The sequence below is a fragment of the Cygnus olor genome, chromosome 1 (genome assembly GCF_009769625.2).
Source record: "Cygnus olor isolate bCygOlo1 chromosome 1, bCygOlo1.pri.v2, whole genome shotgun sequence".
Lineage (NCBI taxonomy): Eukaryota > Metazoa > Chordata > Aves > Anseriformes > Anatidae > Cygnus > Cygnus olor.
In genome coordinates, this window is record NC_049169.1 from 82,830,111 (window position 1) to 82,896,902 (window position 66,792).

The following is a 66,792-nucleotide window of genomic DNA, read 5'->3' on the forward strand; positions in this document are numbered from 1 at the left end:
TTAGTCAGGTGTACAAAGAAATCTAGATATGTATAAGACAACCGAGTTGATCTCACTACATTTTAAGACAAAGGATGTTTTCCCCTCGACTGAATAGGAGAATGCTTGCATCACTGCTTTATTTCCGTTCAGCCATTAGAAATAGAATTTAGAGCTATCTATTCTGTCAATTCTAGGTACTTGAACTAAGGTGCTTTTCCTTTTAAGGATATTCAGATTGATATTCAGGAATATGTAACTTTTATTTATAAATGATAACCCCTTTTCCAAAGTAAACCTCAATAAATTTCCATAGTAGAAAAAGTCCCATTTAATACTTTTTTTTTTTTTTTTTTAACCTTTCTTTCACCAGCTAAAATGCAGTGCTGGCAGTTTGTAAGTTGACAAAAAGATGAACACTTTTTTATACTTGTCTTTCTGTGAAACATGATGCTATATACATCCAGCCTAGATAGCAGTAAAAACTGCTGTTCAAGAAGAAAGGCATGAACAATACTAGTGACGAACTAAACCAGGGTAAGCCTGGTTTGGATGGTTTCCAGAAGTTTAGATCTTTACACAAAATATTTTAGCACTTCACTTTTACTCTGCCATTCTAGAAATTGCAAAAACACGATCATTCTAATGACATACTTAATATTTCTTGTTCTAAGTCAAATAGGATATGCCACCAGAACAGCAACAATACTTCTACTGCATGTCCAGTTTTTGATTCTTACTGTGGCCTATTTGTGCACTTTTGCCACCTAGCAGGAGCTCAGACTTGTTGTGGTTTGGTTTCAACTAGGTGTTCACCTGCTGACAGACGTGAGCCAGTGCCTGGGTTAGGTTGGAAAAAAACATTTTCCTGTGCTGGGAAGAATAAGCAAACAAAATTACATCTGTGAATCGTTGATGTCAAAACTCAAAATATCTCACTGGCTCCTATAGCTCTATGAATTTTTGCTAAAAATTTCAAAAAATCAATCTAAAACCAGACTGTTTTAGTATCAGTCTTCTCTGTCATGTCATCTTCATCAGGTAGGACCTTATGTCATTGTGGGCAATGCCAGAAGCAAGGGACAGGTCCAAGCTAATTTGAATGGAGACATATTCTCCGTTTATTAACAGCAAGTAACCAACCACAAGTATTACTCAATCTGAAGCAAATCCATGACCTCCAGATTGTCTCAAGTCTAGGATGTTGGCTTTATATAAGATGCTGTCAAGAGCTGCTATTTTGCTTCTCAGTGAAGTGTACCATTTGATCCTGGATGGAAGTCTGACAATAGCAGGTGAAATCTCCACAGTTTATAAGACCTAAAAAGTTACTGTGTTGCACAATATTGGCATTATCATCTCCAATTTTTTAGCAAGGAGGAGGACTGATCCTGAGACTCCCAAGAACTATCTTATGAATTCAGCTAATTATCTGGTGCCTGTTGGGTTAAACAGTGGCCAACTCATTACCCACCATAGGTACTAGCCAGGAGTGATAGACAGCACTGTTTAGAACATCCTACTGTTCAGTGGACTCGAATGAGATCAAAGAATTTTGATAAGTCATGTGTCTGCACCATGCGGACTAAGACATCCTTCTAACTATGAAAGAAGCGGAAGTCATGTCAGCTTTATACAAAGGTCTGGGCTTTGGCACAATGTCAAAGGTCAGTGAAACACAATATCTAATGCAGTCCAACATGACTTGGGAGTCTATGCTAAACTAGAGATTCCATGCATGCAAATCTCTACCTGTGTGTGAAACTACATTTGACATATTCAGGGTTCCAAAGCTTTAAAATATTTTCACACGCCAAAAATTTTCTTTGTAAGAAAATGACATATTCAAAACTCATATATTCTCCAGCAGTTTTGTTGCATCTGTATCCGCTCTACTTTCCCCAGAACAGTAAACACTTCCATAACAGCTCCTGTTAATCTCCCCTTTCATAAAGAATCCAAGTCTAATTTTTCCATTCTTAACAGTGCAAGCATTTGTCATCCTAATGATAATATTCTTCTACATGCCTGCAATATGGTACCTAAAACATGTAATTACTTCAGATGTGTTTTCACTGAGAGAGAGAGAGAGAGAGAGAGAGAGAGAGAGAAGAGGGGGGCAATCTTCATTTTCTTTTGTCTGGTTAGACCAAAAGAGATTTACCTTTTTCTCATTTTTCTCAAATTTCCTGGACTTTTTTAACCATTGCCTTTTAAAATTAGACATAATTAATATATATACATATAAAAAATAGACTGAAGTTTGATCAATTTCAGATTTAAAAATATGATGCTATACAAATACTAGAGCTAACCTGTCAGAATGCCACTCAGGCATTTCTTTAGAGACATGTTCTGTATTTATATGCATTTACCTACCTTACAATTGTTTGCCATCTAGATGCGCTACATCCTTCAATTCAGTGAGGCATCATTTAAACTAAATTGAACTAAATTATTCATGATCATTTATAGGCTGTAATCTTCAAACATGCTACCAAATGTCATGACACTTTTTAAATCTTGAAAGCTAACCCTGATAACATATATTTTAGAATTTGACCAAAAATACCACAGCTATTGTATTCTAATGACACACACACAAAAAAAAAAATTACTGTGATACAGAAAAAAAAAAAAAAAGATAAGAAAAAAACTGCTTAAAAACAAACAAGCAAGGCAGAAACCTATGAAGTAGATAGTGTAATTATTTAACTACTGGAAATGTGAGAAGTTAAATGATTTATTCTTACAAAATGTTATGTTCTTTTAGACAGTTCAGTAGTTTGTGACAGGCATTCCTCTATTGTTTGTTTTCTGCTTTTCTTTGAACAGCAAAGGCCTGTTAAGCATTGGAATAAACAACTACATTTTTCTGCGTTTCTGGTATTTTACTCCTTGTCTCTGAAAAAACACTGATGATCGGATCAGCTTAACAACTACCCACTTGTTTCTGTCTCTCACTTCCTCACTTTCAAAGCATGAACTAAACTACATATCCCAAGACACTGGCCTTTACCTGAATGTGCCAACTTTCCCTTATGCTTTTTTCATCTTAAAGACTGTGACTATACAACAGAGATGTTTTGTCTGTGGTTGCTCCAATACCACAATCCTCAGCCTTCTTGGGTTGCTGTCTCTCTGTAGTTAGGACTGGGGACAAGGCTGTGCCCCTCCACAGCGCTGGGTCCCCAGTGCAGCTGCATTGGTGGGCACTTCCAAGCCTGACAGCCTCCTAAATCAGGCCTCCCAGGCAAAGGGACAACTGAGGTAAAAACAGAGTCGTAGTAGGAACATAGTCTTGTTACACAGGAGGCAGTTACCAGGAATTGGAATAGAGGACCTGGCAGAGCACCTCCATCAGTCAGGGACAGATGCAACAACAACTGTCCCTGGGCAGATGTTTCTGGGCATCTCTGAGCATAAACAGTTCCAGAAACATTTTGAGCTCTACCTAAATACAAACATGTCCCTGATGCTACTATTGGTAGTATCACTTAAAATCCTGTAAAGATTTTGAAAGGGGATTCTGCCTCATTTTACCATTCCTGGTGGGCTGAAAACATCATCAAAACCACTGCAGTCAATTTCAGTAGACTGAAAAGGGACTTCTAATTTGTTAAAGGTACCACATTTTGCTGCTCACAGATTGCTCACAGATTTTACCACCACAGCCTGTGAGTCTGAGCATTTAAAAGGTTATGTACATATGTAAGCTTTTTAACAGTCATATAGACATATGAGTGTCGGCTTCACATTCTTTTGATTTCACTTGCCATACTTACAGAAACTGTGTCATGTAAATTTTCTAAGAACCACATATAACAAAGAATAAATTCCTTTTCTCTGCTGTTTCCCAGTCCCTTCTCCGAGTACACTGAATGAGATTTCACATCTGGTGAGCACTTTGGCCATAGGACTCCCAGACTAAGTAGAGATATGCTGGTTTCTGTCCCCATGGAAGGTGAAAACACTGAGAAACTAAGTTTACCTCCTGTAAGTTACAACACCTAGGAACATAAATTGCTGTAGTTTAAACACTTTTAAACTCACAACCAAAGCTAAAATGCTGTTTAGTCAGCATGTAAACATTGTGCATTTCCCAGCAGCAGAAATTGCCTATAGTAGTATATTTGTTAAAATTGTTTCAAGCATTCTCTAACAATCATAAGAAAGAATAAAAGTGACATTTTACTGGATTCTGTCCACATAACTCTATTGATCCTGGTTAATCTGTAAATGTGATTCTTCTTTTGAGGTCCCAGACTTAACAGTGGTATCTACATTGTTCATATGGTGGAAAAGTATTAGAATCCACATAACCTGTTTTTTAAACAGTATTGCACTTTGCAATGCCAAGAGATGATAACCATACTGAACAGACTAATTTTGAAACACTTGGGATGATTTTTCAATTGATCTGGAACCAAAATACAGCTGATATGTGAGAGTTACTGTAAATGAAAATTGTCATTTTTGCAAAGCTTCTGAAAAGAATCTTTCTGTGGGATAATTGTCTCTATCATTTAATTTCACAAGAAACACCTTGAAAAATTATTTTTAGCGTGTGTGAAATCATATACTTAGTGATGTGAAGATGAAAAAATCCACAGTTTCCAAAGAACCAACTTTCCTCGCTGGTGTGCCTCACATCATGACAGGCAAAACTCACAAAGAGGAGGCAGAATCATTGCAGTTGGAAAAGAACTTCAAGATCATCAAGTCCCCCTAACTCTACAAGTCCAATGCTAAACCACCTCCCTAAGCACCACATCCACACGTCTCTTAAAATTCCTTCAGGGATGGGGACTCTGCCAGCTCCCTGGGCAGCCTGTTCCAATGCTTAACCACACTTTCTGTGAAGAAATTCTTCCTGATATCCAATCTCAACCTCCCCTGCTGCAATTTGAGGCTGTTGCACCAAAGTGTCCTGCCACTTGTCACGTGAGAAAAGAGACCGACACCCTTCTCCCTGCAATTTCCTTTCAGATGGTTAATAGCAGATTAACTAATATTATATAAATTAATTTTAATGGCAGATATTCCCAGTCAATTTAAAAAGAAACACATAAATACGCAACCTTGTACGAAAGTCCTTTTGCCCTTTCAATACCTCCTTTTAGTTAATAATACTTGTGCATTTTCTTCACATTAAAGGAAAAAAAGAAAAGCATTCAATAAATGTAAGACTTGTGGAACATTTAAGTCTCCAAAATTTGATCTCTTTTATGTGCCCTTCCCACATGCAATATTTACTTTCAGTCTTTCCTATGCAGCTCTGACATCTATTGAGCTGAGCAAAAAGCATCTCACTAAAATGTGTGTGGCTTTTAATGCTGGTCCTGCAGTAGCCCTACCAGAAAATGCATTAGTCCACCATGTCTAGCTCCATCTCTGTTATTTTAGACAACTTCTCAACATCTTTACCAGAAGGGAGAGGGAGAAGAAGCAGCTAAAGAAATTTATTTTATATTTTATTTTATTTTATTTTATTATTTTTATTTTTAATTTTATTTTATTTTTTATTTTATTTTTATTTTATTTTTATTAATTTTATTTTATTTTTAATTTTATTTTTTAATTTTTTAAATTTTTTAATTTTATTTTTTTATATATATTTTAGCAGAAATACACTCAGGCTGAGAAATCCAGATGCTTATGGACATTCTTCCACAGTGACATTTTCTCAAGGGAGGAATCAAAATAATTTTTTTGGTCTGAAATGGGGAGGATTTCGCAGAAACTATTATAATAAGGTGATTGTGGTTTTGTATTCTCTTGGTTTCCTACACCAGTATCCCAAGTGAACTATTATGGAATGACAAAAATGTAATTAAAGTACAGGAGACTTGTATGCTTTACCTGAAATCTTGATAGAAATATAAATTTAAGGACATTTTGCAGGCTCTCTTTTATTTCACACAGTATTTCTCTCAAAGGGTGCTCATTACAGCAGTGCTTCCTGTTCTGGCCCCAGGTCCCTGAGGAACTCATAACTGGTCCTTTAGGGATCAATAGGAGACTTTTAATTGACTGTGAAACTGAGCCACCATTTATAAACAGGGGTCCTTGCAGGACAGTGGAGGTCGTTTCCGGGGAGTTTTAAAGCGGAAGGAAGGAAATCAATACGTAGTTTTAAAAATAACTGTTCAGAGAAGAGAGGAAACAGTCATACAATGGAGCATTTTATAACTGTTTACTGTGTGCAGTAAGTACATCCAGGCAGCAAGCACAGGATTTTCTGTGCCATAGATTAAGCAGAAGGCGCTTTTTCCCGATGGAAAATAATAACCAATAATTGATATATTAATTTATAGTATGTTTCAGAAACAACAAAGTTTTTTTTTTTTTAAGTATTTAACAAACATGGGAAAGAAATGCTAAAATACATGTAATTATCACCTCTCAATTCAAATATTGCTCCTTCTAATGAGTTCTCTCATAATTACATTTTTTTTTTCATTGATCAGACGACAGCCTCACAAGTTTACACCAAACAGCTTGTATTCACCGTAACTGGTTAGTAGAGTGACATTGTAACTGGCCGTTCAACCTGGAGGCAGGTGTGACCCACAATAGGAAGACTGCAGCCATTAGCACCAGATTTTCACAGATCAATCAACTTTCACCTGGTCATGTAAATATTGAAAAGTGCTTAACACTTCACAGCTCTCAGTTTGGAAAATCAACTTGTCTCAATTTCCAATTCCCTATTCTCCTGAAATTTAAAAATCCACTGCTAGATGCCAATCAGCCCCAAAACTCTTTTGACAGTCTGCCCAGACTATTGCTCAAATCACAGTAGTATACCTGCAAAAAAATACACAGACATGAACAGGCAGAACAATTATTAAAAAACTAATTTAGTTTTGACATCTTTGTGCTTGCAGGGGAGAGAGGATTGAGTCTGTTAAACTGAATGGTCACTGGGAGCCTCTGATGCAAAGATCCTTGCCATGACATCTTCAGCTAGGCTGGGCAAAGCTCCCTGAGCCACTGCTCTGCTCAGCTCATAGCACACGCACCACTCTAGCACATGCACAGTCCATGAAAATTGGCTACGTTAAACTGCATTAAAAACACCTCTTATGTACAAAAGTCCTACATGACCTTTTCTGCACCTGCAGGAACAGTTTCTATTGACTATTTAGAAGTGCCTTATCTGTGTATGATTTCATCAATTTTTCAGCAGGAACCACCTGGGGAATGTCTACAAGGAAGATGCAGATTCTCCACCATGGATGTTAATCACCACATTTAAGCACACAAATTGGTCCATGCACAGCATGGACTTTTTTTTTCTTTTTTTTTTTTTCAGTGCTTGTCATTAAATTTAAGTAATTAAAATATTTTTCAAAGCATCATCTGAGTAAAGCTGTTGAAAACCACCTGTATTCTGAGAAATGGAAGCATTTCTGCAGTACACTTTTCATTCCAAACTGAAGTAGATGCCCATAGAGCACAAGAGAAACGTTCTTCCACTGACAATTTCATTTTATACAACCTTCAAGTTCTTTACCTTTTAATAACAGGTATCCTTTTTGCCATGGAAGAAAAACATAAATTCATCCAAAACAAACAAACAAACAAAACAAACAAACAAAAACAACAACACAACCAAACAAAAAAAAAAAAACAAGTAGCATCAATGTTAATATTTAACAAAAATCACAAATTTCTAGTTGTAGTTTTCTTCTTCTTTGCTGTAACAATCAGTAAAATGTTAGTTAAAAACAAAACAAAACACTCAACAAAAATAACAAAAACATTAAGTGGGGGGAGGGGGGAAGAAGGGAGCCAGAAATATATTTCAATGTAAACAAAGAAGAAAAAAATCCTGAGAAAAAACTCTAAAATACCAAAGTGTCTTGGGAGCTTAATTACATTTCCAAAAAATACAAAGGCAAAGTAGAAACCTTAGACTCTCAGTGAATTTAGGGAAGCATATTTAGATAGACATAATATAAACTCCTCTACTTATGCTCCACACTAACTAGCTGAAAATCACCTCATCCTGGAAGTTATACACATCCGTTGATATTTTGTCTAGGAAGAGCTAATATACCATGATAGAGCATCTGTATGGTTTCTAGATTGAAGACTGCTTGCACTCAGCCAAAAGAGATGAGTAGACCCCCTCCGTGCACTTTAGGAATAGTCATCCCTAGGGTTGGAGTCAGTAGGTTTCATGCCTCTAAACTGAGATGTGTTTTCACAAGTGGTTTATGCTAATCCAGGTCCATGCTGCTGTTGAAAATCTTCCCCCGGGTATGTTCCTGCCCTTTTCACTTCAGTCAGCACTGTGTGCAGTCATGTGATAGGCTGGACTAAATATAAGTACACTCTACTCTACTCTGCTCTCATGAGACCCCACCTGGAGTACTGGGCTCAGCTCTGGGGCCCCCAGTATAAGAAGGACATAGAAGTATTAGAACGAGTCCAGAGGAAGGCCATGAGGATGATCAGAGGGCTGGAGCACCTCTGCTATGAAGAGAGTCTTGAGTGCATTGGGGTTTGTCAGCCTGCTGAAGAGAAGGCCCTGGGGAGGCCTTATAACAACTTTCCAATATCTAAAGGGGGCCTACAAGAAAGCAGGACAGGGACTCTTTATCAGGGAGTGTACTGAGAGGTCAAGAAGTAATGGTTTTAAACTAAAAAACAGTAGATACAGATTAGATATAAGGAAGAAATACTTTACTCTGAGGGTGGTGAAGCACTGGCAAAGGTTGCCCAGGGAAGCTGTGGCTGCCCCATCCCTGGAGGTGTTCAAGGCCAGGCTGGATTGGGATTTGAGCAGCCTGGTCTGGTGGGAAGTATCCCTGCCCATGGCAGAGGTGCTGGAATTGGTTCCAGCACCTTTCAACCCAAACCATTCTGTGATTCTGTGATCTGATGGATCCTATGCTGCTTAAAGCAACGATCTGGTGGGCTTTGGGACACAGCTACAGAAGAAGCTTAAGTATTATTTGTTTTTCATATCACCACTTCTATTTTTCAGATCCCAGAAAATGAGAAAGGAAATAGACAGGAAAGGTTTTCCTTAACATCATCAATCAAACTGTAAAACTATGCAGTTGCAGAACAAATCCATATTTTCAACTACAAGGAAGGCTACCAGCATATCATGGTTAACCTGGTTGTACATTTAATTGTCCTGGAGAGACTGGAAAGGCCAGTTTGAGAGGGCTGCTGCAATCACTGATGGTTTTTACCTGAGAGAGACAAGCTTCCGCATCTTTTATAATAATTCCCTCTCTGTTTTTCCTGTTATAAATTTGCATATGTTGTTATTTTAAGACAAAGAGAGTGACTGGGTCAGGTGGACCTTTCCAGTGAAAAGAAACCACTGAGCCTCCTGGAGGTGCTGGAAGAAAAGTAACAGAGTAAGGAGTAAGAAGTCTGTATATGATGCTGAAATTTAGAAAATGCTGGGAGATGCAGGGTGCAAAAAGCCTAGCATTAGATAGAACTTCTTGCTCTCCCAGAGGGAGCTGAATAGGGTTTGCTACAATGCAGAAAGCCAAAAGTTGGCCAAAACCAAGCCTGGAAACACAAAGCCTTCTACAAGGACACTGCAGTTAGGGAAAGAGTTGGTTATAAAGCCTTTTCTGCATAACCTGGCTTGTCTCTTCTCCTTTTCTGCATAACCTGGCTTGTCTGGTTTTTTTGTTTTTTAAAAGTTGAATCAACTAGTTTATAGTCTGAAAAAAAAAAAAAAAGTTTTCTTTAACATAAAAGTCTTTTGATCTTCCTTGGGAAGCTCGCTGTCAGAAAAAAAAAAAAATAATAATAAAAAAAAATGTCTAGACAGCTCTGCCTGCTGGTTCGAGGCCTCATCATAGTTATCTCATTCCTGTATTATGAGTTGCCTAGCAGCTGTAAGTGGTGACCCTCTGTCCCTGCATAGCCTGTCAGGCAATATTTGGTATAAGGAAGAAGCAGAAGAACAAATCTAAAAACAGAACAAAAGAAAAATGATAAGGATTGAAGGGAATCTATGCAATCTAGGAAGTGCAGCAGAAAACTAGAAGAAATTAAAGTAAGATTTTTGCCTCCTTATGGAGTCAGGAGGAGACACACTTTTTTTTCTTTTTTTTTTTTTAATATAACATTTCAGAGACTCAGAAGCTGTTTAACAGCCTATAGCGATATTAAAGAAGTTGAAACCAGTTATCAGTTTAGCCTATAAAATTTGAAAATATTGCTTTCTTAGAGAAATTTATTTCTGAAAGGGAACAATTTCATCTGAGAACACCAGGATGGGAAGAAACTTGTGAAAGAAACTTGTGAAGCCTTTATAACAAATCTGAAAAAAAATAAAAAGAGTCCAAATCCTGTTGAAATGAAATTCTTATGAAATTGTTAATCCAAAGTCAAACAGCAATGGTCTTAGAAATCAAGACCTGAGGAAAAGACCATTAGGTGATCTTAACGAAGGATTATTAATAAATTAATCAACCAATTAATTAATAAAATAAAGCAGTATCAGAGAGAATAGAATGAAAACAGACCAAATTGTCTGTTTCTGACCAACGGACAGAAAACAAGGCAGTGTCCCTGGTTAGTATTCCTTAAGGAACACGAACAAGGAAAATGCTAAACGCTAAAAGGAGATATCTGCAAAATGCAATTGGAATGAGCTGACATAGTTGTCATGAAAGGTTACTCAAAATCTTAAAGAGGAAATAAAACCTTAGCAGCATTCTGTTCTTGAACAGGGCCATTATACTTGAAATTAAAACATTTTGCAGAAGCCTGCAGTCAAAGAACTGAAGCTACTTAAAGAGAAACAAAATACGCATTGTATGCATAGTGAACAAAGAACTAAATTCCTTTATGGGAACTGCTCAAGAGAAAGCTACATTGAGAGGCCACGTACATCACCTTGAATATGAAAGAGGCTTTATGACTTACAATTTAGACACTGATACATAATTTAATATGATCTCTTGTATTTCATTATATCATTTTGATAAAAAAGACAGTCATATTGAATATGGAGAGAGAGAAAACTCAGATTGCAGTGGGGAAAACACTCTTACTGTGAATGAACGTATGTTTGTTGTAAAACAAAATCTTAAGAGAGTGGTTTGCATTGTTTCAGAAAACAGTATATCTCCCTGGTTTGAAAACATAGCAAATTCTACAGCTCATTGAAAGAAATGTTTTGGAAGAAAAATGGCAGCCGGTGAAGATTTTAAAAGTAGCTACAAATGCAGAACTACAGAAAAGCACTGCAACAGCTAGCAAAAAAAAGCAAATGGTGGGAAGACAAAAAAAACGCAACTAATAAAAAAAAGGTGGTAAAGATGAGCAGAAAGTGATGCTATAGGTATGAATACACTCAAAGGTATTTTAGATCAATGGTCATAAGTTTCTCTTATGTGGTGAACCTTCTTTTATAAGACAGTGAGTAGGTACATGTTCAAAGTTATTCTCTCAAGTTATCCAGAAGGTGAAGAATTTAAAAATACACGTGTCCAGCATTTAAGATCATACATAACTTACCGGAGTTGTCACCCTGGCCAGGGCAAGAACAGACAGTAGATGACAACTTGATTATTATGCATTTACAAATTATGTTAATAAATTTTTAAATTTTTTAAATTTTTAAATTCAAATTTAAAAAATCATATTTTAAAAATCAACCTTCAACTCCATATATTCTATATTGTTTCTTTAGAAACAATAGAATCATTTAAGTTAGAAAATACCTTTAAGATCATCAAATCCAACTGTGAGCCTGACCAACTGAGTCTCATCACTAAACCATGTCCCTTAACACCACCATTATCAGTGTTGCAAAGTTCACACTTTTCTTTGGAACCATGTAGTTGGCATCATCCAAATGAGAGTACCTTCTCAATACTGAATAACTATTCAATAAAACGCTTAGGGGGAGACTGCCTGATTATACACGAGTTTATAATATATTTTTAGAAATGCTATGCCCACAAAAAGAGCAGGGAAATAGTGCTGTAGATAACTGGCTGTGCCTGAGCTAGCTTTTGCAGCCACAAGTGAACCCATGCAATATATATGCAGAACAGCTAAAGTGGAAATGGCTGGAGAGACTACTTCTTGCCAAGTTGCTCCTGACACAGGAGCACAGAAAAGAGAAACCACATTCAGCTCCTTCTGGGGAAGAAGATGGGAAAAGAAATGGGCTTTCAGAACTGACACCAAGTAGACAGGGGATGAGACACTGCAGAAAACAGCCAGGAGAGAGCTTTAGCCCCTGAGGTAGTTTGTATGCTGCTCAACAGGGTCACCTCACAGGCTGCCTGTGATGCCTTGACATGAGGCTCAGGGTACCAGTCCTGGCTGGCTTTTCTCTTTTGTTCACCTCCTCGAGATGCAGTCTCACATGTGCCCAACCTCGTCCACTGAAGGACAGACAGCCCCACTGCCTCCCTTCACCTCCTGCTCCCCTGCCTTGCAGCCGGTGTAGAAATATGGCTTTCTCCAGGGAGGCAGAGATCAGCACAGTAGTCTGGCAGAAAACCTGTTGCTTGAGCGAGTTTACCATCAAGCCAACAAGCCAGCTAAGCAATCCCAGGCTCACAGTGCCCTGAAGCTTTGCTAACCTGATCATTCATTAAGGAACCAGCTTATTAGTTTTGGCACAAACTTACTGCAAGAACATTGTATGATATACAAAACTGTGCTTTTAGTGTGAAGCAAGTCTTCATATACTCACATGTAACCTTACTAGGTTTGTATTCAGACTGCATCACTGGAATAACTATAGCAAGGTCTGCATTTAGAGGGAAAAATATAGTCCCCTGCCAAGAATGAGAGAAGGGGTAGAGGGGAAGAAAATTAAAACACCTAAAACCAACAGAAAACACAATTCTGTGACAAAAATCTCAACCACTGATTCCAATGTGTGAAATTTTTTTAAAGGGTTCAGCACTAACATAGCTCCTTTCCTCACTAAAATCTCCTACGGGAGTATATCATGAGTAAAACTTACCCCTGGTACACAAACAGGTGAGCTGTAATTAACAAGCAGCATGTATATTTTGGAGAAGTTGAGAATAAACATACCAATTCACTGTTTATTAGAAATTGGTTTATCCAAGGGCAGGTCACCTAAACAACTAATTATGCTATGCATGCAATCAGCTTCCATTGAATGTTCAATATTGATCATTTTATGTGACCACTGTAAACAGAGACACAGACATTGCCTGGTGTCTGGATTTGCTCCATGTCTTTCTAAGATAGATGAGGTTTACTATTATTCTATGCAGGACAATAAAAATTTTGTGAGTAACTCAGACTCCCTCATTTACCACTGTGATCCTGTATGCTTTCTTCCCAATGGCTATGTACAGAATATAATTACAACCTGTCTTTTTTTTTTTTTCTGCTAGGAAAAATGCAATTTGGTTGAAGCTAAATGTTTTGTGAAAATGAATCAATTTCAATTAAACATTTGCCAGGATGAATTCTTATACAGAGAAGGTTTGGAGGGAGAGCTGGGAAACGAAAGGTTGTGGAAAGAATCTGTCAGATCCAAAATGACAATTGCTTGAATCAGAATGGAGAAAAACTAATAAAAACCCTTCTGCTCCAAAAGAGGTCAAGCAATGAATCTACTTCAGCCATCTTCACTCTGTGCTTTAAATACTCAGTAGTAGATAGCGTGAAGTCTTTCTTCCTCTGTGAAACCCTGGTCTCACATTCATTTTGCTGTAAAATGAAATAAACTTCAAACCTTCGATGTTTCATAAAATGGATTTGCTTTTCCACTTTAATTATAACAGTGCCTTACTTAGAAAGCTGGCCAGCTTTGTGTCACCACAGAACCATGTCTTATTTGAGAAAATCCTTCCTACTGTATGCTAATTGGAAAGATGTAGCCCTCGCGAAACCTCCTTCAAGTCAAGCAACAAAAGAAACGAGTACAATGCAGAGTTACATTTCTGCTTGCAGTGACTTTCCTCATATTTTATTTATTTGAAGAAACGACTGTTCAAAGAATAATGATGAACTTCTTAGATGAGCAAAGGAGCCTCAGGAAGGAAAGGCAGAATGGTGAATCAATCAGGTGGGACAGAAATCTTTTCCAGTGAGCTAGCATATATATATTCCTTTTCTTTAAGATACAAGGATCCAGTTCTGTACTGTTTCAGTTGGACAGTAGCTGCTTTAAACCTGAGAGAGAATATAGCCACCAAGTCAGATAAAAATCTCATTGGCATCTGTCCACTGCTTGGTATGACTGTGGCTACAGTCCTGTATTGTCTCAAGGTAGGAATCCCAACCAAGAAATGCAAATGTAGCTGATAACTTCTATCAACTTTTGCACTTTAAAAAAAAAAAAAAAACAACACTACTGCATTACTCTAATGGTTGTACTGTTAAAAGGATTTTCGTAATGTTCAGATATTTAGTAAAATAATTTCTGTAAGAGTATCTCTTAAAAAATAAAAGAAATTAAAAAATAGAAATAAATAATTTCACTTCTTTTTGAAGGTCATTGGTAGGAAAATGGTCTAGTTTAAAATGAGTGCCAGGGAGGGAAGGGGGAGAGACAGAAAGGAAAGAACGAGCCACATGAATACTTATTAAAATGTGAGAACAATTGATCATGTCCTTTCAAAGGAGGCACTTCAACAAACTTTTGCATTTGACCTTCACTGCTAGGCCATATGAACTATGAATTCACAGCATAACTCGTTATCTGATTGATCACATAGTAGGTGGAATTGTAAAATATTAATGGTTACACACTCTAAATGACACAGGATACAGCTACGTGTGTAATTCCTCAGTGTGCCAGTTCAGTATGCTGTAGTACAAAAAATCAGTGCACACCCTGCTATTCACTCCGTATGAGCTGCATATTTCAAATATGCTCACACACATACCTATATATATATGCACACACACAGAGCTCCCTAAATGGTGCAAAAAGGCATTGCCTAATTCTCTCTCGGGGGTGGGGGAGGGTAGAAGGGGACATCATCAAAGAGGCCCACAAATAATCCTGAAAGCACCTCATATACATACTTATGTGCTCTGCAGAGAAGCCCCCTTCCTCAGGGTCCCTGGCGTGCGAGTGCTGGCCCCACGCTGGTGTGGCAGCAGCACCCATGAGCTGGTGGCAGCACCTCAAGACCTCCTACGACACTTTCTCTGCAGCACTCCTGCTCATCCCCTGCCTTCCTGCCCCTTTTTTTCACTAAGTCATATAATACATACCCATATCTTGAATGCAAGCTGGACATCTCATTTCTTCAACAGATTATCAAGCTGTTCCCTGAGACCACCCCCTTTTATCCTAAATCGATGAATTTTAACACAATATGTAAACTATGTGAGACCAGTGTATATTTAGTGTATTACCACTGTGGGCGAAGATATTTCATCCTTTTTTCCGCATCATGCTGATGTTCCTGAAGGATGCTTCCTATTTCTGGATGCTGCTCTGTTTGGATGTGAAGCAGTAATCATCAAGTGAAGTGTGTGCTGCGTCCTGATTGAATGGGTAGAAATGTTAGTAAAGCTGACAGTTGTAATGTACATTTGGGGAATAAATGAGTCATGCACAAAGTACAAATAAAATGTCATAAAGCGTCATAGCTTCATACTAAGTCAGACCTAATTGAAGGTCCATATGGTTTAGTATTCTTCCTCCAGACAGACCAAAAGTAGGTAGCCAGAGAACACAAGAACGAAACAACTGCACGATACTTACTTACCCAAAATGTCAGGATATGATTATGGATTGGGTTACAACCCTCCCCACAGTCACCGTTTGTAGAGAACCAGATATCTGATGACTTAATTTTATGTACTCACATTATCACACTGAAGTAGATGGCAAACAATTGATTTTTACTCATCTCCCAGCCATTCACCAGCCTTCAGGTCTTTGCCATATTCTGGCAGCCCTATTGCTGTATGTTTTCCAAAATGAAGGGAAAATACCTTTTCACGCCATCTGTTAGAGTTCCACAAATAATCAAGATTTTATATATGGCCTTTAATAGCAACATCCTAATGAGCTCTGTACTTCCCCAAAATGGGTCAAAGCTCCTCAATATTTTCTTCTAGGGATACTAAGCTTTAGCCAAGATAAATTGTACAAATATATTGACAAGAAATACACTGAATGCAAGTTTTTCAATTTTCCAGAATGAAGAGAAGCTGTTGAACTGTGGTTCAGCAGCACAATAATGTCTTTGGAGAGAGAAATTATCTAAGTCATCTGAGTACTCACATGTATTTGGTAAGATTAGAAAACATGTTATGGTTTAACCCCGCAGACATCTAAGCACCACACAGCCGTTCACTCACACACACGCATACATACACACAGTGGGATGAGGGAGAGAATTATGTTGAGATACAGAGAGTTTACTAGGACAGAAAATGAAGGGAAATCATAACAACAACAACAAAATAATAATAATAGAACGTACAAAGCAAGTGATGCACAATTCAACAGCTTACCGCCCGCTGACTGATGCCCAGCCAAACCACAAGCAGCAGTCCTCCCCAACCCCAGTCCAGCCACCCCATAGTTACTGTTCAGCACAACGCCATGTGGCGTGGGACATCCCTTTGGGCAGCCCAGGCCAGCTGTCCTGGCTGCGTCCCATCCCAGCTCCTGGCGCACCCCCAGCCTCCTCACTGGCAGGGCAGCACCAGGAGCTGGGATGTCCTTGGCTCTGCGTGAGCACTGCTCTGCACCAACTGAAACATCGGCAGGTTATCACCGCTGTTTTCATCAAAAATCCAAAACACAGCATCATATCAGCTACTAGGAGGAAAATTAACTCTATCCCAACCAAAACAAGGAAAACTAAAAAATAAATGGTAGAAAATTAACGTTAATTAACAAAAACAACATCTTGGCAAGCATTAGTAGAGGTTGAAATTCCAAGATAGAAAAATATCTGCTTGAGTCAACAGTATGTCATTAAAAATGACCAAAAGGTCAAAATATTGCTATAAGCTACCTGTTTTTCCTGGTGTTGTGGAAGTAGTGAAAAAGTGATGAAGATGTGCTTTTTGAAAGGTAGACTCCCAACTCTATATGGTAACAGTGAAATTTAGGCATCTAAGTATTTTTTACAGGTCTCTCTATAACTGTTTATTTTTATATTAAAAACTAATTTTAAAAAGTGCCCTAGGTTAGTTTTCAGAGCTTTGAGGCTCTCTTACCGGCTATTTAGCAATGTTCTCTCATTTCCCTATAAACAGAAAGAAAAGAGAGAGTAATCTTATACCATAATTTATTTTACCTTTGAGATATAAAAACCTTTTGTTTGAAAGAGTCATAAAGTCATCAAGAGATCTAAAATGACTGGCAAAGATATCAATGTTTTCTCTGTCCCTAGTGGGTGATATCAGGGCACCAAAATGAGAACAAAATGGCATGATAATGGAAATGAAATGTCAACCACAGCATTTTTAGGGGACTCATTCTGAGCAGAAATTAAAAAAGAACACGCTGCCTTTTCCAAACTTATTAACCACAATATGCTAGTGCATATAACGTAAGAAAGTCACCCTAGGAATTTACTTCTCTGTGATCAAATAGATCATCTGTTCAGGGTCTTCCTTCATTGCTAGCTCTAGTTTAGGCCTCTGAAATTGCAAGATTCAAAACCACATCTTTAGGCTGCCAAGGTAATAGAACTGCAACTAAACACAGCTCAGTGTTTATCCTCTCTAGATATGAATGATCACAGGCATCTGGTCCTTCCATTTGCAACTTGCTCTAGGAAGGGCATGAACTGCACCATAGTCAGCTCTACTAGATTATGATTCCAGGTTATGAGGCACCAGGTTTACCAAGCTATAATACTAAAAGTCCTTGAAGAATTAATATTGAAATACTAGAATATTCCTATTAAAGCATAAGGTTTCATGGTTAAAAAACATAATATCATATATAAGAGTTATTCAGAAACAAGTATCTCATGATACCTTGATCATGATGCTTAACACCTTGATCACAAACCTGTCAAAAACACGTTTCAGAAAAGGAACTGGTGTTAGTTTCAGGCAGATGTAACTCTCCGGTATTGAATTCTGTCCAGGGACAGAAAAATCATCACTTAACACCTATTTCTCTAAGGTATGTGAAAAATCAAAATAATAATATTAAATAAATAAATAAATAAATGAAGCCAACAATTACGGTAATAAAATGCATAAGAATTTACAGTAATATAAATTAGAGCTTTAAATAAATGTTTTCTGAGTGACTGCTGGAAGAGTAATGACTCTCAACATTATTTCTAAGTAATGCACAGGTTCAGTACTGACCCAAGTGATCTGGTTCCTAACTACTACAGTGTACAACAATCTTTTGTAGAGGATGCATATCCAAATTCTTCACAGGCTCTGCTATGTGAAAGCTCTCACTTCTTATGAGATTACTTGGTTCGTGATGTATGACAAAAAAAGAAAAAAAAAAAGAAAAGGTATGTATTTCTCTGTAAGCTTCTCTTCAAACTGTGGCTGTCAATCTCTCAAAGAAAGAGCAAGCAAGGAGGGGAGGTAGAGGGAAGAGGGAAAAAAAGGCATGCACGTTCGCACACATGAAGGAGCTAGAAGGCATTACTGATGATGGATACATAAGACGCTGCATTCTGAAATCAAATTCCCAAATTCACCCTCCCCTTTTCATCTGTCTTTTATTTATGTACTGTTTGTCATACTCTGTTTTCCCATCTGGTGGCAGTTGTGTGCATCTGATGAATCCGACAAAACTTTTGACTTTGTATTCTTCTTTGGTTTCTTAGTTCATTTACTGCTAACTTCTTAAAAGCTTTTCTCAAAAGCAGCCACTTAGGTGACATGCTTCCACTTCGCAGGTGTTACACAGGTATTACTGCCTCTATGCTGCCTGCCCTGTTGTGAAGCCCATCTTTATAGCTTCAAGATTACAGTAATAGGCATACGCTATATGGAATAATATTTGCAAATGACCCCATTGTTCAGAATGCTGCATCCCCTACGTTTACCTGTGGCAATAAATCACATCACATTACTTCAGCTGTGGCAGATTTATACCTGCTTCCGATCAGTCAACGCATTGACTTTAAAATTTTGTTCTGAGTTTTTCATTACCTGTCTGAAATGTCCCTTTCATACCTATCAAAACTGGTCTCCATTTATACATAGCCTCAGTCCCTACTTTCTAATAATAAATCTCAAATTCATCAGCCCCCTTGTCAGGTCTCTCATCCGTGGGTAGCAGAGCATTCACCTGTTATGCCTCTGAGCTGTGGGATTCCCCGAACTGAAGTCTCATCTCCAAATCCCCTGAGTTTTTCTAATCCCTCTTTGATTCACACTTATTAAAAGTTACTTTAATATTTGATCCACTACTGACACATGCTGTAGGCTTTACTGACATGAAAATATTTCTGTGTTCTTTACAGAAGATGCAGTGACAATTTCAAGACTGAAAATGCATTTTATTGGCATTCCACATAGATTACAAGACTTGCTTTTCTTTGTCGTTCATTTCTGGGGTTAAACATTGGTACATTAGCTCAGGCTGTAGCCTCTGGACCCCAAGTCTAAAAAATAAAAATAAAATAAAAAAGCTGTTGTTACTAGTAAAATATCAGGAATAAAATGCAAAGCACTGACTAGGCACGTAGCAAAAATCTCATAATTTGTAGAAGAGGTGCTTTACAAAACATTAGCCAATGAACTGTCAGTATTCTTCTGGTCTAGTCAGGTGCTATACTCAAAGAAAAAGGAGCAAAGAGGGGATGTGTCAAAAACCACACCAGATCTTTGGTGGAAGATCCCTGGTGCTCCAGCACCCAAGCCCCATACGTGGACAAGACCACTTTGCCAGCAGCAGATACATCTGTCTTTCCTGCCTACGATGGTTTGTCTCAGTCTGCATTTTATCATTTGCAGAAAGAGTGTTTGTTACAGGAGTCCACATGTTATGTGAGTACAGTAAAGTGAAGCTCACAGAGCTCTGAATTATATTAGGACTGTAATTCCTGAAGGCAGGTATAATCTTGGCTCAGGATCTGCATCCAAATGACCTAAGCTTCATCTCACCCCTTCGGGGTGAAATGATAGTTTCTTAAACCCAGTGCAAGCACAATATGAAAAGAAAACACATTTATACTTTGGGTGCTTTTCTTTTTTAATCCTTTCAAGTACATCTTATCCCACATATAAATTTATATACACACGCTGATTAGGATAAACTGATGCTGTATCAGAGAATGCTAAAAGCCCATGTAAGAATTGCTTGGAGAAGGCAGTTAGTAGGACATTGTCTGACAGTTTGGGTAAACCCAGTGGGGATCAGGGACAAAGGTTACTATCAGAGGGTGATGCTGTATAAAATTTAACAGCAGCTGAAGCTCAGAAAAGCATATTTGTGGGAAGTGACCTAAGAGGAGGATTTATTTTCTGATCATGAGAAATGGCTGAACTTCCAATTATTTTTGTTCCCTGACTGAGTTGAATAGAAGTCTTAGTAAAATGCAAGATTAAATGATTTCTCAAGCCTTGCATACCCTACTGAACCTCATGCACCAGGGCATTTCTTGGCTCTGGCTATGCTCTGAACACTCACTGGGGATTCTCTCCCCACAGATGGGCAAAGGGTGGTGGGACGCGTTACCTGGTACTGCTTGTTGCAGTGTTAATAGAAATATTGAACGGCACTGGGCTGAGGCAAAACCCAGGCAGAACAAACCACCAAATGATGATGATTTCTCATGTACATTTACATCTGCCCACCCACAGTTAAACAGTTTATCATAACAGGCTATATATATTTATCTTTACAGACTGAGTTCCAGGTCAGCCTTTCCAAGTTTTGGCCCGAGATTAATGTCGGATTGCCAACTCAATTTACCGCAATACATTTACTCTCGTAATTTATTGGTACATTGAATTTGTTTTAGTACTCTGGAATTTCTTCATTGTTCTATGGTTTATTTAAAATCAACATTAACGGTTCAGAGAGTTTCTAGTAAGCTCTTTTAATACTCTCGGGTGCGAGTTATTTGGCCCCGTCAATTCAAAAAAACGTTTAGCTCTGACAGCTGCTGCTTAACATCCTCCCAATGTATTGATTGAATACGAAGTAGTCCTTATCACTGTCAAATATGAGTATATCATGGTGCTTTGTTCCAAATCAGAGCAGGGATATTTACTGAGTTCTTTTGCCTTCTCTGCACTGTGGTTGACAGTTTTACCATCTTTGCCTATTATAACACCATTGTTGGCATTCCATCCTTCTTCTACACAGAAATAATTTCCTTCTCTTTGTCCCCCATTATGGTCTCTCTAACTTTTTCAGACATATCTTTAATTTCTAATTAACGATAAACACTCCTCCAACAGTTTCCCAGTTTTCCAAATGTTTTGCACTAGCCTTAATGAGGAATATTGTTCCCTTTTGCACTGATGATCTTTTCTTATGCCATTTTGGAAATAAAATTTATTTATTTATTTGCAACACTGGAAAAGAAAAAAAAAATCAACCTTAGCTGTGGCTGATCACACTAGAGTTACTACTGTGAAGCAAGTCTATTACTGGTTGAAGCTATAGTCTCTTTGTAATTAATAAGCAGAATTATATTTATCTATCTATATACACACGCATATATAAACTCTTATTCAATAATTGATTTTCACTTTAATAAGCATGTCATATTTTATTTTAACTTTAATTATAATGGATAAATACTGCCAACTGAAACTGAGTGCTGCTCTGAACACTTCTACCAAAAGTGTTTGTCCATGAGAATTTTTATTATTAAATATAAATATTTTAAGAAAAAATCTGCTTTCAGTTGAGTATTTTTAGTTAGAAAAATTAAATGGCTTTGTTTTATTATTACAAAATAATGTAAGCATGTTAATAATTCTCTTCCCTCTCCTCTCCTCAAATCTAACAAAGCAGGTTTTTTTTGCCTTCTTGCACAACATGATTAAAGAGTTCTGTGTCTGCATTTTAAGGAAGGACAGTCACAGCCAGCAGGAGGAGGTAGCAGGGTTCTTCCTGCCCTGGCTTCAGAGGCACTCTCACCTGGCACCTGAATACCCAATGGATGGGAATTGCATGCTTTTAACTTCCTGCGACTATTTGGTCTCACCCTGCTTTACCCAGCTTTGGGAGAACACTGAGAGGCAAAACTGGCTAGAGGTAAGTGTCATCTTTATAGAGGCTAGTTAGGATTTTAATCAAAATGAGACACCTTCACGCTGTGCTGACTTTGCCTCTGCCTCGACACACTGCCTCCTCTTCACAGAATCCACTGCTCTCCCCTTCCTTTCGTTTTGCTGCTCACTAAACTTACTCCTTTCTGCCTAAACATTCCTAAAATGCCCCAAATTCAGTGGCCATCATACTATTCACTACTTTGGCAAACTACTTTCTCCTTTTTCTGTTGTGTTTATTTAAAATGTATGGCGAGGAGCTGCCTCTGTCCTGTCTCTTTATCGCATGTACCAAAGTTAGGCTCTGTTTTTGTGTTCTTTTCACGACCTATCATGCTAAAGTCAATTACAGGTGTTATTATAGAAGGAAAAAAGAGTCAAGAAATCTATTTCTCTCCTTTTTTTTCTTGGTGAAAGACAGAAAAGCGTTGCCCACGCTTATACCACTCTTCACAAAGGCCTGTTGAAGAGACCTCTTTATGCATTGAGCAGGGATACCTGCTTTAAACTGGTGATGCAAGGTGTCATCAGATGACTACTTACTTCTCACTGTGGTCTTCTCAATTTCCCACAGCACCAATTCTCATGACTTTGTATGATAAATGCCCACCATGACTCACAGTGTTTCAGGGATCTACCTACTTACGCTGGGGATAGTCAGCAACGGACAACATTTGGGGCTTTGAATTTATAGTTTAGAAACATGAAGAATGGAAAATGCCTGTTTAGTTTAAGTTTCTGGCTGGAGAAGCTCCTCCAAGGATGACAGGCAGCTCAGGAGTACATACACAAGTGGCTGTTTAAAAATTTAATAAGTAGGCAGTGGAGGCTGCTATAATAGGTTGATCAAAGGCAAGAGTCAGCATCTTGACAGTGAATGAGTGGTAATAGCTACGATAGGGTTGGACTCTAAAGGACCTGGAAGGCAAAAGCAGTTATTTCTGATGCAATATAGAAAAAGGAAAGATGCAAGAGAGGGATAACAAAAGAAAGTGATCTTTTCAGCAGTATCCTCCACGGCTACAAGCGGAGCAGAACACTATTTGTCAAGGCCAGAGTGACGGATGTTGCTGTAGCTGAGATAAAAGGAGAGGCTGAATGAGCTGGATAGAAAATCTTCTGTATGGAAATCTTTTCAGAAGTGCTGAAGAGGAAGAAAGTGTAAGGGTGTGACAGTGTCCAGAAGCCTCACTTGCCAAAATGAGCAGACCATGTTCCAGACTGACAGGTACAAGAGGGGACAGCAGGCAGTGAGCTCTTTAGTTGTACTGAGCTTGCCTGATGGACCCATATAAATGCAGGTGGTATAGGCGGGGATAGATGTTAGTTAAAGAAAAATGTATTATTAAGAAGATGGCAGAAAAGGGAAATAAATTAATGTTTGAAGATAACAATATTTAGAGGAAAAACAGGAGGGGAGAGACAAGAGACCTAAGAGCTTTTGGTAATCAGCTGAAGAAAACAGGAAGGGGTTTGTAGGGTTAGTTTGACCCTGATTACTGAAAGCCCCATCAATTCGATTATTTCATTCCTTTGACTAATTACTTATCTACTATAAAGGCCTGCAATGGAACAGTCATCTCAGGACAGGGAGCAGCAGGGTCTTTTTATGCCAGCCTTAATAAATTACTATGGTTTAGCAAAAACAATCTGCAAGTTGGAGACAATCTTGGAATCTTCTCTGAAATGTAACCTATTGCCTTTTGTTTTTAATGCACCATTTTTCTTGTTCCAATATTTCGCTTAGTCATTCTAAAATATCCTCCTTCTGATTAAGTATACGCCACAAGGCACAATGGGAGTACTGTCTGGTTAAAGACTAATTCTAAAACCAATTTAAATCAATGTGAATGTAATTTACTGTGTATATGCCTCTGACATTCCCTTGTCAGTTTTACCCTTTATTACAGTCAGGGAAGCATTCTGCTGTAGTTCCATTTTTTTCCACATATTACTGTTTTAAAACAACATCCTTATCCTCTGAATACATATTACAAGTACATATGATCCTTACAGAAAACTAATCCACTTACATCTCTAAGATCCATCCTGTGAACATACTAAGCTTAACCTAGCTTAGGTTTTGGGGTCTAGAAGTTCTTAGTTGCAGTTATTGCAAAAATTATAGTGTCAAGAGGGAAGATGAGGAAAATAATTCCCTGTATTTTTTATACTTTGATAGAGTCAGAGGATGATCTATTATGAACAGAGGAAAGGAAGGCAGAGAAAGAAGAAATCCCAGGACAAGTATGGATGACAGCATGAAATGCAATTAGCAGTTCAAGATGTATAGCTTTGGCTAGGAAACAAAAAATAAATGGCTTGGGAATCATTGTGAAAAGCAAACTACAAGAGTTTGAAGCTACATTTTAGAAGATCTAGAATGGAAGATCAGTTGATACAGAGAAGACAGAGGCAAATGGGACACCAGCATTTATTTAGAACAGGAAGAAATGAACCAAAGGAGATTGAGGATGAAGTACTAATGGAAGAAACAAGAACAGATTCAAAAAATTACCAAATGCTTGCAGAAAGAGATGACAAGCTGCAGAAGAGAATTTGAATCGAAAATAACCTTCCATACTTCTTCTGTATAGAGATATGATGTGTTCCTAAGACACTTCTACAATTTCCCAAATCCAGTTGCTGCTTCATTTACATAATTTCTGTCCATTTTTACTGCATTAAATTCACAGTTAAAGTCACCTTGAAGACAGAAACACTGTATTTTTCTCTCATCTCAAATTCATATAATATGCTTAGAAAGGACATTCTCAGACCCCAGCCTATCTAGCCTTAGCTTTAGCTTTCAATGTCTCTTCTGGCCCTCAGAAGGTAGTCTGAGTTTCAGGTACTGTTGAGTAATAAGGAGGTAAGACTAGGACTTGTTTTTACATACACAGTTCCTTCTTATCAGTGGGAAAAGAATAGCACAAATTTATCCCATCTTATATCTTCACTGAAGGTCACTGAAATTCCCCACAACAGAAGACATCAATACATACAGATCTACTCACATTATTGGAACCAACCAACAGAAGAACAGTTTCTGTACTAAACATTTCAGTAAAGATAGGAAAAACATTTCCTTGAATATTGCAAAAAACTGAGCTGCATGGGATGTGGATTGGTGCTTTGGATTGCTAGTCTTTAACAAAACAGTTTCTAACAGAAAACATCAAACAACGATTTCATAGAGAGATGGAATTTCTAGTTAGAAGAGAGACCCTAACCCCAAAGCCAATGTCTTGTGACCAGAGCTCACTACAGGGTGGCAGATCCAGGATCGAAGCCCAGTTCAGAGCAGAAATCTGAATGTGTGCATCTCGTATGCAAGCTCTAACCAGCAGGAGACCTATATATAGCAAGGTAAAACAGAAGAGAAGAGAAGGAAAAAAATGATTCCTTCTCTTTTGCAGCCTCTCTCTGCTATGCATACCATGCCAGCATCTCTAAAAGCAAAACTCCTGAAAGCTGAACTTCCACATTCATGTATACATGCTCACAAGCACATTAAACAACGGTGAGCTCAGCCTTTTGATCACAGGTCACCACAAAGTGCATGCTAATAAGCCTCCCATTCTGTAGTGGTTCATGGTACACCATTCTTTATACTTTTCAAATGTTTCTCAGAAATAGCCAGCCAGAAACAAAAGCAGAAAGAGCAGAGTGTTCTTTTAACCAGGAACATCCTGCTGTTCTTTGTTATATGCGTACTTAAAAACAGAGAGCTGATTCTTTTGCTCAGTTGCAGGCATTACCTGGCATACAGAAATACATTCCGTGTGTTTTATTAATGTCAAGTATCTAGCAGCAAAATTTTCCCCTAGGTACAGGCATTTGATCTGAGATGCAGGAATGCTCATATAAAAGCAGCTTCATCAGTCCAAGTGTGCTGCTAGAAAAGTCTGAGCTTGTGTCTTCAGACGTCGCTGAAAACAGCAGACAAATGGTACTCACATAATAGCACATGGTTGAAGAGGTCATTGAATTTGAATGCACAGGCTACGTCACCCGGCATCACTATACACAGCACAGGAAGTATTCATTTCCCACAAACCTGTTTTCAAAATGTACCTGTGGGCCAAGATAAAAAAATAAAAAATAATAATAAAAAAAAATCAGAGTGCCACTCAGTAAAGAAGGGAGATAACATTCTAAGAAGTTATTTAAACATAAAGGGAGATTTTTTGTGATTCGTACAACATTTTAAAATGGTTTTATACCAAGATCCTAATAATTATATGTTACGGAGGTGTAAGGGGTGCAACTTTCACAGAAATTGTTTCCAATTTCCCCTATCTTCTCTTGCAGAGAAGAAGCCGATGTTTTATGTCAAGAAAGTGAGCAAGCTTTTTGTTTCACTGCAAGAAAGTGGTAGATGAAATGAAGCACAGTGAGAAGCAGCTATTTCCAGTTCTAGCACTGAGAGTACCAGTGCAATCGTACTGTCCTCTTCCCATAGCCTCAAAGAAAGCCTCTCGATCACAGCTATTTCATGCAGGTAGTTGAAAATAAGCAAAGAATTCCAGGACATTTAAGGAGCAAAGAGTGAGTTACAGAAAAGCTACAGAAATTTTTGAGCCAATCTTTTGCTATCAAGCAGTAATAACATTTCCTCATCTCCGAGTGATTGTGCTTCTCTGCATAACGAGTGGTACAATAAAGAACAGGCAGCCAGCGTGTGCCAGATCAAGAAATGCCTCCAGAGTTGGCGTTCACACACAGGAGATGAGGCAGTGCTCAGGTCACACACACAAGATCCAGGAATTTAAGTTGATGCTTGTTCATCAAACAATTTGAATAACGTTTCTTTTGACTTGTAGATTGCTTCTTGAAAAAGAGCTGCCATATACTTTTTTTTCCTTCTTTTCACATCATGAGAAGTGGAAGAGCAATTTCATATCTGATTTTCTATTGAATTCTTTTCTTAGTTTAGTTACAGCAGGCAGAAAGATAAAGCACTGAATTATCCAAATCCTTGTTGCTTATCATTGTTTCGTAAGGAAAAGCTTGTTTCTCTAGCTACCACAGCTTATCCTATTTATTTTTCTAAAGAAATACTGTGTTTTTTTGACTCTTTTTTTACTCATTTCTTTTCCTTAGCATGGACAACAGCCTGACAACAAATGTGCCAGCAAACAAAGGTATTTACAAGTATAGATACAGAATGAAAATAGCACATTTCTGTAGAGGAAGATACTGAAAAATCCTCGTTTGTGTGTATACAAAGCAATATGATTAACAGAAGGCAACATATCTGACTGTTGAAATTTATTTACTAATAAAGATGGGTACCCTGTTTTGTTTCTACATGCCTCACTGGAAGTTACATCTTTAAAAGAAGTCTGTAAATCATCATCAAAAGCTAAAGTACCTGCCCTTTGTCATTTCAAGGGAATAATTTCTGGCTACAAGAAACAAGCAGAAGTGTCTTGACAAGACAATGATTGCTGGAAAGTTGATGTCCTTCTGGCTATTCTAATAAGTTGTCTGTGGAGACAAAAGATCTGTTTGCATTAAATAGAATGTGTTTTATGCCAACTACTGGAAAGAACATTTATCCAGTGTAAGATAAATTTATATGTTAAGAGTCCACACATTTTGTATGCCGTCCAGCCTACAGAAATAGGAGGGAAAGGAAAAAAAAATCCATTAAAAACAATTAAGGAGTTCAAGGCCACAACTTTGAAAGTTCAGAATGAAAACATTGCTTGTTTGCATTAGAATCAGAATAGTCTATAAACTTCAAAAGTATTGTTTCTTATAGCATTTGCAACTATAAAATGAAAAGCTGTAGGGTTTTTACAGGAAACTAGAAGAGTTGCAGAAATTTAAATGTCCTTAAGCTCAGTTAAAGGTTTCAGAAAGTGCTTGATTTGAAGTGGTCGTTTCATACTAGCTAATTAAACTACCTGTTCTCAAGGTTTAGCTAATTACTAGCCATGTACTTACTTTTGTGCAGTGCAGATAGCTTTGGAAGTTGTTGAATTTAGGCCAACTTCCCTTGAAAAGTCTGAAATAAGAAAACTAAACTCTACCAAGTATGAACCTCAAAGTCAAGCTGTGAATTTACACTTATATAAATTGAAAACAATTAGGAGCTCTACTTGAACTGCCTAGGGCAATAGGGAATAGAAAAATAATAATAATAAAAAAATAGCAACAGCAGAGCAAATGAGAAAACCACCATTAAGGAACAAATTTAAATAATTTTAGATTCTTCTGCACCTATGGACCAAGGTCCACCACCACCATCTTGGTTCCCCATGCACCGCTGCAGGTACCTCCTGCACTTCTGCCTGATTCCCCTGCTAGTCCTTCTCGAGCACCTGAGCCATGGTCAGGGCAGCAGGCATCATGCTCGTCCTCAGTACCAGCTGTGCTTTCTGCCTGGCCAGCCAAGCAGAGCAAGTGGCCACCGAGCCCTCCATGCAGCATTTCTGTTGTAGGGGACATGAAACTCAGGTTCTCCCCCCTCTTGAGGAGGTGACTTGACTGCCTGAGTAGGAACGTGGTGCCCTCAGACCTGCTGCTGCCTGTGTGTAAAGATCAGGCACAAATGGAGAGGTGGAGGGACTGACAGAGCAAATGTGTACATTTTGTTGCCATAAGGAAAAAGGCTATAGAGAGAAAAATTACCAAGTTTCTCACATTTCTCAGTGTTATAATACGTTTTTGTCCACTCTCAGCTATCAGTTCATTATTTCAGTTCCAGTACTACCTGCCATGTTATTCAAGTACCACACAGTAAATTCGTGCTGGGTAGTTTCTCTCTACTCTGCTATTCATATTTCCTAAGGAGACAGCACAGTTCTTACAAGAAGAGGCATTTAATTCACATACCTGCCACGGGCTCCCTGCGCGACCACAGACAAGCCACTTAACCTTTCAGTGCTGTGGCTTTCCCAGCTCTAAAAAGGGAATAATAACAATGCATTTCTTACCTTTTATTCATTTTGTCTGCTTTGACTGTATGATCTTTAGGGTGGAGGTTGTCTGCACAAAGTTACAGTACTATAGTATTTATCAGTATAAAGCTATCAGTCACTTGTGTAAAATAGTTCTGAATTTTTATTTTTGTGAATTGAATTGAAGTTCATCACTATCAGAGGGAGTACAAAAGGTTCAAATGCATTTAAAAAGCAAGTAAATTGCTCCACATTGCCTGTACTTACAGGTACTGTGCTGTCAGCCTCTCTCTGACCATGATGTTTAAGCTGCACTGTGCCTGGATCCTTGATTTCTGACAGCTGGGAATCCTACAGCCAGCAACAGGATTAGGGACTGCCTTGCCTCTGGATTCTCCAGCTTTCTTGTTCAGCACATCATTAACGTGATTTCAATGTTGACTTGCTGCTGCTATGTTCTTGCTTGACGCAGAGGTGATGATATGTGTAGTAGCAGAGACACACTATATTCCTCGTTTCAGCTCTGAACATGCAATACTAATTTTAGGGCTTAAACTGTTAGACTGCTAACAGTTGCCAGGTACTTTTTTATTACAAAGAAAGAGGAAAAGAAAGAGAGAGAAAGAGAGGAAGAGAGAGAGAACATTTACCTGCTTGCTGAGATTCCTGACCCTGCATTAAGATGTGTCTAGAACAAGGCACAGATGCTACCTACACCGTCAGCCAGAGAATTTATGACTCTTTTTCAGGGTGGGTGGAATGGACACATTTGTTTATACTGAGACATAGCGTGGTAAATGGTGGAATTGCCTGATAAACTTGTGGCAATGGAAATGCATTTGTCTCTATACTATCAATGATGCAATGGGGCCTTACTTAAGACACTATAGATAGCATGGTTTTGTTCATCACTATGAAAGCCCCCCTCTCCCCAGAGATAGCATAGGACAACTGTACTTGGCTTGACAACCATTTTTAAAGAGTTCAGAAAGGCTGATTCACACTTCCTAGTAAATTCATACTAAGATCTTGGGGAAGGCAAGGGGAGAAAGTGAGTCTGGGGGCTGTGATGAAGAAAAGCATCTCTTCCAACCACCAGTACTATTGGCTAATGTCCTTTCAAAGCTATAAAATGGCTAACAAAAGCATTAGCAATTAGATATGTCACCACTATGAAAAATACTGTTTTGCCGTATTCTTAAGGCAGCTGGGACTCTCTTAAGGTTGAACTTTTAAAAAAAAGATCTGTCTGTCCTGAGATGTTTTCCTGATTTTTTTTTTAACCTGCACACTCAGATTTATTCAAAATTAAAATTTACTGGTGCAATTTGAATTTTGTGCCTAAGATCGTGGCTTACATTTGCGGAAATAACCAAGTTCCAAATCATGGGGATAATACAGCAACTATTTTAGAAGATTGAACTCAATACTCTGTATTGCTGGTGGCCCGTTTCTAGAAAGCTGGGAGGCTGAAGGTCCTTAACTCCATTCAGGAGTTAAGAAGGAAAATTCCCTTCAAAATGAGAAGGGAAAATTCCCTTCAAAATGCAGGTAGGAAAAGAACTTACCTATTTTTAAGAATTCCAAATTCTAGCTTTTTTTTTAATCAGACAATTGAGTTTTGTTTTTCCTTCAATTCTGTCCTCTGACACCTGTTTCTGACTAGCTTCTTTCAAAACCGAGCAGATCTGATTCAAAGACAGAGAAGAAATTCTCACCACATTCACAAGTGTACACAAAAATCAGAGACTTAGAGCTGCATATTAATTCACACTCAAAGGTTTTTAACGTTATTTATCCTAATTTACAAGCAACAGTGATTTTGTGTCAAGTTTGTTATGATTCACATTTTTCAATGTAAAGCATTCATACCAAATCATGATCTGGAATCAGCTAGGCTGCAAAGAAAAAAAAAAAAAAAAAAAAGAAAAAGATATTCTTTAATATTAAAAAAAAACACATTGAACTAAAATGAGAAATATTTACTTTTATTTTATATAGAGGTGCCTGTTTAGACTGACCTGTTTAAAGTTCTACCTGCTACTTTGTTCAAGCAGCAATGATGCCATTACCATAGGAAGTAGTTTGGATTTTTCTGCTTCTCTGAATGAAAATGGTCACTACTGATAAGCTTGATGGTTTGATGTACTAATAACAGTTTTACATGCAAGCAGAGGTACGTTATTTGCTACAAAGCTGAAAAAGCAAAGTTTTTGTAGAGCAATATCACGCACACGTTTGCCTGTGAAATATTTCCATCAAAAAAAACCCTGTTATTCAGTGATGGAGATGATTTTAACCTGCTGTCCTGCCTCTTCAGTGCATCCTAGAAGCAATGAACATAACAGAGAAAGACCCCTTTCTGTTAACAGGGAAATGAATAAGCCAGCAGTTTTCTTCTCAATGATACAGCAGCGTTAATGAAATGTTACTTCAGTCATAATTCTTAAACTAATCTTCATGGTTCATATGCACCAAAACCACAACCAAAGTCCTTTTACTATCAAAACAAAACACAAAAACAACAAACATAAGGCAAAGATGTATTTCTAAATATTTCATTGAAACCACAAACTATCAGAGGAAAACTAGTCTAGCAGCAGAGAAAAGCTGTTCATTTAGTAAACAACTGTAGATGGTAAAATGTAATTATCACAAAAGCAAACTTTACTAAGGGGATAACTGTGAAAGCTGTTAGAGTAAAAGGTTTCTTTACATTTTTAATCTGACAACCTGAGAGCTCTCTGGAGAAAACAATTCTTAATGAAACCACACATGCAGAAGTTCTTTTCAGCCTTTGTTCTCCACTGTGCCTCATGTAACAAACTTTTAAAGCAAATTAAACTCATTTGTTTGCAATAATGACCACACATGGAAGATGAACAGAAGACTTACTCAGTATTTATTGGCAAAATAATTCTTGACTCACAGGATGAACAACTAATCTGGGTTCCAGTTCTTGAAAATGGCCTTGTTTTCAAGGCCTCCAGTTCCAGGCCTTGAAAATGGTGATAACTCCCTAAACTCACTTTCTGGAAGTGGCCAAGAGGAGAAACTAAAACCAAGTTCCGTCTGTGGCCAGTTTTCTAACCTTGAGTATAGAGTTAGAAGACAACTAGATACAGGAGATAACAGATGTACCACTTCTACAAGCAACCTTATGCATACAGTTTCTGCCTGCATTGCCCCCCAAGAGTCATTTTCCCACAAGCATCTTTAGCACTGTAAATAACATTATTGCTACATTTTAAAGGGGAAAAACAGTCTTCAAAACATTTTTTTTTAATTTAAATATGGCCATCTACATCTTTGCCATATTGCTTACAAAGCTAATTTGAGAGGTGCTAATTGGCTTTATCACTACTCAGTTCCCCAAAATATAAAATATGTAAAATTTGAACCATGAAAAAGAGATTGTAGCATGGGACCAGTGAACAAAATTCCCTAGCCAGGGTCCTGATAGCTTCTGTCCTCTGCCCTGTTATGAAGCTCTATTGAAAACAATGGGGAGACTCACACAAATGTTAAGGTTCAGAGCTGTAGGTTGGGGAAAAAAAGGAAGAAAGAAAGAAAAAAGAAAAAAGGGTTGATAAGAAATGTTGAAGATGCTTACTTATCTGTTTTTATCTTACCAAGAAGAACCAAAATGTAACAATTAAGGTCGAGGAGGCTTGGAATATCCAAAAGCAATCTGTACTTCCACTTCCTTACTTCCCAAAGGAGTAATTCTGTAAATCCCTGTTATGCATGTCAAAACCCAGTCAGCTTTTTGAAGGTCCAAAAGGCCTTTTGAGAAAGATTGGGAATTGTTTCATCAGTTTAGTCTGTCCTTTTGGGAACATGCAGTTTGATGCTCTGAACGTTCACATTCATTTCTTGCTTTCCCAATCCCCAAGGACCAGAAGTTCTTTGAACCAAGAAATCAGCGATGTTGCCTGTGTAGTTTATTTAAAGACCAATCTGCTCTTGGTAAGTGACCTTAGTTCAGCAACAAATGTTTGATTAATAATTCCGATGACATTGCTTCACATTTAGTACTTGATTCTACTGCACTTTTCCAGGCAAAGCTCCCACCAAAGTTAAACAGAGTTACACACTGGTAGAGATGGTTGCTTTTAGAGTAGCACATGTTCCTTTACGTGTGGATTAGCAGTTTGTTTGTGGTATCTTAATCACTTCTCTTGATATGATTGAGGAGCCCCCATTGTCTTAAGTTTCAGGGCCAAACCTTCCAATTGATTTTTAAGCAAACCTTCCATTGATTTCAGTAGGAAGCTCTGCCTTTAAAAGAGAAAGAAAAGAAAAAAAAAAGAACAAAGAAAAAGAAAAGAAAAAAAATCAATGGCACATTATGGCCCTTAGAAAGTAAACAGGATAAGAGAAATCATTTGAAGATGTTTCAGGCATTGCAAAGGGAGTTTGTTTCAAAACGTGAGGAAACAAGCCTAGTAAATTGTCTGAATTTTCTTATTGATCTTCAGGCACAAAGAATGTACAAAGAACAAATATACAATGTTCATATCAGTCTGAGGGAAAGAGATACATTAAACCTACTAAAATTACAGTGCTATGTCCAGTGCACAACTGTAACAATAGCTGTTTAACAATGACCTTTGCAAGTGACTTCAGTTTCCTTCAGATCAGTTACTTCTCAGTTAAACATGGACAAAAAAAATACCTTTCTTTTAACCTACAACCACGGGAATTTTAAGGTTCTTTTAATTTTTATTTTAATATAAACAAGTTGCCATTTGTGCAAAAATTTTAGGTCTAGAACACATTTATTTTAGCAAAATCAGGAAAAAAATATCTAGCAAATATAGAGAAAATATTCAGCTTCTATTAACATAATTTTTTTCTGAATGAAAAAAAATATAGTTCACTGAAAAGATCACTCAAGCTCTTTCTGCAGTTTCACCTCTTGCTGGTTCTGCCTGTGAAGTAGCTACAAAACTCCAGAACTGACTGTTTCCCTTCCCCAGGAGCATCTCTGATGCTTTCTCTCTTGAAACCCAACATAACTTTATGTTACACCAGTCTGTCAAATAAAATCTCTAACAATAATCTCTTCCATTTCTTGTTTACATGGTGTTTAGCTTCACTACAAAATAACTGTCCTCATTGGGTTATTCTTCATGCTAGTACAGGCAATTTATTGTGATCATCAGTCTTGTAAAACAATCAGAGCCAAATGGATGGTAGCTATCTATGCCACCCAGAAAGAGTAGACTCATTTCTAACCAACCATGGAGAACAAGGACAGGCAGCTTGGGTCTACCTGCAGCCAGCCATGCATATATCAAATAGCACTTAGACTCTTTAGTAAGCTCCTGTTGATACTTTCCTCATCCGTTTGCTGCTATTTCCACTATAACAAAGAGTGAAAGAGAAGATGCACTTGAGCACTACGCGAGTCCTTTGCACAGTCTACAGCCTGAATGCATTTAATCCCATGCATACAGACTGATGTCACGGCTGTCAAACTACAGCTGTATCTGTAAAGCTGAAAATTTCAGTTGCTGTGTCTGAAATGAAGAATCAAGGTCTCTAGATGGGCCTATAATAGACACACTCTCTGTATGTTGACATAGGTAGGTCTGTAACATATGCTCAGCAGTAGGTTACGTGTTACCTCTGCCAATATCAAACAGTATTATTCTCTCCACTTCCCCTTCTTTATTTGTGCTTGGATAGAAGATATTTGATGTTTCTTCCTTAGGAAGATCAAATTCACATTCAAATTGCAGCAAGAGGAGAGAGATATACTCCTTTCCTATCCTGGTACGGTAGTAGTAGTCAAAAGCAGGAAGGAAAAGATTCCTCTCTGTACAGAATTTCCTGACTATCCTGCATCTTTATGCTTCATTCCCCCCCCCGCCCCCCCCAGCCCCAATCAAAAAGTTACGGAAGCTTAAAAATGTATAGAATAAAATAGTTATAAAATAATAAATATATATATATTGAGCTACTAGTAATTTGGTAGTTTCTTTTATTGGTTCAATTTGTGTTGGTTTTGCCAACAAGTCAACAAATAATAATTTTTTATCCAAAAATGTAGTGAAACAAGAAATAAATCTAAATAAATGGCTAATTGATTAAAAGGAAAGACCTATGCAATCAACTCCACCCTGTGAAAATACTTCAGTACCCCCGTGGGTCCCTGTGATTATTCTTCTCCCTGTCCCAAGGGAGAAAACATTGCTTTCAATATTAACTTTCTCTCCCTTCTAATCATTTGCTCTGGCTGTCCTACTGGCTAAACAAGGGGAACTCCCCACACACACATACACAGCTTCCATGGGACAGCTTTCCTAAGAAAACATACAACCCCCAAAACAGAAGAGAGACAGAAATTACTCTGCAAACACAATGGTGATAAAGCTACCTCTACAGACCTTTCTTCAAATGCTATGCATTGACTATTCAAGGAGAAAAATAAAAATGATTGAGATGTTATTTTGTCTCAGAGTGAGGCTGAAAATGCAGTACCATCTCCAATAAAACTCTCAAGGGGATTTTCAGCTTGCAGTCCTAGCACACATTCATGATAGATGAATAATCTATGGATTCCAAGGTCTGTACAAATTCATGCACATGTTATTCCAGGGCTGCTCAAAAAATAAAGAAAGAAGCTGTCACAATGTATTAGCTTACAGGTTAGCTTTCAAATGAGCTTTTAAAGCTAGATATACATAACAGATTATAACAGTTCAAAAAATGCAGGTTAGTCAGAAAAGTAAAGGGAATTCACACAATATATATTTTAAGGCTCATATCTGTTTTGCATTTACCTGAGAGATTCAAATGTCTCCTACAGAGCAATTATGGCAATCCAGAAACATAGCACATTTTAGGACAATGCTCTGCTAAGAAAAAAATATGTAAATATTCAGAACACTGTTCACACTACAAGAACCTAATTCAGAATTCAAGTTGAAGCTGTGTCCTGAATGCATTGCACCTGGAGATTGGCCTTTCCTGCTGCTCTGAGACCAGCTGAAAGTGAATCATAGCATGTGATCCTAGGGAAAGAGGAAACTTTTTTTTTTTTTTTTTGTTATTCAAAACAGAATTCTTCTGAAACTGTGGCTGCAAAGTGACCCCTTGAATTTGTTTAAATTTCAAATGCATCTCCTTTCTTGAGTAGTAGCTTAGTATTTAGTAAGAGGGAGAAAAGGGTGATTCCACTTTTAAAAATACTTCTGGTATAGATGGTGAATTTCAAAACACTCTACTTTTTCTACTGTTATCTCAGAGTGCAAATGTCACAGAATAATTCTGCTGTTATTTTTCCACATTATTTCTTGAGTTAACAGACCTGACTGCTATACATTCCAGGGTTGCTGATTTCCATTGCAATTTCTCTACTTTCAAGCTTACATAATTTGCTGCTTTGTCTGCCACCTTCATACCCAGCTGCTGTCTCCTTAAATATCAAAGTAATATAGGCAACTTTTAGGCATGCTTTATACTTAAAACAGTATCATATGGCAAACAAAGTCCTTGTGTTGTCAAAGGACTACAAATCATACACCAGATCTTTTTCTTATTTTGGTTCTGTTCGGCTCTGAGCTAAACTATCCTGGTATATATATTGTTGTAGTGTTTGCTTTTGAAAATCACAGAGAAGTATGTCTCTGTAGTCATACAAGATGATCTAACTGAAAGAAAGATCATATAAGCTATTGTTAGAAGCAAAGGACAAGTTAGTGAAACATGAGAAAACAAACAGGTGAGGCAGCAAATGAATCAGACAAATTACCCCATCACAGAGTGTCTGCCACTAAACTAAGGTTGCATAGCAACAACAAAACTGTCTTCAGATAATCCACCTAGCTAACATCATTGATTCTTCAGTTCAAAAAGATGCTGGTCTTTGGGGACTAGATATAAATGCTGGTGTTCAGAGCATCAAAACCGTTTGCTTCAGAAAGGAGTGCTCAGGTGGATGAAACAATTCCAAGACCTTCTCAAAAGACCTTTTGGCCTGTTAAGGAGCTGGATAGCATTTGCTGTGCAGTGCAGGGATTTGCGAAGGAAGCTTCCTTGAGATTGACACAACAGAAGCTTTTGACTCATGCTAGCCGTGGCTGTGGGCATGGCACCTGTGTACAGGGCAGAATATGCAAGCTTTGCAGTGGAGAAGGTTAGTTGGCACCAAAGATAGATAAAACAACGAAGAGGTGCTTGCAACAAGAAAGACTACATAAAATGAGGTCACACTTTTAAGGGAGCAGCAGCGGCTCTCTTTCTCTCCTCAAGGCTCTGTCCATTTTAAACAGGGTCTGGCTAAAGAGTAATAGAGTTTGGGTTTACTCTCTTCCAGCCCCTGTAATGTATTCCTAGAACTTGAAGGTGCATTAGCCTTTTTCTTAGCTGCACTGCAAACAAAATCATATTTAGACTTCAGTATCTCTGAAATAGAAAAACAAAACAAAACAAAACACCAAAAACAAACAAACAACAACAACAAAAAAACCTCTCCCAAAGAAAAGCAGAGATACAGAATAGAAAGTTCGCTGGAACCTTTCTTTGAAAAGAGCGATCCTTTCCAAAATGGGTGTTTGGCTTGGATGTTTGCACACAGCCACAAATAACAAGCAGAGCTTACCATTTGGGGCTTACATGAGAATCCTTCTGATTCTTCTGAAAGACAGCTTGCTATTGCAGAAATGGACATTTTGAGTGTTTTTGTTGTTGTTGTTTATTATGTAAGAGGGGGAATAACTTTCAGTCGGTTTCTCTGGAGTTCACGTAGCTCAGAAGAGAAAGTTACATGTGGGTGCTGACTTATGCTACCGTCTATTGCTTGCTTTTATTTCTGTTTATTTGTTATTATATTCTATTTCTGCTTATTTGCTAATTAGAAGAAAACACAATCAAGTCTTACAGAGTTTGTGAAGTATTAAGCCAAAACATTTATAGTCAAAGTTTTAAAAAAGTATTTCATAGTTTAAACATCAGTATATATCAATAACTTGTAACAGATGGAAAAAGCTGACTTTCCATGCAGAGACTCCTATAGTATCAATCAAATGAATTTTTAATAGCTTCATTCCCCTTCCCTGTCTGTACAGTGTCTAACCATCATTGTGTACATACGCAGTAATGGAAATGTAGATAGGTGGTATAAACAAGATGTTCTTTAAGATATGGAAGGCCATTTATTTTTATTCTTCACTAGTATTTAGATTTTCCATCTGTGAACAGGACAAACATCTGCTCATAGACAAAAGGAAAATCATTTTTATGACAGCCTTGTATCTCAGTATTTCATGGAGCTGAAAAAATAAACTATTTTTCTTCAGAAGGATAAAAATGTTAACCTGGGACAACCATGTTCCCTGACACAAACAAACACTGAGTATGAATCCTGAACTATCATTCAGACTTTATTATGGCATAGTTCCACTTTTAAAAGGAATAGATTACATTCTAAGTCTGCAACACTGCCCATGGAATTAGCCTCTTCTTTTAAAACAAATTTTAAAAGAAGTTATGAAAATTGCAGGTTTTCAAATGTTCGCTATTCAGCTAAAAGAGAAGCTGCATAGAAATCTACCTTTGGGTAGAGCTGCTGTGGCAAGACTAGCTTCTCACAATTATAGTATCACTCAAACACCCTTGGGACACAGATTCCATTATATTTTATTGTTCCTGAGTTCAGTTAAGTTCTTTAAAAGAGAGGATTTTACTAATCAAGCCAACAGCAATTCTGAAAATGTTGTAGCAATCTATATTCTTTATTAAGCATACATTTGCTGACTAAACAAATGACTCTTGTTTATTTCCATAAGATAATAGCTCTGATGCTATATTGTCTCCAAGCCTATTGCACGATTTGCTGCCACAAAGAAATAAGAATTTTGGCAATGAACAAGATCCAACTGCAGAACAAAACTGTATTTTCACAGAACCCACCTGATCACACCCATAAAATGGCTATATTCTGCTACTCTGTATTAACAAGGCTGAACATTTAAGTCTATTAAGATGCATTTCATTACCTCTGCCAAATGCAAATGACTTTCAACCTTTTCAGAGCAGTAAGATTTATTGTACAGTTTGAAGAATGATTGTGCCTCCTTTCTTATACAAACAGGATTTGTTTTCATGAGTACATTCCCGACAATTTAATAGCTATAATTCAGTGGGCTTGATATACTCCTGTAAATATTTGCAAAGGAATTTGAGTAACAGCTCTGGCACATCCACTTTGATTTACTGAGAGAAACTTGCAGGAATGCTGCCACGAATCACAGTATAGTTCACATTGTCACTAGTGGAGTAACTACACAGTTATCAAATACTACACAATGCAGAGAGTAACTTAGTTTATCACTTCCGTTACAAATAAGGATGCTGTTTTATGATAGGACTCAGGATGAGAGTTATGGCAAAAAGTAATTTTTATGAGTAGATTTTAATCCTACCCTTTGATACATCACAAAAAAAAGGTTATAGAATTAATAAGCTTTGTGTAAACATATGAATGTGCCCTAGCATATGTAGATCAGAAATGAAATTAAAGTTCCAGTCCAAGTTCAGAATACATATAAGGTTTTGTAGGACTTTAGCCTGAGAGGTTCATTTCCCTATTGAAGTGAAAAATTGTCTGTACTATTAAGGCATCAAAACTTCCCTCATAATACACTAAACATCACAATACTACAATCACTGCTACTCAGCACCTTCTGTTCTTTGTGCCCTCCCCACACCCTCCCTTTATGATGGCAAACAACACAATGCTGTAGCTGCTGTTTCTTCCACCCATCACCCCATGTTCCTTGTCCTCCCCCCCAGCCAACAGGATAGATGTAGAACAACTCTAGTAAGTATGATTGATAGGGGAAGCATGCATACAATAGGTCTATCCCACTACACTAGTACTTGCTAATATAAAGATGAAAGCACAATAGCTACTCCATTCCAAGCGGTGATAAAAGATGTTCCTCAGTCACCACTGGGGTACTGAGTAGCAGAGTAATCCACCCTGATACAACAATAAAGTATAAAATAAAAGTATGATACTGATCTCATTGGTTCAGTATTTATTTTTTTCCACTTGTAGATACCCAAAAAATGATGCCAAACCTTTAGTAATAATTCCTCAAAAAGGAAGTTCTTTTGGCATAAAAATATTGCCCAGAACTGGAATGCCCAGTTATGTAATCTTCCAAACTATAGCTTTTTGTCTTTGTCAGCCTCAAATCTGAACTGCATGTAAAGGTTCTACAAACAGGCAATATTTTAAAATGAAGGTTGTGCCTGTATCAGGAAAGAATACGATAGATTTAAAGTCTTGAACTGGATTTGAAACAGTAATATGAAGCCAGTGGATACCTGGAGGTATTTCTACTCTTCTACATTCTATAGACACTGTTAATTCATTTGTTCTCCTGGCAGCATAGAATAAACAGACTTTGAAAGCCTAGAGGACAGACCGTGTAATGTTATCTTAATAACTCTGAAACTCTGCTCCAAGGATCAAGCATGGGAATTATTTGAAGCTTATTTCAAGATGGAAACAGGCATTGGGTAATAGCAGGGAGTTTAATAGGGAGAAACTTAAGAGCACCAGGAAGACCACAATTACTTAGCAGTGGCTTGGGAAAAATTTCTATCTTCATTTCAAATACCAACTCTAGAATTGTTGTGGTATAATTCCCCTCAAAAATAAATATGATCACCCACTTAGAATCCAATTCTGTTGTAAGAAGGCTGTGGACTCAGAAGGCATAAAGTCTTAACACGAAAGAGTTAGGCATATTAACAGTTAGTCAAGAATTACTTCCCTAAGTGGCTCTCCTAGCCTCAGATTGTCTTCTCCAGAAGGCCTTTAGCTAATCTTTTTAACTGTAATGAGGCCTCTGGGACAGAAGCCTGTTGCTTAGTTTGGGAAGTAAATGGCAGCATAGATCTGTCTGGTTTTCAAGAGGATCTGGGAGTTTCAGGGCATCAAATGGGAGCCTGGCTTCCCTCCACACAAACAGAGGGTGAGGCTATTCCTCTTTCAAGTCTTCACCCTCACTGCCGGATTGTTCAAAATTGATAGCTTTCTGGAAATACCTGTTGTTACTCCACACATGGTCTCTGAGCAGCATCAAAATAGGCTATGTTTAGAGGCATGGAAGGACCTTGCAGACCAGCTCCAGAGCCTTACTTCTGCTGTATCTTTGGACTGCAGATAAAACCATTGGGCAGGGAATATTGTGAGCACTTGAGAACTCACTGGCAGGAAACAAATTCTCCTTCCACTGAGAGTAATGATTTCATGTGCTGGCAATAACCTGATTTCCAGAGAGCTTAAGTCCCTACTAGTGTAACTGAATCACCAGTTATCCTACCTCTGAGAAGATCAGTCACTAAGGCTTTCTAGGAACATCACAGCCACAACTGCCAACGTGATCTGAAGCAGAGACTTCAAGATATGCTTCTGATAAATTCCAGCCAGAATATAATGCCTTCATCATTTTTATATGTAAAACTCACATAACTCTCTGTCACTATGAAGCAGTCCTCTACTGTTTCAGAATGCAATAGTTATTAGGTGCACTAAGCCTGGGTAGCAATTACAGGAATAGACATTTGGGGTAAACCTATTCAGGGAAACTCTTACAATGGAGAATTCCACAATGGAGTATTAATTACATGTCCAGTTATCTACATTATGATCTGGCTTTGACCTGAAAGTGAGACTCTTTCCTGGAATTAATATTTTTCTTTCTTTCTGCTAATGACAGATGTTTCTTTATTGTTGTGTTCATTTTCCATACTTGATATATAAAGTATAGTTTACACTGGGGATCAAACAGGTAAATACAAACCACACATTTTTATGCTTTGGACAATCCCTCCTTTTATTTTGAACACTACACTTTGTTAAAAGGAAAAACCTTACATGACATTTAAAAGTAGACACGGATGCATGTAATGGATTTTTCCCCTGTTGCTTTTTGAGGCATAAAACATTGTTCTGTTTTTGTAACACTATCTGGCAAGAATCTATAAATGTGTATAATACTATTTAGAATAAAATAGTCTATCGTCACTTTTAATATAAACGCTGCTTCAGCTTGAGGTCTGTACGCACTAGACATCACCAAAAAATAAAAAATAAAATAAAATAAAAACAGAAATTGAATGAAAATCACAAGTACAGCATCACTTCACAAGGTTTCCTAAGTCATGTAATTACATCAAAGTACACTGAGCTAGAGCTACAGCAGTTCATATTAATTCTGTCATAGAAACACTCAACTCAAGTGGGTCCTCTACCTTGCAATCCTATCCTAGAAGCATATTATTCAAGTTCAGTAACATTTTGCTAGAATAGTACAGAATCTTTCAGAGATCTGCTTAAAGTCATCACGTTCCCAGAGTAGACACTATATTGTTATCATCTTTTAAACAAAAATCACATTCATGATCAAAAAGAGAGTTTTACACTATGCCCCCAAGGAAGATTTAAGACACCAGACTGATGTGATTCCCTGTGAATTTACTAACCTCAGAATGTTTGTAAACAGGAACAGTTAGGTCCCAGTTAAACAAAGACTTTCAATTTGTACCTCATGTACAACCTGAAAGCAAAAAGTGAATTAGTGATAGAATATTTTATATTGTTATGATCTTAAAAATCTGAATGTGAGATTTAAATTCTCAACAACAGAACTGGCCAGTAGGTATCAATGCATACTGCCAGATGGAGATTTTTACATTTCTGCATAAAAGCACTGGAAAGATGTGAAGTTCTCTATCCAAGCTGTTCCACATGCTGACTTCAGCATAAAGTTTTACTGAGGCAAATGTAAGAGGCTGTTAAAACAAGGTGCTTGAATCCCTTAAAGGAAGACAGAGTTATCTTGGAGACCTGCAATATGTTAGAGATATTAAAGTTTCACTCCTGGATAAATGGGGCATAAAGTCTTCCTTTCTTGATCATCATGAGGATATTTGGCTAGATTATCATAGAGCATATGAGTTGAAGTGCTGCATGCTGACCAAAACCTAAGAATCAAAAGTAAAATTTTCTAATTTGAAGACTTGCACATTAAATTATTAGTAATGATATGTTGTCTCATTTTTTAATAATCATCACAGCCCTGGTTCTAGGTCTTCACAAGTAAAACTATAAAATAGTCTTACCTGCAAACTATGATCTCCCTTTTCCCATACTCAGTCATATCAAATTACTAAAATACAAACAAGTGACATCCTATACATCACGTAGTTAATGTCAGATAATCCAGTAAGCGTATCTTGCTACTCATTTAAACCATTGCACCACTGGTACTAAAAAAGTGCATTTAGAGTGACAGAACCAAGTTGTATCCTTTAAATTATATACATACACACACACACATATACATATAATTTTGAAAAACATGTAAGATTGTAATAGGCACCTCAAAAGGTCCACTCTTGTGTAATATTTAGACTAACATGTGAGGTAGACATCAGTTCAGCTTAACCTGTTTTGCCCTTGACAAGATTACAAATTCTCACAGAATTAAATAGTATTAATGAACCTTGGATTACATTCAGAAATCTAGGCCTGGCAAAAAAAGGGAGCTTCAGTTCAATTGAACACTTCATTATGAAGATATGGAAAAATATACAATGTGAGTATATTTGAGGAAATACAGTGATAGCTAACAAGCCTCTTCAGAACCAACAGGCTTGACATAATGACACTATACATCGTACTTTTTCCAACAAGAAGGCAGGAAGATTGACCAGGTAACCAAGAGGAGAGGAGGAAAAAAAAAAAAAAGGAAAGAGAAGGGATATAAAGAGCAATTTCCTAGTAAAGCATTCAACAGAAAGACATTGCTCTTGTGTACCTATCATGCACCTTTTAATATGGGAGATACAGTTTTTACTTTGCAGCTGCTAAACTTAGTTCACTGTCACTTCACTTGCATAAGAGAAAATAATTAAAACGAATTCCTGAAAATGATCATACAGGACTTCTCACAGGATTTTATTCATTTGTACACAGACCTATTAGCATCAATCCAGTTCAATGAGCTCATATGAAATGTTAAATGAAACTTGTACATTTTCCAACTTGCTTCCATCCAAGCCAATTGGATATTTTAACTCAACTGAAGGAAACTGAAGGAAACAGGTATCCAAAGCAACCATAATTCAATTAAAAGTTCTTTTGTCCTCAAAGTTTTTGTAAAAGGGTTCTGCATAAGGTAAAACCTTATGATGACATGCTGTACTACAGAAAATTGGGAAGAGTAATAGGCTGACAATATAATGCAACAATCCATGGACCTTTTTAACACTTGATAAGACAGCAGTTCTTATACTTTTTTTCTTATGACACATTTTGTTCCTTTTTGACCCACCTGTTAGAAAGCAGCTGCCATAGCCCATGTACTTGTCCCAGGTGTGTGGTGTCTGAAGTACACCAGTCCCAGCCATGCCAGGCAAGCACAGCACAATGACAGGACTTCATCAGATTCTGGAGTTTAGTGTTCCCTGTCTTATTCTTCTCTCTTCAGATAGATACTTGTGCCCTGGCCATGTCAATGTTGCCACTACTCCCATGCTGTTGCAAGATCCTGAAAAATAAAGTCATGAGTTCCCTCTGCTTCTGTTTTGTATTGCACACATACTTGCTGCCAAAGCTCTATCAGCTCTACTTCACCTTCTAACCCCAGTCAATCCACATCAGCAACCCACTGATCAGCAGGTCCTCAGCAAACCAAATAGATGTTTTTCTTCATTCATACATATTTTCTTCTTTCATTTAAAAGTCACCAATCCAAAACTTTAATTTAGAAATATCATCAGCATAAAATTAACCTGATACTGCTTTAGAAGTATTCAACAGTACTGACAGATCCTGACCTAGGCCTGTTTCTGATCTACTTAGACTTCATAGTTACGTAAAGGAAAGAATTTTTTATCCCCATTAAAGGATTGTGTTGTCCAAACCTTAACAGTATCTTGTATCAGCCATATGTATCAGAGCACAGCTGGTAATTCATGCATAAAATACCCTTCTTGTAAGGTAAATTTTCATGTTCTTTGTACCACACACATCAATTTCTTGTTCATTTGTCCATCTTTTCAACATATTCCATCTTCACCTTCGTCTCTTCCTTCTTCACCTCCTACAAAGTCTTAGAGAACATATTATAGTTGACAGCTGGTCCATAATGCAGTAGCTGTGGCTGAAGATTTGAAATATATGACTTCATTTAGCACGAATGCTAATATCCACAGCCAATACCACCCAGCTTATCAGACTTTGCTGGGCAGAGGATAAACCTTCTTGGTTTTCATCAAATGTTCTGCCAATATGGAGCTGGCAGCAGCTGGTCTGATGCTGAAGGTACTGTGCCAGCCAGAACCAGTCTCCCAGCAAGGGCTCTCCGCACTGAAACAGCAAGACATTCAAAGTCTCTGCAAAGGATGCAAAGGTTTGTGTGCTCTGTTTTGGCATCTTCCCAATGTGGAGCTCCCACAACTTCAGCCCTTCCCATACAGAGGATAATCAACCTCCTTCCATCAAAGGAGAAATTGAGCTGTGCCACCTTCTCTGAGCAGCAGGTTCAAGCCTAAGACCATTAGCCTATTGAAAGCTGAGGGACACAGCTCTCCTTTTTGTGACCATGTACAACCAATGCTTTGTGAATTAATTTTCCAGTGAATCTGCTTGAGAGAAATGGCAGAGCTAACAAGCTTGCCTGTCTCAGACTCCCACAGAAGAGGTAAAGGCTGCTTTTCTGTCCCTTTCCTACCACAAATAAGGCTAGGCTAGTTCTGATCCCACCCCACCCCCAAATACCTTTATTAATACAATAATAACACTAAGGCTAGGATGGTTTAGAGAAGGGCTTATGGGTACCCTGGTTCTGTCACTGATGTCAAGAACAAAGCTTCAATCAATGAATAAGTGCTCACTTTTCCTTTATCATAAGAAATTGTGGAATACGGAGACTGCTTCCCTTTAATCCTCTAGGCATTCTTCAAAGTATGGCTGTATAGCTTGTGGCAAAAGAGAAGCTTAGCATATGGTGATTTTTATTCCAAAGAACACTCCTTCCCTGCTGTTTCAGGATTCTTTTTCCTTCCCCCCAAACCAACACTTGATAGCTGTCTAATTCCTGACTGAACTGCACACAGTTGCCTCGTATGATACAATGTGTGACCCAGATATGAAGCTTACCGCTTTGCAAAGCACATTCTCCTGCACTGACAGATAAATCAGTTCCTTGTGGCTGCGTAAAAATAGCAGCTAGCTGTTGGAGAAGTTCTCGGCAAGTACAGCTGAAAGAGGAAATTGGGTGAGTAATCTACCACACTCTTGACAAGACCAAGCAGAGCCTGATTCATGCTATCACGAGCCCCACATGCAACCCCACTGGCACAATGACAAAGCTGAAAAATCCTCATGGTACAGCAAAGGCTGTCAGCAGCATTAATATGATTAGTTCAGGGGATCTGCTTGTTTTCCTCACACAGATGTGAAGTGCTAATATAGTTAAACTTGGGTACTCCTGTTAACTGGGTCATCTCTGCCCTAGTCCCTAAGTAGACATAAAAGCTGTCAATTCATGCTAATGCTGTCAAAGCTAGTCTGATAATCCTGGCACTTTTCCTCAGGTGTCAGCATAACTGAGCTTGACCAAGAGGTAACTCAACTACTTGTGCATATACTATAGCCTTTAGCCTTCTAGCCAAGGGTACTTTGCTATTCTGTCATCTTCCATTACAGCCCATGAAATAGACCTGAATAGGCAAAAAACACTTGTCCAAATGATTTTTTTTTTCTTCCACTCTTAGAATACTAAAGATGAAACAGAATGCTAAATAAGAAGAAAAGAGTATCTTTCTCTCCAACCTGACTTAATACAGCAGTTCTTCTCAGATGTTCCCTAAAACCTTTTGGGATAGGAAGCTCTAGAATATAATTCTATAAGCAAAGTCAGAAAACAACTAGTGGTAGTAGAGGTGGCTTTATAAACTAGTTGAGTAAGAGGATCTCAATTGCAATCCATCACCTAGTCAATATACTGCATCTGTGCTATCTGAAAATGATTATTCCCTGGGTTTGGTGTTTTGTTTTGTTTTCCGGGAAACTGGAAGACAACAAAAGAACTAAGTTGGTGCAGTGACTGCCTAATCCTCTTGTCATGTGAAAATAATAATATTTGCTTGTCCATTTTGTGTACAAGCCCACCCCTTAAAAGAGAAGGCCCCTGACAAATGTTTTTAACCAATATGGACCTCAAGTGAAAAACCCAAGGTGTGCAAAGAACCATCTTCAGAAAGGTGAATTCATCCTCTGCACTACTTAAGTTAGTAAGGTCAATGAGAAGGTAAGCCATTCTCAGTAACTGCTTAAGCACACAGGATGTGAAAGAAGTATATGCACATAAACATACTGAAGGACAACGATTTTGAGGTGATTGATTCCCCTGTAAATATCAAATTAGACTTAGACTAACTAACCATCTGATTTGATGAGTATGGTTTCTAGATGAGTATGGTTTCCTGCATCTGGGCTAAGGTTATCCCAAGAACAAATACAGGCACGCAGAGAATGGATTGAGAGCAGCCCTGAGGAGAAGGACCTGGGGGTATTGGTCAATGAGAAGCTCAACGTGAGCCGGCAACGTGTGCTTGCAGCCCAGAAAGCCAACCATATCCTGGGCTGCATCAAAAGAATATGGCCAGCAGGTCAAGGGAGGTGATTCTCCCTCTCTGCCCTGCTCTCGTGAGACCCAACCTGGAGCACTGTGTTCAGCTCTGGGTCCCCCACTATTAGCAAGACATGGAATTATTACAGACTCCAGAGGAGGGCCACGAAGATGAGCAAGGGGCTGGAGCACCTTTCCTATGAAGACAGGCTGAGGGAGTTGGAGATGTTCAGCCTGGAGAAGAGAAGGCTCCAGGAAGACCTCATTGCAGCCTTTCAGTACCTAAAGGGGGCCTACAGGAAAGCTGAGGAGGGATTCTTTGTCAGGGAGTGTAGTGATAGGACAAGGAGTAATGAGTTTAAATTAAAAGAAGGTAGGTTTAGATTACATATTAGGAAGAAATTCTTCACTCAGAGGGTGGTGAGGCACTGGAACAGGTTGCCCAGAGAAGCTGTGGATGCCTAATCCCTGGAAGTGTTCAAGTCCAGGTTGGATGGGGCTTTGAGCAGCCTGGTCTACTGGGAGGTGTCCCTGTCCATGGCTGGGGGGTTGGAACAGGTCTTTAAGGTTCCTTCCAACCCCAACCATTCAGTGATTCGATATTCCAGAATATTTTCCTTGCAGCCTGTCAGAGCGTGAATATACACAGTGAGCTAGTCAAGGTGATCTAAATGCAGCAAGAAGAAAAAGAAACTCCTTTGGCAAGTTAAGTTTTGTGGCACATGCTGCAGACAGGAGGTCAAGCTCTGATCAGAATAGTGTACTCTGACCTTAAAAACTTTCTGGACAATACGTGAAAATACAGGTAATGCCTAGATTTTTATCCAAATTGATGCTGTCCAGAATGAAAACTTTAACATGGCTCTCCAACCATTATGAATAAGATTTTTAACCATTTGCCTGTCCAGTTATTTTTTAATAAAAAAGTTAAAAATAAATGAAATTAATTTACCCTATTTATTTCATAAAGCAACAAAAAGTAAATATTCTCTCAATTATAGCATATTAGATTATATGATGAATAACAATAGAAATTAAATACTTTTTTTCTGCTCATTTTCCTTGAAGGCACCTTTGCTTTTTATTTGCTTTGTATCTTTACACACTGCATAATGTTACCCCATTTTACTCTGACCAGTCAGATCACTCAGCAGAGCTCATTTCCCCACAGGTACTAGTTCTAATAGTTTGTCCTCCAAATCAACTAGAAACAAGCCAGCTCTGGCCTGGAATCTGCAGTGGTGAGAAGTTCAATGTGAATGGAAATGCAGTGTTTCTCATCCAGCTTATGGCAGGGCCATCCCTGAACTCACACAATGGCACAGTGTCCTGGTCCCAGCTGATCACCTCTGGGCGTGGGCTGCGTGTATGCACGACCGCCTCTGTTGCAGGGCTACTAACTCACTGAAAACGATGCTATACGGAGGTTGCATGTTTGTAGCCTGCTTATGAGCCAATTTTGCTCAATGGGATTGGCATCTCAAGATGGCTGCACAAATGCTCCTTTCAGCATCTCTTGCCTTAAGCCTCTGCCTCCCTTCTATCTTCATATATCATTCTTGCTCTGGTAGCTCCCCCATGTCAGCAATCAGCGGGGTTTGTGGGAGTTGCACAGTAAGCTTCTAAGTAAATTGATACTGCTATTGCAACACTGCCGCAAAGGCGGCCTTAGTGGTATCCAAGCAATAAACTAGAAAGAAGGAAGAGTAATTGCTGAAATTAATTGATGTTTTAAAGAAAAAGGGGGGGAGGGGAGATAAAAGTGTTCTCACTCCTGCTATACTTCAAATACACTGCTACCAACTATCTTTGACCTCTTTCAGAGCTGCCTCTGAACTCAATAAAAGCAGGTACAGACCCTTTGAATGCAGGCTAATCACTCCTATGATGAGGATCATCATTTCCAGTATCATTATCTGGATGATTAATGGGAACACCACTGTTGCTAGCGTCTTTCACTTCATTTGTGGCAGCATTCACAGCACAGTTCTGCTTAAGGTAGTTCCTCAGCTGAATCAGTGCGGGATGGGATTTGCTTTTAACTTGCCTTTGTCACTACCTAGCAGGCATCAAGCCAGCTGCAGATTGTCCATCTTGGGAAAGTAAAACCAAACGTAAATCTCATCCATCTCATTGAGTATTGGTCCCATATATGATTATTAAATTACAAAGAATATCTTCTGTTTCATACTCTTGTATGTACAAAATCCAAGAAGATACTTTTATTGGAACCTTTCTTCCACTTTTGATGAACTGCCAGAACTTAGATGCAGAAAGCAGAATGACTAATAAGTTGTAGCAATTTACAGTTCTTTTATATTCAAGAGTCTTAGGGACGTACAAAATATTAATAAAAAAGCCTCAATGTTTTACTCATGTCTATTAAGATATCCTTCAATAAAATGGTCTGTCAATATCGACTTCAAATCAACTTCTAGTTTTTAGCCAGTACATTCTTCATTGATGAGATTTAGTTTCATTCCTGAAAAGGCAATATTTATGTAATGAAGTCTTACAATAACTTTTTTTTTTTTGAATCAATACATGTTCACATTTTCCTTAAGGTAAAAAAATAAGGCAGAGAGTTTCTGTAATCCAGTGACTTGTCCTTTGGTACTGTATAGCATGGCTACAACAGGAACCTACATTGATAACATGCTCCATCAGTAATTCTCAAAACTTTCTGTTCTACTAACCATTTTCATGCAAACTTAAAGCACTTCAGGGAAAAACAGAGAAGACAGCATTCACAAATATTTTTAATACATGGGCTAAGTGAGAGGCTTAGTTTGGAATCATCTGCCTTGATGCTCTCTGTTGACTCAACAAGTTGCCAGAGTTCTAGAAAGAAAAAGAAAACCACTTGCACTTGCATAGGAAGTACTTACATTTATATTATTCTAAAAGAAAGGAAGAGAAGAGAAAATGCTGTACTGTGTTTAGATATTTGGTAGATGATTTATATAGTAACTAGTAGGTATGTACAAATTCCCCAAATCTTGAAACCTGTGACAAATTAAGTTAACTTTATCTCATATCTAGTAGAAAATGTAGTAGCCATATCTGTCAGTTTAAAACAAACCTCCTGAAGAAGTGGTCATATATTTTATTTTTCTGCAACTCTGGAAATACACATTAACTGCACAACTCCACTATAACTGCATAGCTTTAATCTCATTCTGATATTCTGGTTGTTCTCCAATGGTAAACATGCCTCCAGCAAAGCAGATCTCAACTTATTAGCAGAGATTTTAATCATTTCTCCCCGTCTCTTTTTTTTTCTCTCTCTCTTTTTCTCTTTTATTTATTTATTTATTTCCTTTTAAATTATCACTTGAAAAGTGCTTTCTTTTTTGGTTAGACATTAAATTTAAGTTGATGTAGTACATAAAAACCTGCATTATATCAACTGGCAATAAATATATTTATCTTACAGATTTGTTTCTTTACTAGTCATGTGTTCTTCCCCATTCACACTCCAAGGTTTATTGTAATACATCTGGCTAAATAATCTTGGTTTATTTTTCAGTAAAAATACGGATTCTTCCTGAGAGCAAAATTTTATTGCAGAGCTATTGGAAAGTAATATCTGTTCACTATAACAAGCTCCCCTGAATCCATGCTATCAACCAGAAACCTGTTATGGGCCATTTGTTTTGTCTCCTGGCCTCCAACTTAAGCAAGTGCATTTGGAGCAGGAGCAAAAATGCAGCCTTTGAGGACAGATATCAAATGGTCAGCCTTCAAAAGTGTTAAGCAATATACATTGCCCCTTTGGATGTTATCAGTTAGTTCACCTCAATTTCCTCTTATATGAAAGGACTGCCTGCCTCGCATTTCTATTGCATTTTGACAGCTGGAGTTTCCTTTCAGGTCTGTGAAATGGGAATATTCCATGACCCAATACAACTGTTCACATTAACACACACACACAAACAAAAAACACCACACACATGAGCACAGAATTCCTGTTTACCAAAAAAACTCATCTTGAGCACAGAAAACATAGGCTGGATACACCTGACTTGAAGTAAGCATTAAGTCTCAGAGAAACACACTGGTCCAAATTATTACCTACATGCAGCAGGTTTTGTGTGAAAGAAAGATTTATATTCCTTATCGGGCATATTGAAATATGGGAATACATATTTAACTGATCTGAACTACCATCACAGTAAGACCTGGAAAGCAAAAGAAAAAGTGAATGAGGCAAGTCAGGGATGGGGTGGTAAGCACACCCATTCACTGACTTTAATATAATTGTGGCAGTACTCAAAAGAGGGAAAACAACTGCAGAGATGCTTAAAAGGGTAGATTTATGTCATAAATAGTTCATAAATATGTCATAAATAGTTTAGCTGCTTAACTTTGCCTAACTTTTCCAAATTAAATTTGCCCCAATAACCTCTGTGGAGACAATTTTTGCCCTTAATTGTACCTTCTATTTCAGGTGGTTTGGTTTTGTTTTGTTTTTTTTCCAACAGGAGGTATAAGTAGAAAAGGTCACTTCAGACAAGTAATAAAGCTGTAAAATTTTGCACCAATTTATATTAACATAAAGAAGTGAGAAATTTTCACCATCAACAGGGCTGAAAAGTGAACAAATTATAAATGAAAGAAAGAGAGAGAAAAAGAGAGAGAAAGAGAGAAAAAGAGAGGAGGAAGTTTCCAATAGCAAGGCTACATATATGGTGCTTTGAATCACTTCAAGCTCTCTTTCCTGTGCTTTTCACTTTTAGTTTGCTCATGTTAACCTATTTATATGAATAGTTTTTACAAGTGAGGTATTCACAGCACTCACACATACAACTTCTGCATATTAAGTATAGTTCAAAGGTGATTCATTTTCTCTTTTACCTGGAAGAATGGAAAACCCACTGTTACCAGCCTAGCTGTTCTACTCCTATTTTTCATATGTGCATTTGTTTGTCTAACAGGAACATTTAAATTTAAATAATATTGCCACTGCTGTGTAATGAGAAGACTAAAAAAAAAAAAAAGTAACTTACATTTGTTTCATCATTCTCTTCCAAACTTCTTCTTTTTTCCATCTCTAACATTGGATATGAGTTTAGATAGTGGCCTCTTTATATATGAACAATTTTTGCAGCCCAAGGACAATTGGAATCTTCATTTATATTTCTACCGTCTGCTCATGCATAGTATATGTTTAAGATAAATGCTGTCTTTTTCAGTTGCATCTTTCTAAAATGTTGCACTACTGGCTCTTCTCTTTTCCCATAGATATCTTTCAAGTAACAGCAGCAATAAATAGCAGCATGTTTTGGCATCTGGTTCATGTTGTCTGGGGACAAGAATAGCAGCTCTTCCTCTACCAAAAAAACAACAAGCAAACAACATTTTCAGACCAGCTAAAACCAGAAACAATTTAATAAATGAGGAGTGACCCACTAGATTGCTATTACTTTGCATAGAAGTAATCATTCTAGGACAACTAAATGCTAGTCCACAATCTGAGTCAAAAATATGCTCAAATGCTTTATTTTTTTTTTCTTACATAAAAGACAAGGTAAAAGAAACTATAAGATAAAAAAAGAAGATGCCTGTGTGCATGTGAAGAATGCTCAGGAATAAATCTCAGAAGGTTTAAATAGTTGGTTTTGGCCTTTAAAATTATTCTAATTGGTAATATTTTTATGCTCCAAGACAAATCTAATTCTGTGTATTACTATTTGTCTTAGAACACCTCTGCCCCAATAGCAGTCCTGGTAGGCATTGAAGGCATAATATTCCTATGACTGGTGTTTTTCATACACAGATACTGTTCTTTTTGTCACATTAAGACATTTTACTTCCCTTGTATCTTTCAAATGCATGAGATTGCTATAACAGATAAAAGCTGATTCTTAGGCATAACAGACAGTTCATCAGCAAATTCACAAGTTGCAATCCTCCCCACTCATAGTAGGTGACAGTTGCGCTGTCTGTAATGAAAGTTTTATATCTTTACGGAGTGCCAAACAATCAAAATATAAAGAAGCATTACTGAGCAGAAAGATGTCTGTTCGTCATCACCTACCCAATAAGCAGTACTTAAGTGTTTCCTGGACTCTGTTCCTCCTTTAGGTACCCAAAACATTCATGCACTGTTTACAACGCCAACAAGTAAGTATGGAAGTTGTCCTTCCCTTTTTACACTTCTCTAGGAATGAGAACATTTAAAAAGTGATACCTTCACTCCAGAAAACAAATCAGTCACGAGGCTACTGGCAGGGCCTGTGAGCTCTGTTCTTAGAAGCCCTCAGATACCCATCAGACCTTGATAGTTATACTGAAATGGATCCATAAATCTGTTTAGGCACTTACTTCTTAACGATTACTATAAAATGCTGTGCTTTTAGCTCATAGGTTGTTCAGAAATGGTACGAATCTTCAAGCATCTGTCAAATACCTACCATAGCTGAACTCACCTTTGTCAAGGCCTTCTGTCATGATCCAAATACAAATAAAAAAACAACAGCTGGCAGAACACAATGCAGGATTTTGACTCTTCTTGTCGCAAGCTTGGGTAATTCTTGCCCTCTGTGCTTAGCAGTACTTCACCTCACCATACTCAAACTATTCAGCCTTCCGTTCTTTGAGACTCTGTCTTTGCTTTCTCTCTGATCTTGGTCTCCTCAGATGGTTGTTCTCCACCCACTTAAAATTTCACCTAGGATGGGCTTAGGAATGCGTAAAAGATGGAGGACATTCCAGCAACAGGGTCCTTCTCAGTTATTTTGGTCAGAGGTGACTTACTAAAATTCAAAAAATTCCAGATATTCTGCAAATATCTGCAGTAGTGCCTGAAGTTGTGTTATACAATAATGATGTATGGCATGTATACATACTCATGAAATACACATATTTGTCTGTCAGAGAGAACTGTTTCTTCAAAGCAATATAGCTGTGACAAGTTGATCGTGACAACTCAAGAGTCAGAGAGGAAAACAGAAAATACTAAGGAATGAATTACTGTCTTTCAAAGAGGTTGAGTACTTTGTCTTCAAAGTTATTGTACCATAACAGATATGCATCACTGTGTGTCTAGATACAGAGCCTCTTTTTCTGCAGTTATTGATATTAATCAGACAAACTATAAAAGCAAGTTTGTGTTGTTCTTAATATGCTTGTACCACTTAAATGCACGCTCTGTCATGAGTTGCTTCAGAATCCCAGGGCTTTCATTCCTGTGTTAAGGTCAGTACAGCAAAGATAAACACTTACTATGAAGAGCCTCCTGTTTGTCAAATATTCATATCATAAGAGTTGATGAATCCACAGCAACACTGATGGATTTCTTAAAGCCTTCAGAACCATCAGTCATACGGAGTCCAAGACCGGGACCTACAGATGAAAATGGAAATTACAACAAAACCTAGAGAAATATTGATAGAGCACCAGTAGAGTACCTCATTCAGTTTTTCAAACACCAAAATGCAAATCCATTTTGAATAAGACGAGAAATATTTGATCACCACCTGAAGCTGATCTGGAGAATGTCAGTTGTCAACAACTTTAATCCCTAGTACCTATATACTTTACTATGCATACTATGTACCTATGTATATGTTCAGCATCAAGCTTCAGCATCAGGATTTGTTGAGATTATTTCCGATGTGCTATGCACTCACTGAATCACAATCATGTGTCAGTCAGACAAATGTTGAAACAAATTTGAAATAAAAGTAAAAGCAAGATAAAATTTTGATCTAAGGGATAAACAGTATACCAAGAAAAATGGTTCAGTTGATATTTGAAACTAAAGGGAGATTCACCAAATAGTAACATGATTATACTGGAAAGCCAAGTCATTTTGACATAAAATATGATAAAAGAAAATGATTCAGATATGATCCTGACTTCTTAGTCTTTATAGCTGAGCATACAGATCATTTTGAGTTAGAGGCCTAAAAAGCTAAAGAAATGTCATCTGACATCCATATCCCCATTTATACAAATTTACTTGGGAATTTTGTAATGAACTTCTGATTTACTTTCATCTGACATAGCTAAAATGTCAAAGATTTGGTTTAATATATATATTTTAGCCTGTGCAGATCTGAAAGGTAAATGTACTATATAATGAGTGTCAGAACAGTCAGGCTAAACCTGGAATACCTTCTGCACAATAACCGACGCAGGAGATGCCATTGGCTCTTTTCTCTCATCTTGCTCTACTCTGTAGTCAAAGGGCAGCAGCACACTTGATGGCCAGTTTTGCCAGATTATGAATGCCAGCCATTAAAGCAGCACCATGTTCAGTAAATCCACCCCAACCCAGATCTGTTTATCAATACAAATAGCTTCTATTTTTAAAATGCAAATATCTACTTTAACACTTATCAGGCAAGCCTAGAATGGATCTGACCTCCTGCTATAGTATACCATAAGCAGCCACTCACTCTAATGCAAAATGAATTTAAGGCACTGGAAGCACAGATCTTATTCATTGGTCTGGATCTACTTGTTAAGAGAAAAAGAACTTTCCAAAACATTCCTGCAAATATAGCTGGAAAATAAAGCTGATAAATCTGTCCTGCATGAATGCTAGCTAGTACCAATAGGACAGGGAGCAATGAATTCTTTTAAACTGAATTCTAACTGCTGTTGACTAAATATGAATTCCAAAGAGGACTGTAAAAAGTGGTAATTTATCTCCAAGTCACTTAAGAGATGCTGAGTTTCACAGATTCCAAAATAAAATTGCCTGAGAGTTTTTTGCTGATACTGTACATATTCCAAATTATGACAAAAAAAAAAAAAAAAGTGCAAAAGTGCCTTAACCTTATCTACCAGATTTATTAACTCTAACATTGATCTATGCTCAGACAGTTAAGGACCTGCCATTCATTCTCAGTAAGTCTAAGAAAACATTTGCATCTTTGTGTCTCTTAGCACAGGCAAGGAACTCCCCACTCCCAAATGCCCTCAATCTACGAAAAGCATCTATGGTTTAATTCAAGCATATGAAGGGAAGGTATTTGCTTCTTTAGAGCAGAAAGTTTGTGCACAATGCAACAGAAGCTGTGACAACAATCTATCTGCTTAGGTAAAAATGTCAGTCCAAAGTATCTGCTTCCTCTCATCAATCACACTTCTGGAATAGCACAAAGCTCCCCTCTAGTTCTAAAGGCAGTATCAGTATTATCCAAAGGTCCTAGCTTTTCTGAGGAGTGGCCCTCCTATTCTTTCATCATCCCCCACCTTTCAATTTAAGTCTATTTAAAAGTCTCAAGGCTTGCAATCTTATACATTCAAATAGATTTTAAAGTATCAAGAAGTGCTTCACTGGGGAAAAATGCACATGGGAAATAATTTGCAGCCTGTCTGCTGTCAGCATTCTTTTTCTAACTTTTCCCTTAAATACAATAGCAACAGTAGACTGACTCTAGACCATTAAAGAGAGAAAAGAAGGCTGGTGTAACTTTAATGTCATAGCTGTTTGAAAGAATCGCTTTTCATAGATAGCAGAGTTGCTGCTAATAATTTTATGGCATTATTAATACCTTACATTAAACTTGACCTAAATGACTAAATCAGTGCTCTTTAAAATCAGGGCGATGCCTTGATCTATCACTGTATGAAGTCACACAACTAATTTCATGGCGGTGAGTCATCCCCTCCTATTCAGCGAGGCTGTGTCCATGAAGAGCACTGCGGCAGTATGGCAGAGACACACAAGCTCATTCCTAGCACAGCACACACTTGCACAGCGCTCTTGGATTTCAAAAGCATTGCAGCTGCATTAGGAAGGCATTGCACTTGGCTGAACTGATGCACTGCTCCTGGTTCTCAAAGGAGAATACTGAATGGTGCTGCAGGGATCCCATGCAGTTTGCTGGGGTATATATTAGGGAACATAAGTAACACAAAACTAATATTGTTCACAACCTCATTTAACAGCCATGTCTGCAACAGAAAACTACAGCATGCTAGAATGTGACTTGAGGAGTACTACTAGTTAGGAGAGTTTTAAATGAACCATATTAAAAAAGATTGCTAAATTTAGCAGTATGTCAGATGGTCACGCTTAATTCAAGGTTAGTCTTTGCTAACACTAAGCACAATCTCTTAAGACATTGCTTTTTTAAACAGAGAGGAGTTTACTGTCTTGACAAGTAGCAACTAACCCAAAATATATTCTTAACAAAAACAATAAGGACTACTTACCTACTACTACTATAGGTCATTAGGTCAAGGCACACTGTAGTCTTCATCACAGTGTTTACCTCGGCCTAATACTAAACTGCCAGCTTTTACTAAAATTTCATTTGTGTTATTTAGTGTATTGTACAATGCCTATAACACCCCTCCCCCTGGCTTTTTTTTCCTCCTACTGTGCTCTGTGTGTTCAGCCACATCTAATGCTATGTTCATTACTTGACACAGGTGGCTGCTCCAGCGTCACATGGTTTTCACTGCAGGTCCAGCAGTGGGTAGGTCCCACACGTTCTGCTAACTCCTTCATCTCTCTGATGGATGCAGGAAGGGAAGCCTCTGCAATGGCAAGCAAATAAAAAGCTGCATAAAGCTCTGTATAGGGTTGTACACTCCATACTATCCACAAGGCACAGAAACTAATAAAAAATTATTCTAAGAAAGAACAGAACAAGCTAACAGACAAAAATCCTTTCAAGTTTTAGCCCCATTTAGTCATTGTATATGTAAGATTATCTGTAGATCTATCTAGCACCTATAACTTCAGCTTTAGGGCTGCTTTGTGTTCAGCCTTCCAAAGTATGACTATATGCAGTGATATATACGTAGATTCCATAGTAGTGAAAATCGGGACAAGATGCTACTATTCAGACATTTGATGGAAGTCAGACAAATGTAATTATAAATGCAATTAGGAAGAGTCATCTACTTCTTCCCATCTATTCTGGGATCTTATTGGGGAAAAAATGGTAAGGAAGGTAACAAGAATGCTGAGAATCTCTGTAAGGCATTTCTACATGCCTTTTACACTGCACTCTTTTTTTTTTTTTTAAAAGGTTTTCTTTCATAACTGTCTGCCTGAAAGAACATGTCTTCTCTATCTTTCTCTTAAAAACAACAGCATATAGTTAGGTCCTAAAGAGGTAGAAAAGTCAAAGCATAAATTATAGAGAAATTAAATATTTACTGCAATATAGTAATAAAAAGACTGAGGTTTATCCTTGTTGCCACTCCATGCACATATGATGATCCCAGAAGAACAGCCTATATTTTCAAACACGACATGAAGTGAATTTCCAGCAGGGCTACAAAAAGATTGGGAAAAATCACCTTGCAACTCAATTCACTTTATTTTTAAAAGCTCACCAAGGTCGCAGGCCCAAGAAAAGCTTAATTAAAGTCGATGGAAGATGCAGAAGTGAGGCGGAAAGAATAAGATGGCAAGAAAAATCATTTTTTAAAACATATTAGATTATGTGAAGCCAGAGAGGCTTGACACCATCGATTTCAGAAATGGGTTAAAGATAAGGAACTGAGTATTGTAGGAATTACAATGAGGCAAAGCAGGCTGGGAACATCTGCTACACACATCCACTTTCTAATTCCAAAAGATAAAATGAAGGCTAAGACTTGAGGGTGCCAAAACCCAATAGGCTTTCATTAGGACCTGCACATTTAACTCCCCGGGATCCAATTAAAAACAAAACAAAACAAAACCACAAAACAACAGACCATGACAGACCAGTCACGTTACAGAGCATTTTCTTTTTTTTTTTTTTTTTTTTTTTACTGTTTCTTATTAACTGCTAGTGAAAATTACAGATCTTTTCTCCTTTTCTCCCCCAAACACCATGCTACATCAGTGTTTTACCTCAACCCCAGCCACTCCCTTAGTCCTGGAAAAGATGTAATCATTTCCTGTAATTATTTCCTGTCTAGAAGTCTAATACAGCTTCCCAGCAAGTTTGCTCAGGACAGAATAAAAAATGAAAGAAAAAAAACACCACAAGGTGAATTAGTGCTTATTATGCATAAAAATATTGGCAATACATGATACTTTCATGAAGTGCCTTCTTCTCATCTTTGTACAACAGTCCTAAAACAAACAAATAAACAACCAACAAAAACAAAACAAAAAACCAACCAACCAACCAAACAAACAAAAAAACACCAACACAGGTAATATGGAGTTATGTTTAAAGCAGTCTTTTACAAAGCTGCATCTTAAACTGACTTAGATGCATATCTCATACATAAGGTCCATGTCCAAAGGTATACTCCCCTTCAACAGGGCAATTTTAATTATCTGGGTGAAGATTTTGCATCCTAACCTCTAAGACACTCGACCCCTCTCAGCATTCATTGTCTGCTCAAGCATCACTGAACTCAATGGCCAGGTGCATTTGTAGAGCTGAGATTGAGAAGGGTCCACGCCAAAGGACCTCCAAAAAAATTCCCAGGAAGTTTTCAGATTCAAGATGTATAGGATTATTCCTTTGGTCTTTTAAACAACATAACAATAATAGCTTGTTTTTGCAAAATATTTAAAAATGCAGTTTGGTATTTCATAATGCAGAGCTAGAGAGAGACACTGGAGGAAACGGAAGAGCTGACTGATTCTAGCATGTTAACTGCTTTTTAGCTTAAGGCTGTGCTGACTAGAGGATATTAGATTTGCAATCAATTTTACTAGTCTCTCTGTTGTTTTCCAGATGTGCATATTAAATATTAGTTTCCAAAAGTAACACTTACTTTGAATAAAGTATAAGTAGTTAAGAATTACAAAGACATGTAATTGTTTGTGTTTTGGATTTTTTTAATGTGGATTACCTAAAGTGCTGTATGTGTACCAAAATCTGTGACACCTTTTCTGACAATGTTGTTTTCCTTAAGGAGACTGCAAACTTGCTGGATAGACCGATGAAATAAAAAGAGAATAAAGGAAAATACCATCTACCTGAAAATAGCAGAGAACTTTGAAGTGAGCTGATTGTTCTCAGAATTAGCTGCCTGATTATTAGTCAAGGAAAGTATTTAGCCAAATAATAATATTGTAACAGATCTAATACTATTACATATATGGAAAACATTCTTATGGTTAAATTAGCCACACTGTCTTCTCATGCTCACCACCAGTCAAGGTCTTCTCACTATTACTAAAAGAAGCCATTAATTCCTAAGTAGCACATGAGCTATACATTTCCTACAGTCATTTGTCCCTATGTAAAGCAAACAATTAAGAAAATGAATTGTTCATAAACATACTTTTATGAATCTGACTGCAGCCTATAATTATTTGAAGATCTTATGTCAGTAACATTTGGCCTACGACATGCTTGCAAATTGTGTTTAGAGAATTAATACAGCTGTTTGTAGTGAGTCACCTTGGGATATTTTTCTGCTCTTCCTTTTCTTGATGAAACACTTCATTATATTTAAGTACATTCATGGAGGAAAGAGATCAAAGCAAAGGTGACTAAGGGAAGTAAGGTTAATGGATTGAGAAGTTGAGGGGGTTCTCTTTTTAAGATATTCCCAAACTATATCTTTTTGGGTCTTTAAATATCTCTAGACAGGAGTTTAGGATTATTGTAAATTAACCTGAAACCTTGAAGTTAATATTCAGATTTTCTTTCTTTGCAGGGATACACGCATGTGTCACTCAGATTCCAGCCTCCCTCAGACTATTCTGCTCCAGCTTCTGAGAAGCTAAAGGAAAAATATCCATAAGCATTACAGGAATTTCTTCTTGCTGAACCTCTGGCAGAGTTCATCTCAATTAAGCTTTGCTTGGTTCAGGGTAGCACTGTTTTTCTTGATCTCCAAGTCATTCACGCACAGATATCATCTGCATGCAAATAACAAAAACCAGCAAGGGCAGGGAGATGTGCAGGAAAGAGGGGAAATTTTTCCTCCTAGATCCTGTATAGATATTCAAGGTCAAAATTCAAGTTGTTATCAACTCTATGTCCCTCTCAGCCCATCAAGATAGTTCTGACCACATAGATGACAGACAGAAAGAAATTGAGATAGTATACATAAAACACAATCAAGCTAGATTACAATCACCCTAGGGAAGGATAACAAAGAATTTTTACAATAGGACTGCTAAAATATCTGATTTAGATGATGTTTTCTATAATTATTCTAAGATGCAAAATATTACAGGTGTTATCCCATTACTGGAAATATTGAATTGCTATATATAGAGAGTATTGAATGGGTACATGGAGAGACATGATGGTGGTGGCTGGGACAGTAAGCGAATGGGTTTCATGGCCCATTCCTACTCTGTATTATACCTCCGGAAGAGAGAGAGGGAGCAGGGGAAGACAGGAAAAAAAAAAAAAAAGCATTCTGATGAATTGGAACATCAAAAATCTAATACTTTCACTTTTACCTGAAACGGATTTGGTTTATTATGAAACAGATTTCAGACTGTATCCTAAAAAGAACTTTCTTCATAAACATTTGTACAAACAAAATTTCACACACACAAATACAAATATTTGTGAAGAGATGAACATAAAAAGAAGAAAAACATGGCCAGCTGTTTCACTTTCTGAATTATTCCAACTATTCATGAATTATTTTTCCTGTTATTTGCCCAGCTTTAAGTTGAACTTAAATCCTAACTGGTCACAGCCTTTAAGGGAAAACATAAAGATTCTTATTTCAGTTAGGCTACAGCAAAGCCATGTTAGTCTACTTAACAACAGTAGCTTTACTGTTTTGTTGGCTGAACTCTGTAGTCCCTTACTAGACTCCAAATACTGCATATTGATTAAAAGATGTAACCTTTTAAGGACACCTTAATTTCGCTTATAGATATTAGGTTGGCACAGTAGATAGACAACTTTACCTTCTTAGGCTTTTCACAAGACACTTTATTTAAAATCTGCCATGGCAGGCTCAGGCAGTTCTCACAGTACTGTGTAATGTGAAAATTTGCCACTGGGCACTGCCCTTATAACCATGACCCTTATCAGGGATGATTAAATGAGAGAGAGAAAAGCCACATTTACTTAGTCTTTAGTTTTGATAGGGTAACGGATACAGTATAATCTTAGTGAAACCCAGAGATGCAAAGCATGGTTTGATCCTGAAAGTCATTTCAGTGCTGGAAATAGACGATTTTTGGAATAATGCCCAGTGAACTGCAACTTTCACAAAGTCTAGTCTGTCCTGTTAAATCTAAAAGGTTGGTTTGGCTGGTATACAGTAGTTATTAAACTCAAACTACGACAGTCACATTGACTTAGACATTTGTCTGCTGGAAGGATAGCCCACCTTTTACTCTGTTCTGCTGAACTATGCTGCTTCTAATCAGATTCCACGCCTATGGAGGTATATGTGGTATATGTGACACAAGGCAAGTATCAGCCCTGAGATCCCAAGGTGCATGACAGAATTATTACCATTTATTTTTCCCCATTTAGGAATGAAAAGCACATATAGTGTTTAAACACCTGACAGGAACGTTCTTTTATTTCCAGGACTTACTTTGGTGCTGTGTGACCCATTGCTCTTTCTGGCATGAAGTTTCCTGCTCTGTTATCCATACTGAAGGCAGAATGCGATCTAAATTCTACCCAAACCAAGATATACTTCCACAAACAGACGGAAGGAGATGCTAGGAAGCAAATTACTTAGGTTTTTTTTTTTTTTTTTTTTTTTTTTTTGCATGTGTGCATCTGCCCAGAACTTGGCCCCTTAGCAGAAACCAACCCAAGCATGCTGTTTCATTGGGTCCTGGCAGCTAAATCTAAATTGAAGGAAAAATTGATGGAATCTAAATTGAGCAAGGAATTTCTGTGGCCCCGAATGGAAGTTTGTACTCCACAACATCCAAATCCTCCTTTGAAATGAAGGAGACCTATACCGACTGCTTTCTCTAGCTCTCCTATTTCTACAGAAAAGAAATCCTCACCACAGCTGAGGTGGTGACAGAGAGCCCAGGCTGCATTATGGAGTGCACTCAAAGGTCATATTGGACAAAAATTGTTGGACTTGGTCTTGTCCTCTGTGCCAGACACAAAGACATGTAATTCCTTCTCCTAGGCTAGCATCTCACAGAAATAATTGTCTCAGACCCAGGTATTACCCTTACTTGGTAGTCAGCAGAGAATACTAAGTCATTTTATTTCACAGATATTGGAGGTGCCACTTGATCCTCTCCATCCTCATTTTCTTTCAGTCTTAGTTTGAAAATGAGAATGAAACTGAAAGAGGAAATTAGCCCGTAGGTCACGAGCATGAACATGTGAATGGGATGTGTGTCAACAGTGCAAACAGCTTATTTTAGCTCTGCCCTAAAAGCAGTCAAGAAAAGTAGCCCCAGCTTCCTAAACCTTGTTCTCAGTTTTAATGAGCAAAAGAGAATAACACTGAAAGAACTTGTACATTTCAAGTCGCAATACATCAGACTGTCAAAAACATTGGAATTCTACATACCTTAATCTTTTTTCACTCACCATAACACAGTCTGTACAATTATCTTGTTGCAGTAAAACAGGGAAAAAAATATAAAGAGTAAATTAGTGTATAAGAGCTATAAAATCTGCATTGCAGGTTGTCCTATTTCCTATTAAAATTAAATAAAGGAATATTATAACAGAATTAAATAAGGATGTGATTTTTTTTTTAATAAACCAATTTATTTTTTCTGCAGCATTGCAAATATTTTTGGTGCACAGTCATGACAATCTGTAATATTATCAGGGACAGAGAAAAAAAATATTAAGACTGGATGAGACCTGTAATTTTAGAACCAATATGTAACAACAAACAAATCTGATGGAAAATGCCATGAATACTGATTGTTTGCTTGCAACAAACATGAAGGTCAAGAAAAACACTGGATAAAATTAGAAGGATGAAAATACATACTGGGAGAAAAAGAAAAAAACTGCTGTTCATGTCAAATATCTTTCTCAGTCAGCATAAGATTTATTTTATTTTCTCATCTTTTAAGTGCTGATTATACCCATGACTAAGATAATTAAGAGTAAACAATTTGAAAAAACTTACCTTCTTCTAGGTTCCCAGTGTTTATGACACTTTTCAAAACTACCAGGCTGAATTCATCTGCCTCAACCCGATCACAGAAGCTTAAATGCCCCATGCAGTTTTTGGATACTCCATCACCGACAGCTCTCTGTCATACTAGAGATACAAACCTAAAGGGACACGGACAAATACAGCAATAAATAAGACCCTATTTATTCTTGTCATTATTGTCAAGAGGAGGAAAATGAGAAGAAAATATTAGAAAAAGAGGCTGATGTGACATATTTGGAGCTTTTTTGAAAATTAGTCTGTTGACAAAAAAATATTTATTTTTTTTATTGTCAAAGATGGAGCACCTTTGCTCCATGCACCTTTGAATTAGATCACATCATCTATAGGCTTTTCATTCTTTTGGAAGCTGTTACAGTGGGGCAGGGATGAGGGAGTGCAGTCTTAGACTCAGTTCACAGCTTACAAGGAGGGCTCTTACTGGCTGGTGTAATACACAAACATAAATACAGCATTTAAAAACAACAATAACTTACTTTTGTCAAGGTGATCAAAGCAAATATCCCTAAATCCAGCGTCTAAAGTTTGTCTGCCATAAGTTTTGGATTTTGTTTTTGTTTTACTCCTGAAGGATTTTGCAGTGAGCAATGAGTTCTGATCTGCTGATCATTCCTCACGGCTGTGCTCTCTTGCAGCTCTGGAACACAAGAAGCCTCTACTGTAATTCACTTAATATCTCTAAACATTTGTACATCTGTTGTATGCATTGGCTTGTTTTGGAGTCTGGTTCCCCTTTTAGTAAGTCTAAAGAATTACCAATGAGTTCACATTAACTCATTCAATTGTAAAACTTACCTTCTGATAGTGTTTTTGTAGCTCTGGTGATTTAAGGATACAAGCAAAACATAGCTTTTAAGATCGATGTTATCTTCTATTGGACAAATATTAATGGACCAATATTAATCTATATACTATTCTTTCCAGACACCATTATCCACAGAGAAGTTGGTGCTGGACTGGAATCAACAATTCAGTGCTTCTCCTGTCGGTATAAAATTGGAAGACTTTCCCTTGGGTAAATCACATACGTTTTCTCCCAGAAGTTGAACAAAGCTATCATAGACTGCCATCTACAAACACAAATGTTGTCTGAATGCAAGGTAGGCTGTGCTTGTACCTACCCTAAACAGTTGCATGCTGCGGTGCAGTCCCCAGTCCCTCCATCCTCCATCCTCCATCCTCCAGCCAGTGACCTGGCAGGAGCTTCCCTGGCTCCCCACCAGCCCTGATCTGACTCTGGTTTCAACACCACATAAATGCTTGGGGTTTAGGAAGGCTCATGCAAAGTGATGCCTATCGTAGACTGTGTGCAGCTGAGGCACGTAACTCAGGAGATGAGGGCTTCTGGGTGCCACATAGCAGATAAATCCTGAGTTTCCATGTATATTATTTTCCAGACTGAATAGAATGAGTATTGTTTCTCAACTACAAAGAAAGTTTTTTTGTGTGGATGAAATATGCACAGAGAGGCACTTCTGTACTGTGGTAATGGAAGCCATAAAAGACCTAAAATCAGTTGCTCTTGTAATTAAACCATCCTTCTCAGGAGAAGCAAGAAAAAGCTGCAGATGGATACTTTTCAAAATGAAGAAAAATTAAATGGTAAATAAATATTGGGAAAAAAAAAAAGATTAAATGAGTGTTTTTGTTTTTTTAATAGACTGCATACATTGTTCTTAAAAAAATCATGAAAGTTGAAGTTATTCACTTAGTACTCACTAGGTCTATTCAGGCTGGCTTATGATATGAAGTACATGGATTTGAAAACGAATGTTTGCTGTGTGTTTTTGTTGGTTTTTTTTTAATTACTATTGATTGGTTGTCTTCTGTCATACAAAGACCGGCAAACAGGTGAATGATAACTAGCCATTTAATATTTGGACAGGCTGGTGCATTATTTGCATGGATATAAAATTTAACAAGTCTCTGCTGTTGTTCTAGTCTTTTTTAGGAATTTTAAAATGACTTCTGCTAGCTCACTCTGGCACCCTCCTACTGGAGAATATCTTTTCCAGTTAGATAAGACTTTGTTTCTGTGCAAT

The 66,792-nt window shown here is 37.7% G+C and overlaps 1 long non-coding RNA gene across 3 annotated transcripts; it reads right to left on the bottom strand.

Moving 5' to 3' along the window:
- Positions 1-19,337: 19,337 nt before the first annotated feature.
- On the bottom strand, positions 19,338-45,555 carry LOC121074446. Of its 3 annotated transcripts, XR_005822354.1 has the most exons (5): positions 35,858-36,006; positions 32,699-33,347; positions 29,334-29,589; positions 26,116-26,232; positions 19,338-19,532 (listed from the first exon to the last, which is right to left on the bottom strand). It is a non-coding gene; the product is annotated as an uncharacterized LOC121074446 (long non-coding RNA). The 3 variants fall into 3 exon arrangements; XR_005822356.1 differs by lacking the exons at positions 29,334-29,589; positions 32,699-33,347; positions 35,858-36,006 and adding exons at positions 44,429-44,644; positions 45,021-45,555; XR_005822355.1 differs by lacking the exon at positions 32,699-33,347.
- Between the last annotated feature and the right edge of the window lie 21,237 nt (positions 45,556-66,792).